Consider the following 72089-nt stretch of genomic DNA (forward strand, 5'->3'; position numbering starts at 1 on the left):
TTCCTTTTCACAAGACATTCCACCTCTTTTGTGAACCACGGTTCCCTCACTCGGCCATTTCCTCCCTGCCTGACAGGGACATACCTATCAAGGACACCCAGTATTTGTTCCTTGAAAAAGTTCCACTTTTCATCAGTGCCTTTCCCTGACAGTTTCTGTTCCCATCTTATGCCCCCTAATTCTTGCCTAATCGCATCATAATTACCTCTCCCCCAATTGTAAGCCTTGCCCTGCCGTCCGGCCCTATCCCTCTCCATTGCAATAACAAAAGACACCGAATTGTGGTCACTATCTCCAAAGTTCTCTCCCACAACCAAATCTAACACTTGGCCCGGTTCATTTCCCAGTACCAAATCCAATGTGGCCTCACCCCTTGTCGGCCTATCCACATATTGTGTCAGGAAACCCTCCTGCACACACTGCACAAAAAGTGCCCCATCCAAACTATTTGACCTACAAAGGTTCCAATCAATATTTGGAAAGTTAAAGTCCCCCATGACAACTACCCTGTGACCCCCACACGTATCCATAATCTGCTTAGCAATTTCTTCCTCCACATCTCTATTACTATTTGGGGGCCTATAGTAAACTCCTAGCAACGTGACCGCTCCTTTCCTGTTTCTAACTGCAGCCCATATTACCTCAGTGTGCATATCCCCCTCAAAGTGCTTTTCCGCAGCCGTTAAACTATCCTTGATTAACAATGCTACTCCTCCACCTCTTTTACCAGCTTCCCTACACTTACTGAAACATCTATACCCCGGAACGTCCAACAACCATTCCTGTCCTTGTTCTACCCACGTCTCCGTAATGGCCACAACATCGTAGTCCCAAGTAGCAATCCACGCCCCAAGTTCATCCACCTTGTTCCGGATGCTCCTTGCATTGAAGTAGACACACTTCAACCCATCTTCCTGTCTACCGGTACCCACCCTTGACCTTGATACCTTCCCCAATACCTCACCACCCTCAACACTGACTTCTGGACTACAACTCCTTTTCCCACTCCCCTGACAAATTAGTTTAAATCCCCCTGAAGAGCCGTAGCAAATTTCCCTCCCAGGATATTGGTGCCCCTCTGGTTCAGGTGCACCCCGTCCTGTTTGTAGAGGTCCCACCTTCCCCAGAACGTGTTCCAATTATCCACGTATCTGAAACCCTCCCTCCTGCACCATCCCTGCAACCACATGTTTAAGTGCACTCTCTCCCTGTTCCTCAACTCGCTATCACGTGGCACCGGTAGCGTACCAGAGATGACCACATGTTTTGTCTTTGCTCTCAGCTTCCAGCCGAGCTCCCGAAATTCCTGTTTTAAATCCCCGTCCCTTCTCTTACCTATGTCGTTGGTACCAATGTGTACCACGACTTGTGACTGTTTCCCCTCCCCCTTAAGAATCCGGAAAACACGGTCCGAGACGTCACGGACCCTGGCATCCGGTAGGCAACAAACCATCCTCGAGTCTCTTTTGCTGCCACAGAACCTCCTATCTATCCCTCTAACTAACGAGTCCCCAATAACTATTGCCCTCCCGCTCTCCTCCTTACCCTCCTGAGCCACAGGGACGGACTCAGTGCCGGAGATCCTCTCACTGCGGCTCACCACTGGTATGTCGTCCCCCTCAACCGTATCCAAAGCGGAATACTTATTGCTAAGGGGAACGACCACAGGGGATCCCTGCACCGACTGCTTCTTCCCAGCCCCTCTCACCGTCACCCATCTATTTTCATTCCGCGGAGTAACTGTATCCCTGAAGCTTCTGTCTATGGCCATCTCTGCATCCCTAATGATCCTAAGTTCCTCCAACTCCAGCTCCAGTTCCCTTACACGGTTTTGGAGGAGCTGCAGATGGATGCACTTCTCACAGGTATAATCAGCAGGGACACTGACGTCGTCCCTCACCTCGAACATAGTGCAAGAGGAACATTGCACTGCCTTCACACCCATCCCCTCTAGATACCTTGCCAGTACCAGGTAGAAACAGCAAAAAATGAATTAACTCACCCCTGCTCGCCCTAAGCCCTGTGAGCCAAAGCCCTACAGCTTTCACTCTGCCTCCTGCTCACTCTGCTGCCCGCTAACGACGCTGCCCGCTCAAAAGTGCGGCCTACTTTTAAACCCTCCAAAAACCTTCCCAGACTCCTGCTGGGCCCACTTCCTGTTTTAAAAAAAACCTCCGATTTTTTACACAAATTTAACTTAAAATAAATAAATAAATGTAGTGAACAAACCAACTGCCTTCTCCTCAGCCTGGTCCTGTGGAAAATTCCCAGCCTCTGACCTGCTCTTGCAGTCATGATGTGGAGATGCCGGCGTTGGATTGGGGTAAACACAGTAAGAAGTCTAACAATACCAGGTTAAAGTCCAACAGGTTTATTTGGTAGCAAAAGCCACTAGCTTTCGGAACAGGCTGTTCCTTCGTCAGGTGGGTGGCCTGTTTGTGATCAGAACTCCCACCCACCTGACAAAGGAACAGCCTGTTCCGAAAGCTAGTGGCTTTTGCTACCAAATAAACCTGTTGGACTTTAACCTGGTATTGTTAGACTTCTTACTGCTCTTGCAGCACAGTAAGAGGTCTCATAACACCAGGTTAAAGTCCAACAGATTTATTTGGCAGCACAAGCTTTTGGAGTCTCAGCCTCCTTCATCAGGTGAGTCTTGTAGCCACAGTATTTAAATGACCAGTTCAGTTGGTCAATGGTAACTCGCAGTTTCTGTAAGAAATAACTCATTTATACAAAGAGCAAAGCAAATTACAGCACAGGAACAGGCCCTTCGGCCACCCCCAAGCCTCCACCGACCATGATGCCTGACTGAACTAAAACCCTCTACCCATCCAGGGATCGTATCCCTCCATTCCCATTTGTTCAGACGCCCCTTAAAACTCACTATCGCATCAGCTTCCACTACCTGCCCCAGCAGCGGGTTCCAGGCACTGGTCATAAGAACATAAGAAATAGGAGCAGGAGTAGGCAATCTAGCCCCTCGAGCCTGCCCCGCCATTCAATAAGATCATGATCTGAAGTGGATCAGTTCTACTTACCCGCCTGATCCCTATAACCCCTAATTCCCTTACCGATCAGGAATCCATCTATCCGTGATTTAAACAGATTCAACGAGGTAGCCTCCACCACTTCAGTGGGCAGAGAATTCCAGAGATTCACCACCCTCTGAGAGAAGAAGTTCCTCCTCAACTCTGTCCTAAACTGACCTCGCTTTATTTTGAGGCTGTGCCCTCTAGTTCTAGCTTCCGTTCAAGTGGAAAGAATCTCTCCACCTCTACCCTATCCAGCCCCTTCATTATCTTATAGGTCTCTATAAGATCCCCCCTCAGCCTTCTAAATTCCAACGAGTACAAACCCAATCTGCTCAGTCTCTCCTCATAATCAACACCCTCTCCCTGTTAGACTGAATTGTGTGAATGGGAGTCTGACTGGGTCAGGATTGGATCATTCAACTTGTTCAGCTCCAATCAAAGTGGAGAAACATTTGGAAGGTTTGGAAATTCCCGCCTTGAAGGAGCTGCGAGATTGTGATTGGTTGAAACAGAGCAAGGCTTGTGATTGGTGGTTCTGGCCTGAATCATGATTGGCCGTGACGTATAGGCGCGTCCGGGTTGTGATTGGTCGAGCTCCTGTGGGCGGGGCAGGGATCTAGATTGTGATTGGCCGGACTGATATGGATGGACACAGGTTGTGATTGGCTGTTCCGCTGCGCGGAGGCCGGGGTTGTGATTGGCGGGTCTGTTGGGCGGGGCTAGGCTGGTGTGGGCGGGGTCGGACCATAACCTGGATTGTGATTGGCCTTGGTGTTGTGGGCGGGGCAAGGCTGCTCTGCTGAGCGCGGGCCGGCTCCGCCATGTCTGTGAAGCGGCCGCGGTGGCGGTTATCACTTGGGGCGCGGAGGGGAAGCGGTCCCGGCGGGGGAGGCCCTCCGGCTGCAAAGCGAAGCTCGGGAGAGGCCGCTCTTCCCGGGGACAACTGCGGCTCCGCGGCTGAGGAGGAGGCGGGGAACCGCCGGCCGTCGAAACTCTCCCGGCGGTTTTGGAAAGGCCGCCCGGGAGAGGGGGCGGGGCCGGGGGAGGGGGAGGGACCGGGGGAGGGGGAGGGACCGGGGGAGGGGGAGGGACCGGGGGAGGGACCGGGGGAGGGGGAGGGACCGGGGGAGGGGGAGGGAGCGGGGCCGGGGGAGGGGGAGGGAGCGGGGCCGGGGGGAGATGGGCCGGGCGGGGGGCCCTATTACCTGCGGGGTTTCCTGGCGGTGCTGCGGGCGGTTCTGGGCGGTGAAGATGAAGAGCTTTTCAATGAGGAGGATCAGCGCTGGCTGCGAACATTCCAGAAACTCTCAGGTGAACTGCCGGTCCCGGGGCTGCAAATACCCTCCCCCCGGGGCCCAGGCGAGACACCCACCCACCCCCCCCCCCCCCACTTCGTGCCCCAGGCGAGAAACCCACCCACCCCCCCCCCACTTCGTGCCCCAGGCGAGAAACCCACCCACCCCCCCCCCACTTCGTGCCCCAGGCGAGAAACCCACCCACCCCCCCCCCCCCCACTTCGTGCCCCAGGCGAGAAACCCACCCACCCCCCCCCCCCCAACTTCATGCCCCAGTCGAGAAACCCCCCCCCCACTTCGTGCCCCAGGCGAGAAACCCACCCCCCAACTTCGTGCCCCAGGCGAGAAACCCACCCCCCACTTCGTGCCCCAGGCGAGAAACCCACCCCGCACTTCGTGCCCCAGGCGAGAAACCCACCCACCCCCCCCCCACTTCGTGCCCCAGGCGAGAAACCCACCCACCCCCCCCCCCCAACTTCATGCCCCAGTCGAGAAACCCCCCCCCCACTTCGTGCCCCAGGCGAGAAACCCACCCCCCAACTTCGTGCCCCAGGCGAGAAACCCACCCCCCACTTCGTGCCCCAGGCGAGAAACCCACCCCGCACTTCGTGCCCCAGGCGAGAAACCCACCCCCCACTTCGTGCCCCAGGCGAGAAACCCACCCCCCACTTTGTGCCCCAGGCGAGAAACCCACCCCCCACTTTGTGCCCAGGCGAGACACCCACCCCCACTTCGTGCCCCAGGCGAGACACCCATCCTCTCCCCCGGACACTCTTGGGTTTTCCAGTGAAATCCTGGTGGATTTGTGGTGATGCCTCTGGTGGTTGAATAGCTGGACCCAGCCTCCAGCTCCTTCCTTCGGCCCCAAATAACACGGTGCTGGGAGAATTCCGCAGCTCTGGCCGCAGCTGCTTGTGGAGAGAAACTGGGTGAATTTTCCAGTCCAGTAGATTTCAGATCTCCATCCACATTATTGCTCTTGATTCAGAACAGAGCCATTATTGTGATCCCCACAGTGTTGTTACACACAGGCTCATACAAATAAACAATGGAATATTTAAAATAATTAAATATTTTCTCACATGCACAATGTTGTTGATGTTTAAAAAGAGAGACAAGCCAGTTAATGGCCCTCAAAATGATCAAAGTTGGGAGGTGAATAATCCTTAATGAGCCATATTCAGCTCCAGAGTCCCAGAACCCTGACTGCTTGGCTCTATTCCAGATCTATTTCGGGCAAATAGAATTGTCGAGTTTATGCCACCTTGATTCTACATTTTTCTTGATGTTTTCAAATTCTCTCTTGAATGTTGTACTTGAATCTGCTTTGTCACCCATTCAGGCAGTACATTCCAATCGTAATAACTCATTGTATTAAAAAAAAGTCTCCTCAATCCTTGGGTTCATTCACCTTAATGCTGGGTCCTCTGGTTATTGACCTTCCTGCCACTGGAAACAGCTTCTCCTTATTTGTTCTCAGAATCCCTCATAATTTGAACATCGCTAGTAAATCTTCCCTTATCCTTTTCTATTCTAAGGATAATATGTGAAGATGCTGGGGTGGGCACAGTAAAAAGTGTCTCAACATCAGGTTAAAGTCCAACAGGTTTATTTGGAATCATGAGCTTTTTTGACTCATCACCTGATGAAGAAGTAGTGCTCCGAAGCTCGTGATTCCAAATAAACCTGTTAGACTTTAACCTGGTGTTGTGAGACTTCTTAGTAAGGATAACAAGCTTAGCTTCTTTTGTCTCCATGTTACTGGAGTCTCCCATCCCTGCTATCGTTCCAGTAAATTTCTTCTGCATCCTCTTCAAAGTCATTCTATAGCGTCCAGAATTGGAGACATGAATGCAACTGAGGATTAAGCAATATTTTATAAAGGTTCACTAACAAAAACAACTTTAGAACCTTTAATGAAGCATTAAAATGTGCTTAATTAAAAAACAGTATGATACAGAGTCACATCATGAAATATTAGGCCAGATGAACAAAAGCTTGGTCAAAGAGGTAGGTTTTAAGGACTGTCTTAAAATAGGAAAGTAAGTTCAAAAGTCAGAGAAGTGTAGGGAGGGAATTCCGGAACTTAGGGCCCAGACAATTGAAGGCCCACGCTACCAATGATGGAGCGATTATGACTAGAAATGTGTAAGGGGTCAAAATTAGAGGAATGCAGAGGTTTGTGGGGCTGGAAGAAATTCCACAGATTGGGAGAGGGAAGGACATGGAGCGATTTAAAAAAACAAGGATGAGAATTTTAAAATCAAGCCTTTGCTTGATCGGGTTTATGGGTCAGTGAGCACGAGACGTGCTGAGAGGTAAGTCATGGGCAACAGAGTTTTGGATGACTTCAGGTTTACAGAGGATAGAATGTGGGAGAGCAGCCAGGAATGTTTTTGAACAGTCTAGTCTGGAGGAAATGAAGGCAGAAAACCCACGTGCATGTTTAACAATTTCTCCTGCTGTTTGAGTCTGATGTTCTTGCTGTACTTAGAGTGCCCCGTCTTATTCACAGCTGCCGGGCAGATGCTGTATGTGCGACTCTTTCAGCGGAAGCTGAATTGGCTGAAAGTGATGAAACTGAATTATGATGAGATCGCTCTGGATCTGACCCCCGCCATTGAGGAGCTGAGGCTCGCAGGCTTGTTACAGACAGGTAAAGGCTCCCAAGGGGAGGGCAGCTTTTCAACAGAAAATTGAAGAAAGCTACCTTACTAAATTTAAAATGTTCTTAACCTCCAGCTCTCCCCAAGGCCCGAGCACCTGTTCAAGGACTCTTTGATCCTTTGACTCCGGCCTGTTGTGAACCCCACCTCAACCCTCCATTAGTGCAGCGTCTCTCTGGACACACTCTCTGGAACTTTTCTCACCCCAAACCAATCCCCTTCTCCCTTCATCTATACAAACCTTCTCAAAACATCTCTTTAATCAAGCTTTTGGTAACCTTGTTCCCAGTGACTGTGTCTGCCCTTTTATCTCTATTACCACCGCTGCTATCTTTCGTGAAGGGTTTCAGACCTTTTGCTCTTCTCTGGATACAGAGCCAGGAGCAGGCCTGAGACAGACCTGGAGTAGACTCAGGATGTGAGATGGGGGCAAGATGTGAACCGCCAATCCCTTTCTCAGCATCAATCAACACTGAACGAGACAGTCCTAGCCCTTCCCCTCCCAGGGCTCTGTGTACTTACAAAGAGAACAAAGAAAATTACAGCACAGGAACAGGCCCTTCGGCCCTCCAAGCCTGCACCGACCATGCTGCCCGACTTAACTAAAAACCCCTACCCTTCCAGGGACCATATCCCTCTATTTCCATCCTATTCATGTATTTATCCAGATACCCCTTAAAAGTCACTATCGTATCTGCTTCCACTACCTCCCCCGGCAGCGAATTCCAGGCACCCACCACCCTTTGTGTAAAAAGTCTGCCTCATACATCTCCTTTAAACCTTGCCCCTCGCACCTTAAACCTGTGCCCCCTAGTAATTGACTCTTCCACCCTGGGAAAAAGCTTCTGACTATCCACACTGTCCATGCCCCTCATAATCTTGTAGACTTCTATCAGGTCGCCCCTCAACCTCCGTCGTTCCAGTGAGAACAAACCAAGTTTCTTCAACCTCTCATAGCTAATGCCCTCCATACCAGGCAACATCCTGGTAAATCTTTTCTGTACCCTCTCCAAAGCCTCCACATCCTTCTGGTAGTGTGGCGACCAGAATTGAACACTATATTCCAAGAGTGGCCCAACAGGGTTCTATAAAGCTGCAACATGACTTGCCAATTTTTAAACTCAATGCCCAGCTGATGAAGGCAAGCATGCCGTATGCCTTCTTGACTACCTTCTCCACCTGCGTTGCCACTTTCAGTGACCTGTGTACCTGTACACCCAGATCCCTCTGCCTATCAATACTCTTAAGGGTTCTGCCATTTACTGTATATTTCCTATCTGTATCAGACCTTCCAAAATGCATTACCTCACATCTGTCCGGATTAAACTCCATCTGCCATCTCTCCACCCAAGTCTCCAACCGATCTATATCCTTTGATGGTCCTCATCGCTATCCGCAAATCCACCAACCTTTGTGTCGTCCGCAAACTTACTAATCAAACCAGTGACATTTTCCTCCAAATCATTTATATATATATTACAAACAGCAAAGGTCCCAGCACCGATCCCTGAGGAACGGCACTTGTCACAGACATTCCCCTCCCAGGGCTCTGTGTTTTACACACTGATGATGTTCTTTTCACTCTTGCAGGGTCTGAGCTATGTGATATTTCCGAGGCCCTGAACCTGCTGTCGGCTCCTGAGCTCAGACTATTGGCTAAAAGCTTCCACCTGCGAACCCAGGGTCAGAAGGCAGAGATTCTGAAGTCTGTGCTACGTTTGGCCAAACAGCAATCGATCTTCAGCTGTACACAGAAACCGTCCAGCCCTGGCCTCGCCATCTTCAACAGGTCTTTCACAAGGCACCATTTAACCTTTGTACCAGCTGATGTTAGACCAGAGCAGAGCCTGCTGGGGGGTGCGGGGCGGGAAACAAAGGAGAAATTTTGCTTGTGGGAGAGGGCAGAGCCTGGACAGCTCCTAATCAGCGAAAGGAGATGATGCTGCGTCCCATTCCCAGGTTATGGTGGGTGGAGGGGCGGCGCAGTCAGTGAGCCCAATGGCCTTTCCTCCCTTTTTGAGGCCAATGGCATCAATCATTCAAAGGGAAAGTAGATAAGTATACGTATATATGGTTCTAGATGATTCTATTCTATCTTAGAAAGGAGTGAAAGGATATTGAAATGGGTTTGATGAAGAGAGGTGAGAGGAGGCTGATGTGCAGAATAAATATCAGCATTAACCAGCTGTGCCGTGTATCTGCAGTAAACTGGCATCATGTATTCAATGTGTTTAATATTGTTGTATGTTGTCAGGGTGAAGGAAATGGTGGGACCTTGTGTCAGAGTCGCTGCGCCAGCCCGTGCTGTGTTCTCACGGGTGTTGTTACTTTTCAATCTGACGGAATTGACGGATGAAGAGGAAGCGGCCAGTGCAGGCCAGAGTCAGCTCTCCACAGTAATCCTGGTCAACATGGGTCATGTGACGTTCCCCACCTACACTGTCCTGAGGGAGAGGAAAATATTCCGGCACAGAGCTGACCTGCTCAGGTGATGCCGCACTCTGATCTATTCAATAAATACACACACAATGTAACATCCAGTTAACAGGATAATTAAAGATCGATATATGGCCAGCTAAATGATATATAATAGATGGAAATATCAGATTGCTGGGTGTGTAGGTGGATGAGTGAAGTTCCCAATAAGATTACATAGCATTCTGCTGAGGATTGCTGCCAGTCGAATCAAACAGCGTTCTGTTCCTTCCTTGACAGGTACGCTGAGGCTGTACATTCTCAGGCTGAGGTGGTGACAGCGATGGCCAATGGAAGCTGGAGTGACGCTCTCCAGATTTCTAAAGCTGCCAGGGAGAGGTGGATGCATCTGGAGAACAGCAGCGATGTTGGGTAATGAGAGGGAATTCACAGCACACGTGGGGTGGCGTTCAGTGCATTGTAGACTTTCACTTGGAGCTGGTGTACTTAGTCACCGCCTTTGTCCCTCCGACACAGCGTGCGTGGCCAGTTCCCCGGGCAGCGGCAGGCGCACAGCGGTCTGGATCTCCCGGGGGCTGATGGTGCTGTGCTTCTTGTAATGGACCAGATGGGAAGCCTCACCCACGATGCGCTCAAAAATATCATTCACAAACGAGTTCATGAGGCCCATGGCCTTGGAGGAGATGCCGTTGTCGGAGTGAACCCGCTTCATCACTTTGTAGATGTAAATGGACTAACTCTTTTCTCCACCATTGCTGCTTCTTCCCATTTCTTAATGACAGTTTTCACTCCCTCCTTGGAATCTGGTTTTGATGTTGGTTTCTTCTCATCAGCCATCTTTAACTTCACACACAGGGACTGTGGTTCTCCCAGTGGGCTGTGTCAGGTGCTAACAGCCTTCAGTGGGGATAATGACCCCTCTCTGGGTGGCACTGCAACTCCCATCCCCCACCAGCAAATAATGACCGAATGAAGGACCTTTGCTTTAATTCCAGAACTGTGTGTGTTGACAGCGTGTGGGAACAGACAGTTCAGGGAGCTGGGGAGTGACACCCCAGTCCCCTTGGAGAAGCTCAGATAGAGGGTGGGAAAATGGATCAGAAGAATAACACCTTGCATTTACATGGAGCCTTTAATGTAATAAATATTCCTGGGAGACAAAACAGTCGGAGCAGTGATCAAATAACTAAAGAGGTGACCATTTGCAAGGCAAAGTCGAACTGAGGCCCTGGTTAATTCATTGTGAAGATTGGCAGGAAAGGATAACCAGACTCATAGTCCCTTGCAATCAGCAGAGGCTTGGATACGTCCCAGCAAACACTCCCAGGACAGGTACAGCACGGGGTTAGACACAGAGTAAAGCTCCCTGGTGTTGCTTTGTACTGCTCCAAGTGTTGCGTGTTCACTCTCACTCCTCTGCTTGTTGGTGCTGTTGATACAGCTCCTGAAGCTTACCGTGGTTTGTAACAGTGAATGGACAGGTAGGTTTGAGCCCAGGACCATGAGGACAAAGTGCCGGTAAAACTCAGTCACGTTGTAAACATTAAATATCTGACAAGTGTTTGTTTTGATCTTACAGCGATTGAGTGTTGGTTAATTTTAGGTTCTACCAGGGGCTGCCAGTGTTTTTGCGACGTTTCAGTGCGGGCTGGGTCTACACTCGAATCCGATCCCATGGGGTGGAAATTTTACAGCGACTACACATGTATGAGGTAAACATTCAAAAGTTACATAAACCTCGTGATCCAGTCCCAAGAATAGTGGTCTAGCCCAGTGCTGAGAATGGTGATCTAGTTCAGTGCTGGGAATAGTGATCTAATCTGGTGCTGGGAATAGTGATCGAGCCCTTTGCCGAGGAGCCAATGCAAGGTATGGTGATCTGGTGATACAGTGCAGGCTTCTGATCTTGTATACGTTCTGGTAATCTAGTGGTGCAGTTCAGGGATCCACCCAGGGTGTGATGATCCAGTGATCTGGTACTATAGGATCCAGTGACCCAGTGGGGGGATAGTATGATCCAGTACAGTGCTCTGACAATCAAATGGGGGAAATTGGTGATCCGGTAGTGTACAGTAATCTGGTGATCCAGTTTGGTTCTGTAAAGATTCTGTGCAGGGAGTGAGGGCAGTTCTGATCGCTCATTTTGGTTAGTTAAGCTTATCTTATTATGGATCTGACTGAAGCTGCTGGTGTCAGAATATTAAACTGTGTCTTTGAATCTCATTCCCAGGAGGCAGTGGAGGAATTGCAAAGTCTTTTGGAACAAAGCATCTATTGTCCAGAGAGCCGCGGGCACTGGTGGAATCGACTTAGTCTGAACCTCCATCAACATTTAAAACGGATTGATGAGGTAACAGTGAGGGAAAAATCAAGGTTTCACATCATTGCCAAGTCCTTGTATACGTCAGTGCATTGAAGTGGATGGGGGCAGATCCCAGTTCTGAATGATTTGATTTAGGGCTGGCACGGTGGCACAGTGGTTAGCACTGCTGCCTTACTGCGCCAGGGACCCAGGTTTGATACCAGCCTTGGGTGACTGTCTGTGTGGAGTTTGCACATTCTCCCCGTGTCTGCGTAGGTTTCCTCTGGGTTCTCCAGTTTCCTCCCACAGTCTAAAGATGTGCGGGTTAGGTGCATTGGCTATGCTAAATTGCCCCTTAGTGTCCCAAGATGTGTAGGTTAAAGGAATTAGCTGGGTAGATGTGTGGAGTCACAGGGATAGGGCAGTGGGTGAGCCTGGATAGGATAGTCTGTCAGAGAGCCAATGCGGACTCAATGGGCCGAATGGTCTTCTGCATTGTAGTAATTCTAAGATTATATCACAGAATGCCCACCCATATTTAACACAGTGGAGAGGATTGAAGCCAAATCTCTGAATTCTGATAGTTTTGCTGCACAATAAGCTGGGTTTGGTCACTAACTAGGTTAAGGTAACCCGGTTGAGGAATGCTCAAGATTTAACAGGCAGGAGCTGATTCTCTCTTGGCTCACTGACTCTCTCCAGATGATTGTTAGAATGAATTCCTTTTCATGTGATTTTGGATTCCAGACAATTCGGTGTTTGCTGAAAGGTTTGGATGATGTGTGGGTTCACACAGGACATCGGTTGGCTCTATACCAGAGGGCCCTGCGGATACGGGATTCTCCGAGCTGGAAGAAATGGAAGCACCTTCTTCAGGATGTGCCAGTGATGAAAGTGCAAGATGTGTCTCATGTGAGTGTTTGAGAGTCGGAGCTCAGGGACCCACGGTTATTAATAATTTACCCAGTGCCAAACATTGCATTTTTTTGTTGTCATAATCGAATTTGGATGATTTTATTTTGTTTTTATCATTTTATTGACTGGGTTCAGCATAAGCCTGACTGGATCTGTGTGCAAAACAGTGAAATAAACTCCCTCGATTGTCAGGCACCATATCAGCTGCTATTTCAAAGCATGGTTGGACCAGCACATCGCTCTCCTCTCCCTACCCTGGGCCCCAATTTACCCAGCTCTGCTCCTGAAGGTGCTGACACTCGCTGGATACCTGTCCAAGGATGCCAGTCAGTCAGCCACCTCACCTGTGCAATCTGTTCACAGGAATCTTCCTCACTAAGATCCCCAGCTGGAACTGTGGCTGAACTTTCTCCAGTTCAGTCAGATTGGGACTAATTGTAGTCATTTTCCCATGGGTGGGAACAGACTTGGAATTCAAAACTACCCGGGGTTTTCCTGGCCCAGGGGCTCTTACGTAACCCTTTAAATGATTTCAGGGCAGTAGTGCCTTGGGTTCCAAGCTGTTAGAATTTCAAGTTGTAATTTTCTTTCTAGGTGACAGTGAAGGGCAGAACGTGCCCAGGGATGGGCAATGCCTTGTTCCTGGTGGAGAGCCGCAGTGAAGAGACAAATCTGAGCCAGGGGGAGCCTTGCTCTACAGTGATCTGTTCAGTGGAGGAGGTTTCTTTGGCCTACTATAAGCAACAAGGCTTCGATCAGGGTAATCACTGCATGGAATTTGCTTATTGTTGTTGAGGAACAAGCAGTGCATGATGATTTATTACCCTGTCTATTACAGGAATACACGGTGAAGGAGCCACATTCTTAACGCTGTTTGGACTCCTCTTCTGGGACATCATCTTTCTGCCTGGAATCCCGGATGTTTTCCGCAACCCGTATCAGGTATTTGCTAAAAGGTCGTGTTTGAGAGATGCTGTGCCTCAGTCAGAGGCTGGTGGAAGCTGTTAGTTTCAATTCAGACTGCTATAGAGGCACAGGACCATACCACTGGACTCTCTGGAGAGTGGTTCAGTCAGTCCTCTCTCCTGATCTAGTGTAATCCTGCGAGTTTATTTCCCTCAAGTGCCAATTGCATTCAGTTTCTTACTGAAATCCTCACCTACTTGGAACACCTCAGCGAAGATTTCTGGGAATGGGATTAAAGTAGGCTTGATGGCCAGTGCAGACACGTTGGACTGAAGAGCCTCTCTCTGCTGTAAAGCTCTGACTCCACTTGCGCCACCCATATAGGCAGAGTGTTTAGGTCATTACCACTCACTGCGTAAAGTAGAATATTGTCCTCTAGATCTCCCCACCTTCCCTTGTGCAATCAGTTAACAGCAGCAGTGTTTTTGTCTGCAACATTTAAACTGTTATAATCTTATACAGCTGTACAAATTTCCCTCAGAAAATTCCATGTTGTATCATGAAGATATCTTGCTGTGGAGGAACAGGTAGCTTTGAATTGATGGATCCCAAAGCTCTCCAGCACTGGGAGTTTTCCTGACCTGATGTCTGGATCTGTTGTAAACTCATTGATAGAGACTGATCATTGTATAATGTGACCACGGTAAAAGACAAACTAGATGGAGCAGGTCCTTTATCATCTGGCGATTGCTGTGTTACTGTGATGAATATAAAGGCCTTAATTATTTATGTCTAGGCTTGTCCTCTAGATCTCTACACCGAGTGTTTCTATCAGCATCGGAAAATGCCCATTGAATTGAGGCTCCAGTTCCTGCAAGAAGCGTCCATAGAAACTCTGCACAAACTCGTTGCTGATGCGTGGAACGACCATCAAGGCACAACAACTACGTTAATCAACTGGAAGATCTTCAGCTCTCTTCAGCAAGCACAGGTAAACAGCTTCTATCCCAGTGTCTTAGCAATATTGTTACAGTGACACAGGATTAAACTTTTCCCACCCACTGTATCCTATTACAATCTCAGCTAAAGGTCACTCACTTATTTAAAAGGGTATCGAGATATACACCTTGTGATGTGGGCTACAGACCTAATGCTGGACAGTGGGATTAGGCTGGCATGTTCATTTCTGGGCCAGCACAGACACGATGGGCCAAGTGGCCTCTTTCTGTGCTGTCCATTTCTATGATTAGACAGTGGACTGTTTGATTTGTACTGAAGTTGTTCCCTTTTGGTTCTGAATTGACACATTTGTGGCATGTTTTCAGAGTCTGGTGAGCTGTCTAGGTGGTCTGTTCCTGAGTGGCATTTGTAGCATTCTGGTCAAAGACTTGAGGCACTGCCGTGGTGGCCTCCCTGATCTTGTTGTCTGGAACAGCCACAGCCTCCAGTATAAGGTGAGTGAGTAAGACTGAGGCAATCACCAGCCTGCAGCCTCTCTGAATCCATTCACAATTGCCTGTTAGTTTCTGTCCTGTTCATTTGCATTGAAGTAAGAACAATCCTGTATCGCGGGCTCTCAGCCAGAGAGTGGAAGCCACTGCTCCTCAAGCCCTCGTGTTCAGAGAAATCTGGCCCTAGTTCCTGCTCCTTACTCAGTATCGAGGTCTTTCATCCTCCCTAACACACTTATCCAGTGAGAGCGCACAGTGGATGCAGCTGTGCCCAAAGAACTGGGGGCGACTCTCCCAAAAATATTCTAAGTGTCAAATTTGTGGGAAAACTGGAGTAATTCACACTGATTTTTTCAGTGAGAGTTCAGACTAGAATCTCTGTCTGTGCACTGCTGAAGGCACGAGCATGAATCTCGTTAGATTTCAGGGGCATGGCCTATTCGCACAGGAGAGGCTGAAACCAGTGGAACTCTGCACATGAGAATAGTGATCCAGTCCAGTGCCACCCCGATCGCTGGCCTCCCTACAGCCCTGACCGGATCCCAATACAGAGTGACAGCAGGGCACCACACCCCCACTGATCACTCCTTTGGCAATGCTCCATGCCTGGTGGGCAGTATCATGGTGCCCCTTGAGCAGTGCCAGGGGCCCAGGCTGGCACTGCCAGAGTGCCCATGGCCAGTGAGCACCTCCATCGCACAATCCCCTGGGAGCCCCTGATTGCTGCACCACCCCCCCACCCATTCCAGCAGGGTCATCCCACCAGTTCCCCGAAAGTGGGGAGCTGTAGTAATCCCTGCTGGAGTGAAACACTGGCAGATGGGAGATGTTAGCGGGCTCGCTAATTGCATTTAAAAAGTATGTAAAATATTATTTAAACGCTAGACCCGCCTCCCAGCCGAATTCCAGCGCCGCGCAGAACGAACACTCACGGGAATCCCACGAATCGGTGACTCGCAATTCTCCCAGCCCACTGCGCCGATTTTTTATGGGAGAATCACCGTGTGTGTCAGACATCTTTACACGCTGCACTCCCTGAATATCAATGTTCCTCTCTCACCTGAAGTTATTACCTCACTGTAAACTCTCCTCACCTGCCATTTATTTCTCTGGTTTCCAGCTGACAGAAGTGAAAGGTCCAAGTGACCAACTCTCCCACAAGCAGGTGGTGTGGCTGGATCAGCTGCGGAGACTTGGGGCTGATGTCGAAGTTTGCCACGTCAGTGCAGTCGGAGCACAGAGTCACAAGCTCAGCTAATGCCAGTGAGAGGACAGCTCAATCCCCCACCATTCCTGTACCTATGACCACACTGGAGCTACAACCCAGCAGCTAGAATGAGGATTCTGTTCACCCTGCAGGACAGGGTGGGTGCAGCCTGGATAATGAGGTTCCTGGCTGGAGATAGCAAATTGGATGAGGTGCTGGAAGATGGCCAGCATCAATAACTCTCTGCCAATGCTGTGCACGATATTCTGAAATAGCCCAAGGAGCTCTTCCACTGACTCATGTTTCTGCTGCCAAACCTCTAAGAAAAATTCACATGGATGCCGGAAATCTGAAATAAAGATATTTCTCAGTAATATTAACATTAACTCTTTCTCTCTTTACAGATGCTGAATATTCTCATCACTTTTTATTTCAGATTTCCAGCATTGTGGCTTTTACGCACTACTACTGTACTTGTATAAAGAGCTCTGGAGATGTCCCCATATTGAAAATGCATTAAATATTTCATACTCTGCAGTATCATGCCTGGTTGTGTCATGGTTATGTTACAGGACCAACCTAATTGAAGCAGTGTCATGGTTATAATATTCTCAAGTCTAAACTGTTCACTGATGACACAAAGTAATAATTCCCAATACTAAATAGTTACACAGGTAACTATTCCCTTTATCATGAGCACATTGTAATAGTCAATGTTTCAGATCTGGGACAGAAGTCCAGAGCAAGAAATTCTAAGTTTTTTTTTAATTCATTCGTGGGACATGGATGTTGCTGGCTGGCCAGCATTTATTACCCATCGCTAGTTGCCTGAGGTTGGTTGAGAGTCAACCCCATTGCTGTGGCTCGAGTCACATGTAGGCCAGACCAGGTAAGGATGGCAGATTTCCTTCCCTAAAGGACATTTGTGAACCAGATGGGTTTCTCCAATAATTAACAATGGTTTCATGGTCATCAGTAGATTCTTAATTCCACGTATTTTTTTGCTTGAATTCAAATTCCACCATCTGCCGTGGCAGGATTCGAACCCAGGTCCCCAGAACATTAGCTGAGTTTCTGGATTAATAATACCACTAGGCCATCGCCTCCCCATTGGTACACCATCACAAACCCTCATATCTGTCATGATCTTTTTACAATTCTTCCTTTTCAAAAGTCAAACTTTGATCCCAACTCGACCCTCTCTGGGTCTGTTTATAGCTATTGATTTTTGGGCTCCGAATCTTAGCTTCTCCCCTGTTCCCCCAGCCCCACCAAACCACAGGAGCCAATGAGGACAGTAAGTCCTCACTTAACATTTCTTGCCCAGAATCATATGTGTGCTATACTGTGCATTCCTGACTGAAATAACTTGCAAAATAAATCACTAAATGTAGAAATACTATAAATTCAAGTTAGATAGCACTCACCAGTCTGTTCCTTAATAAGCAATCAGGCCTGAATTGCTTCCACTCCAGTGTGATGGGTTCAGAGATGGCTGATAGATCCAATGTGCAATCTACAGGCTGCCACATGTGGCGCAGATGTTGCTTGGAGGTTTTTGGATTCATTCCCTTGCCCTAACTTTGCCTCTGTATGAAGTCTGCGTTTGATCCCTTTCCAAATTAACCTGATCTCATTTTGCTCGGTCGTCAGGAGAGATGTTAAGATGTTTTTTGGGGACATTTCAAAGTATCCCAAAAGTGTTTCAGTGCAGGTGCCATTTTTCTGATTAGTGCCTCAATGCGGCCTTAAAATGGTTTCTCTACCTCACTTGCTGTAGAGTTGAAGGCCAGACTTGGGGCTCCAAAATTAATCAGAAAATTGCAGAGCCAGGCTCCTGAGTAGTAAGTACAACACCCTGTATTTTTTACCCAAAAAAGTCCTGAGACAAGAAAAGCAACTTTACCTACAGTGGCAAATCTCTCTCACCGACTTTAAGGCGGCCTCTGTCTCACCCATTAAGCGCCACCACAGGCATACCGGACACTCCAACATTAAAATCAGCTTGCAGAGTCAAGAAGTGGGCCTCTTCTGCACAGGAATGAGCAACACAGGATTCAACTTCAGTCAGGGCAGCATGGAGGCAGTAGTGAGCATTGCTACCTCAGGGTTCAAATTTTAGCCTTGGGGGACTGTCTGTGGAGTTTGCACATCTCCCTGTCTGCGTGGGTTTCCTCCCACAGTCCAAAGATGTGGGGGTTAGGTGGTGGATTGGCCATGCTAAACTGCCCCTTAAAAGTCCAAAGATATGGGGTTATGGGAAAGGTCTGGGTGGGATGCTCTGTCAGAGAGTCCATGCAGACTCGGGCTGAATGACCTCCTGCACTGTAAGGATTCTATGAACTTGTTGCTTGCAAAAAAAACCTGTCAGTTTGGATATTCTTCATTGTAAATTTTACTTCAGTTCTTTTTAAAAAAAGGTTTCCTCAAGTGCAAACGAACACCTCTGGTCACACTCGCTTCAGCATGATACCAATCAGGTCACAAAATTCAACATCACAAAACAACATGCAATGGTACAAAACAATGATAAATCAAAATTGACCCTGCAAATTGGGAATACAAGCCCTAAAAACTGCCAAAAACCTTAAAGCAGGGCAATTTAAAACTCAGGTTTACTGTAAATAAACACATACAAACACCTGCACTCACAAAAACACCTTTCTAAATGAAAGCCCACATTTACGCTCTGTTGCCCTCAATGTTCAATAAACTGAACAGGTGAACAAAATGGTGTTTAAGAATAGTATACAAGCTGCTCATTCTATTGTAAACCATCAGCAGAACCTTATAGGTGTTCTGATTCTCTCAGGAAAAATAACATTTTTAGCAAAGACTGAGGCAAAACAAAGACTTAGATGTGTTAAAATTGATAGCAGGGAGTCATCTGGTACCTTGTGAGCTTAAAGCTGTATTGGGAGAGGTGAAAAACATTCAGACATCTTGGGTACCTGCCCTGCATTGATTGGTTAAAACATGATTGACATTGAGTAAACTAGTTGCAAAAGAGATGTACTGTCGAAGCTTTGCATCATGCACCCATCAGGATACTTAGCAAGAATACCAGTCACAAAGAGAACTACAATTTATACTGCATGAGTGTGCTCATTCACAAGGATGTTGCCGGGACTTGAGAAGCTGAGTTACAGAGAGAGATTGAATAGGTTGGGACTTTATTCCCTGGAGCGTAGAAGATTGAGGGGAGATTTGATAGAGGTATATAAGATTTTCATGGGTATAGATAGAGTGAATGCAAGCAGGCTTTTTCCGCTGAGGCTAGGGGAGAAAAAAACCAGAGGGCATGGGTTAAGGGTGAAAGGAGAAAAGTTTAAAGGGAATATTAGGGGGGGCTTCTTCACGCAGAGAGTGGTGGGAGTGTGGAATGAGCTGCCGGATAAAGTGGTAAATGCGGGGTCACTTTTAACATTTAAGAAAAACTTGGACGGGTTCATGGATGAGGGGTGTGGAGGGATATGGTCCAAGTGCAGGTCAGTGGGACTAGGCATAAAATGGTTCGGCACAGACAAGAAGGGCCAAAAGGCCTGTTTCTGAGCTGTAATTTTCTATGGTTCTACGGTTGGCAAGTGGACCCTGAGACACATTGATAACAATGTACCAGGGAACAATTAACTGCCAAGCTTTTGTTCAAATGCAAACCAGGAAGGTCAACTCTGATTGGTCAAGGCATTATGGGAAATAAACCAGGGAATGGCTGTACCCCCAAATTTTTGTTCTAAAGATGCAATTCCTGGATATGCTCCTTCTGTCTGCAAAGCACAGTGCCATGTATGTGAATATATGGAGCTATCATCTCGACTGATAATCTTAAATTTGGTTTGTCTAATTCTTAGCACAATCTGGACAACACTTGCTCAATAATCAAGCATGGACTGGTTGAATATAAGCTGGGCTGGTAACTGTTCCCTGGTGCATTCTCCACGGCAATGCCCCGAGCAGAGTCCACTTGCTAACCAATCAGCACTCTCCTCTCATGCAGTATAAACTAATGTTCTCTCTACTATTGATATTCTTGCAAACTGTCCTGATGAGTGCAAGACTACAGCATCTCTCTTTTTTCAGCAATGCTCAAGTTCTGTATGAGCATTCAGAGGCATGGCAGTCCTCAGGTTAGGCAGCCGCCTTCTTCAGATATAGATGGACCAAGAAAGAGCAAGGAAGACAGAAGAGAGAGTTCCCGAATGTTCACAAGTGACTGAGATCAGCACATTGTTCTAACCACCCGTTTGTCCTCTGGGATTAATGAACTGCTCTCTACCGTCAGTTTTCTGTCTATTTAGCTAATGCATTATATCTAAACCTTAGAATTACACGCAAAGACTCAATTGCCTACTCCCGGTATGTGAGACTCCCAAACACAAAACCTTACACAGGACTGACAGTGTGACAAAAAGGAATTTGAGAGGCAGGGAAAGACCAGTTGGCCCATTGAGCCTGACATGTCTCAATAGCAACCTTCACGTCACTGTCTTATAATGTTCATTATACAATGAGAGGCTTTAGACAGGTAAGCTAAGAACATTTACACCCAAGTATTTATTGCTTCATTTGAGGCACACAGGAAAAACAGGAATTAAAATACATTGTAATGCACACAGTGCACAGCAGCTGAAACCCAGCTCATCCCTTCCAACACCCGCTGACAGAAACACCTGCTAAACATGGAATTAAATAACAGGCATTGAATAAATAGCAGAAAACACAGGAACAACCAAGAAAGGGAAAGCAATAACATTATCAAGAATGGGTTGAATGTGCAAAAGAAAAGCAAACATCCTGTATTTAGAGACATTTAATGCTAAAATGCAAAAAGGGTTTCAAACGGTTACAATACTCCCCAGGTCTGCATTGGCTGCTGCCGCTATCATTTTTAGCTTTAATGCTTTAGTTTTAACAGATCAAACGCTTACTGAATAACTCCCTTGTGCTGACAACACCCAGGATACTCCAGTTTGAAACACTACAGTCATTCAAAGCAAAGAGTTTCATAATGAACACGCTTTGTTACAGAGGCTCACTGGAACCATTCCCTAGTCAGAAGTTCCTAGTAGCTTTGTGGGACTTTCTTGGTTTAATAGGACAAGATTTATTCTGAACAGGATTCAGTTTGTCTAAGCCAACACTCTATCCCAGGACACAATGCTCTAGTTGGACACTTTATGGCAAGGACTGTATTGCAAAGAAGGATACAGGCACTTAATTAATGTATCCTCATCTGCGATTTAAGACAACATTGGGCAAAGTGTGCATAGATCATTCCTCAGCCAGAAAGGAGACTGATCACAGGACACAACATGGCTTTGGGTTAAGCTGCAATTAGACTGAAAAGATAACTCAGTATGATTATTAAAAATAGAACTATTTTCTAGAATATAGAGTAAACTTTTTTAAATTAAACTTATAATTAAGATCTCAGACAAGTCCAGAGGTGAGCACCAAACTCTCTCAGCCCTTATCATAAATGTTATACAACGGTGCCTGTTATTCACCAGGTATCGAGGAAGATGTGGGGTAAATTCTCCCCCTCTTATCTCCACACTCTACAGAAGCTTTTCCACCTTAAGGCTTTCTTGTTCCATGTCTCCAGAATCTTTTTTTAAACCTAGAACATTACAGCGCAGTACAGGCCCTTCGGCCCTCGATGTTGCGCCGACCAGTGGAACCAATCTAAACCTCTTCTGGAGATTGTCGTGGAATCCTCTGGGAGGATGATCCCAGAGTGAGAACATCTGGAGGAGAAATTCATTTTCCCACACCAAGGTACCTTGGTCACCAGTCACTGAATCATTGTCGGAGTTCAGAACAGTCAAAGGATCACAGGAGTCATCGGATTGTGTCAACATTTTTCCAATAACGTTTCTGCTTGTTCAAAGCTTAAAAACTGGTAAAAGGCAAAACAGACCCCAATCTACTGAGAAAAAGTGCAAACTGTGGGACAATGCAGCAATGACCAACACCTGAAAGTGAAGAGACAGACTAAGACAACTCTTCAGATAGTGGCTGAATCTCACCCAACGCATTAACTTGCTTTGATCTTTCAGACTAACCGACCTGCTGTGTACATGCTGTAGTTTTCATTTCACTTAATTTATGAATTCTCTATTTTCTAGATTTATGAAGCTTCTTAAACACAGCTCTGCCACCCGAGGTGGCAGCGTTTAAGAAATTACAACATTTATGTGACTTAAGCTGGAGGACACTCGATGGGGATCTGCAGAATCCAGGCAGCAACACATGGAAGTGTTTATCGATAGACGGGCTGAACTATCAGATCTTTCCCTTCAGTGATTTCTACAGCTTTCCTGCTCAGCATTGTGTGCAGATAACACATCCTTAGATTAAAAATGACAATGATACAGTTGAAGTTATCCTCACTGAGGGTAACTGCGAATGCAGACAGCCATTCGTCACAAAATCATCTTGGATTAGAGAGGTGCTGTTCAGCAGTGAGTCAGAGCAAGGCAGAGCTTGCAGCTTTGCCTCAAAGGGAGAGAAGCTTTTAACACAACCACCAACTTCCTACGGGACTAAATTGAGAATCGGAACCCACGTTTCCAAGGCGATATATAAGCGATTTCTCTGTAGCCATTGACGGTAAGTTGCACTGGCAGAAATCTCATATCAAGGTCCCCCCACACTGCCGCAATGCGACACAAGGAAAATCCAGCTGCTGCAGGTGATTGTAACAGTATTGGGTATAAATCGATCACAGTTCAGAATTACAACTGTCAGGCACTTGTGGTGATGAGAGGGATGTTTCAGGAGCCAAGCTCAGAGGTTTTCAAATGATTTTATGAACAGTAGGAATGTTAGTCACACAAACCATAGGACCCAGGACCTAGGGTCAGGCAGAGCTATACTCTGGTGCTGTTGTAAGCTCTCGCATTTCTGAATGAGAAATTACCAGACCAGCCCCTGCTGCTTCTATCCATCCAGCAACTGCTGCATATCAGTGTCTGCTTACAACAGAATTGAGACGGAATTCTCCATCTCAAATATGCTGCCAACAATCACTTATTACTTGGAGCCAAGGTCTACCTGAGTGAGAGTCAGCACCTTCAGGAACTGTCCTCCAGTGAGAGTCAGCACCTTCAGGAACTGTCCCCCAGTGAGAGTCCGCACCTTCAGGAACTGTCCTCCAGTGAGAGTCAGCACCTTCAGGAACTGTCCCCCAGTGAGAGTCAGCACCTTCAGGAACTGTATCCCAGTGAGAGTCCACACCTTCAGGAACTGTCCCCCAGTGAGAGTCAGCACCTTCAGGAACTGTATCCCAGTGAGAGTCAGCACCTTCAGGAACTGTCCCCCAGTGAGAGTCAGCACCTTCAGGAACTGTATCCCAGTGAGAGTCAGCACCTTCAGGAACTGTCCCCCAGTGAGAGTCAGCACCTTCAGGAACTGTCCCCCAGTGAGAGTCCGCACCTTCAGGAACTGTATCCCAGTGAGAGTCAGCACCTTCAGGAACTGTATCCCAGTGAGAGTCAGCACCTTCAGGAACTGTATCCCAGTGAGAGTCAGCACCTTCAGGAACTGTATCCCAGTGAGAGTCAGCACCTTCAGGAACTGTATCCCAGTGAGAGTCAGCACCTTCAGGAACTGTCCCCCAGTGAGAGTCAGCACCTTCAGGAACTGTACCCCAGTGAGAGTCAGCACCTTCAGGAACTGTCAGCACCTTCAGGAACTGTATCCCAGTGAGAGTCAGCACCTTCAGGAACTGTATCCCAGTGAGAGTCAGCACCTTCAGGAACTGTATCCCAGTGAGAGTCAGCACCTTCAGGAACTGTGTCCCAGTGAGAGTCAGCACCTTCAGGAACTGTATCCCAGTGAGAGTCAGCACCTTCAGGAACTGTATCCCAGTGAGAGTCAGCACCTTCAGGAACTGTATCCCAGTGAGAGTCAGCACCTTCAGGAACTGTATCCCAGTGAGAGTCAGCACCTTCAGGAACTGTATCCCAGTGAGAGTCAGCACCTTCAGGAACTGTATCCCAGAGAGAGTCAGCACCTTCGAGAACAGAGTAAAATCGGAACAGAGGTGTATTCTCTGTGGATGGGTTGAATAAGCTGCTTTGGCAGTTTCCATTAATTACAGCACAGTGACAGGCAATGTAAAATGCTAACATCCCCCTTTCTAATCTCTCCAATACTTCCAGTATTTCATATCCTTCAGTTCTCCCTGCTGCCTTACAATCAAAGCACGGTGTGAACACTGCAAAATCACAGCCCAGGTCACCAGAATGCACAGGATGGTGGGAATGATCGGTATTGAGATATGCTGAATGCTCACGGTTTGCTGTTACAGGATTAATTTTCTATATTCCTTGTGCAAGGTTTAGTTATATTAGTTTTGAAGGCCTCGTGTGTTGTATTGTGCGCTGAGAGGGGTAATGGAGGGGAGGGGGGGGATGCTCGCTCTGACAGAATAAGCTCAGTAATTCTGCTCTGAAGGTGCATCCCCATCAAACACAACACAAGGAACAGCCTCCATCTCCCCTAGTGCGATGGAATTTAATTCCCCATCATTGGGATATTCATTGCCCCAAACTCCCAAATGTGGCCTTGTGGCCAACTGGATTCAAGGCTGGTCAGAGATTGTGCCTTTTTTTAAATGTACAAAAAATAATTTATTCAGGAATAGCTTTTTAAAAAAAAAAAATTACTGGAATCTTTATAAACTCTTTCGGCAAACGTGACCGTTAAGGCATGAGATCTTAGTGCTGAGAAACACTTTTCATTTGAGGCACCCAGTGAGATCACAATTAGTGCAATGTTACTGCTGTCACGTTGTCATTGGGTGTCAGGGTCACAGAGCTGGCAGAGCTCCAGCTCAGACTGGCCCCAGAAAGACACCAGTGTCTCACCCACTGTGCCCCCCATTACAGGGACTTTGCACATAAAGCAGGCAAGGAGTGACAGCTTATGGTTGCAATTATGCTTTGAGAAAAGAGAAAGGGCTTCTTCAACAGAAACGTTAAAGAAACTCTCTGGGAGCGGAGATGTGCAAACATCAAGTTCTCTCCCTCTAGCCTCCTTCCTCTTAAAATATCTGTGCAAATCTCTAACATACCAGTTTGCATTACTTGTCAGTGTTAGAGAGCAGCGTTCAGTTTGATTAAGTTTAGCTTTTGGCCTTTACTGGGATGTCAGTGCCTCACTGTTCCCATTCCAGGGATCCTCAATCTTCATTGGCCAGGGTTTCTGTAGAAGGCCATGTCTTGGCACCAGTGAGCAGGAATTTACTGAGTGGTGTTCCCAGAATGCTCCGTCGACAGAGGTTCCCAACAGGAGAGAAGGGAAAAGATGAGGAGAAACAGTCCAGCTCACCAGGGGTTTGACTGAAGTCTTTGGCTCGGAAATACATCCTGCGACTGCAGGAGTCAGGAGTGTCAGAGAGACAGGGGTCACTCCAGCACTGGCGGAGACGTTGCTGGAGAGTTTCGATGTCATCTGCCAGCAACGAGATCTTGTGAAAGGCGCTGATAAATCCTCCGTTGGTGATCTGTGCCTCGGGGATCCAGCGTAAGTAACACTGCTTCCACAGCTGGACATGTGCGCTGCTGAGATGTGGCAGGATCATTCCGTGCAGGTCCAAAGGCTTTGAGAACCAGTCCCTGAAATAACGCTCCACGCTGCGATCATGGCTCTCATTGAGTTGCATTAAATCAGAGTTTGGTCTTTGTATCGAGTTCCTGCGGGGGAGGAAATCGTGTTGGTCACTCAGTTTTCCGTTCTTCATCGTGTACACCGAATAGATGGAGGAGGAGGAATTTTTCTGGTAAGAAAAAAGTAGTAAAATAAACAAGCTACTTTGGCATTCTCCATTAATTACAGCACAGTGACGGGGAATGTAAAATGCTAACAACCCCCTCTCCAATACTTCCAGTATTTCATATCCTTCTACACAGTTCTCCTTGCTGCCTTACAATCAAAGCACATCACAGTCCTCTCTGACTAATGCCTTGCCACCATCTCAAGCTCCTCAACCCTTCCTTCCTCCAATTTACAGGCTTTTATACCCAAGCAAACCCTCAGCCAGCTTTTCTCCAGTTTGCCTTGCCCTGTGGCCTTAGGATCTTTATCCTCCCCTCAGATCAGCTTTTAATGTTACCCAGGAAGGAACTCGAGCTCCTGGGATTCTTGTCCCCCAATAACAAGTTAGCCAACATTGTAGAAAATGCACCATTTTCTCAGGGTACCAGACAGATGGCAGTCTGGGGCTAAGAACTGGCTTGAGTCTCAGGTCAACATTTAAAGCACGTACACAAACTCGCAGGCACACTCACCTTCACTCTTTTGAAGGATTTGATTGTCCCATTCTGCACACACGTCACACTTTTGCCAATGTACAGAGGGTTATTGAACAGTGTCAGATCTTTAGCTGTGAACTGCAGCGACCAGTTCCAGACAGAGGGCAGCTCCAGACCTTTCCCTTCACATTGCAGGTTTCCATTAGTGGCAAAATCCTGCAGTTAGTGGGAGAAGGAAATTAAATTAAACCTAATCACCTGGTATAACATTGCAGACACTAAATTCAGTACAGATCGAATTGTTTAGAGTCTAGTTAAGTTGGTTAGCAATATGTCCAATGTTAGTTGTGTGAGGATTCAATCACTGGTCAGTATGTTGCTCTGGTTTATGAATTAAAATGGTTCACTGAATCAGTGCAGCTCCTCGTGGTACATTCAGTCACAACAGACACAGCCAAGCCCCAAATGCATGTGGACATTGGGGAAGGGCAATATCAGGCCATTTATAACATCCCTCATGGTTATCTACCCACTGGACAGCGAGCTTCCAGCAACTGCAGCCAATAGACAACACCTACAGGGAGGGTAAACTATACCCCCAACACGCAACATCTTCTATCGTTGTCAGCACTCACCTGGCTCTGTTGCATCCGCTGATAGGGACTGTTGAAAAGGAAGGTACCAAACAAGGGAATCCTCAGGCTGTCATATAAAACAGTCAGGTAGGTCTCAGTAAACTCGAATGCGGCTGGGAATTGCTGCAATAGCTGCCACACACAGTCCAGGAACAGCAGGAACAAGGGACACTTCAGTGCACAGAAAAACACAGTTGTAACTTTAATACATCCATATTAGAATTAGGACATCACAGAAGCTGCCTCACTCTCAAACAGCACAGGAGTGTGTCTTTAGAGCATTTATAAATATAAGTGTGAAGCCACAGGAAAGGAAGTCATTGATTACTTGGTGAATATTTTCCTCATTTGTCTTTCAAAACTGGTGTAATTTTAGGAATTGGAATGTTTTATTACCAGGGGAAGGTTTAGTGTAATGTTTACTAGATCGGTTGGTATTTCCTATTTATCTTAACTAGGGAATATCAATAAGGGTAATAGAACATTGGTTGAAAAAACAATATCAGCACAGACAGGAGTAAAGATATGAATTTAAATTAATCAGTAAAATAATTAAACGTTAAAAGGTGGCAGGGCAGGTGATGTGTGGTGGCAAGGTGCTAGCATGTGGACATCTGTATGATCCAACCAAACATCTGCAGCGAGTGTCAACGGCTGGAAGAATTTCAGTTCAGAGTCACTAAGCTGGAGACATTACGATGCAGACATTACGATGCATCAGGAAAGGGGAAAGTTACCCGGACATTTTGTTCAGGGAGGCGGCCACACCCTTTAGAATAGGGTGGTTTGATTTGGTCAGGAACAGGAAGGCGATACTGTTAGGGAGGCAGGTGTGGGGATCGAGAAAGCAGAGAAAGTGGAGGGGCCTCAGCCTTTGCAATTGTCCAACAGGTTTGAGGTTCTGGACAAAATCGGGAACTGCAGGGCGGTTCAGCGAACGGACCATAGCATCGTAGTGCAGGAAGCCATTCCAGGGATGTAATGGTAGACAGGGATAGTATCAGAAAGTTAAATTGTGGCTCAAAATTTGGCAGAAATGGATTCATGGGGCACTGGCAGCAGTATTCGGTGAAGTGGGACTGTATTGACCTGAACCATGCTGGGATCAGTATTGTGATGAGTCGTGTAACTGGGGCGGTTCAGGGGTTTTAACTAAATAGTGGGGGCGAGGGATTCTGAGGGGGATAATGTGATCAAAACTCACCCTGGGACAATTCTCTGCTGCAGTGGGGCTCATGTGAAATGTAAATGTTGATCTAAAATCCAATCCACTGGACATTTCAAATGTAATGATTGACCATCTGAGAGGTGACTGTGGGGGAACTCCACTTCCCAGCACAGCCTTACTGCAGGTTGCTTGGTTTGAACCGAACACACTGATTTTAAGATAACAAAGGGAGAGCAGGTGTAACCCTCACCTCGTGTTTCTCCGACTCTCCGAGATGGTTACAGCGATCCAGGAAGCGGTAACCGGCCACAACCCACTCTTTCTGAATCAGGCTCTGAAAACCCAGCAGAGTGCGGAAATGGGGGTCCAACATCACCTGCACCACTGAGGAAATCACACAGCTCAGGTCTCTTCCTTCCTCCTCTGATGAAGGGACATAATATAGTCGACATGGGTGAAAAACTTCATTTCAAACACTGAGTTCCATTAAAAGGCGTACATTCAGAGCAGCAGAGAGACAGAGAACGGTGCCCATCTGTGACGAGCATTCTCTCTCTCAACACTCATTTATCCCTTTTTTCTGATAGACACCTAATGCCCTGCTCCACATTTACCATCAGTGTGAGTAGACAGATATACTTGGAATGCTGTTGGATTAGTAGTTCAGGAGGTCCAGGGAAATGCCCTGGGGCATGGGTTCCAACCCCACCACTGGTGGAATTTGAATTCAAATTAATAAAATATGGAATACAAAGCTAGTCTCAGAAATGGCGGCCGTCCAACAATCAATTGTTGCAAAAACCCATCTAGTTCACTGATGTTGTTTAGGGAAGGAAATCTGCCATCCTTATCTGATCTGGCCTACTTGTGACTCCAGGGCCACAGCAATGTGGTTAGACTCTTAACTGCCCTCTAAATGGCTGAGCAAGCCATTCAGTTCAAGGTTAATTTGGATTGAACAACAAATGCTGGCCCTGCCATTAACACCCACATCCCATGAAAGAATAAAGACAAAAATTAACAACCTCAAGCTATACTGAATCCACTTTAACGGCTTCCTCCTTTCCTGCGAAATGTGCAACGCCATCAGCATCAGTACATACTGAATATTGCTCTGTGTACAGGACCAGGTACACCTGAATATCGGTCTGCGTACAGGACCGGGTACACCTGAATATTGGTCTGCGTACAGGACATGGTATACCTGAATATTGGTCTGCGTACACCTGAATATTGGTCTGCGTACAGGACATAGTATACCTGAATATTGGTCTGCGTACACCTGAATATTGGTCTGCGTACAGGATCGAGTACACCTGAATATTGCTCTGTGGACTGAACAATGTGCACCTGACAAAGTTTCTTTTCTTTATGTTAAAAAGACTTGGATTGAGAATACAATAGTAGTCGCTTCAAAATGGTAGTTGACATGAACGCAACCATATTAGAATTTCCACGGGAGTCAGCATTCAAGATTTCAGCCAGAATTAACAAAAGCAGGTTCGTGTCGGCCTTGGCTCAGATTTGAAATTTCGGTCTGTAAGGGAAGCTGCATTGTGTAGGCGTATATAGGTTGGTGTACTGAGGGGAGGCCATGTACCCGACATTGCCGAGTATGCAGGAAGCCGTGTACCCGACATTGCCGAGTCCGCAGGACGCCGTGTACCTGACATTGCCGAGTACGCAGGACGCCGTGTACCCGACATTGCCGAGAACGCAGGACGCCGTGTACCTGACATTGCTCAGTACACAGGATGCCGTGTACCTGACATTGCTCAGTACACAGGATGCTGTGTACCCGACACTGCTCAGTACACAGGACGCCGTGTACCCGACATTGCTCAGTACACATGACATGGCTCACACTAGCACACTACAAATGGTTCTTAACCATGTGAAAAACATATTACTCACCCTGAATGATGACAGAAATATTCTCGCTGTATATCCATTGTGTAAGTTCTGCTGAGTGCTTCAGGAACAGTCTATGGAGATAGGAAGACCACACAGAGTAGATTCAAAACAAGCATTTCCTTTTATTCTCTCTCTCTCCTTACTTGATAGCAGTGGCCACATTGAATATGAGTCTACGGGTCCCGGCCCATGCTGAGGTACAGGTTCTGCAGGCACCAACTTGTGCTGGGGGAACAGGATTTGAAGCCACTGATTCATGTTGGGGCACAGGTTCTGGGCACACTGACTCCACCTGAGGTAGATGCACTGTGGGATTGGAATTATTGGCTGCACAGACTCCTGGAGTACAGGTTTAGTGGGCATTGATCCACACTAGAGTACGGGTGCTGTGGATGCTGGGGACTGGTTTCCCCAAGAGGGTAAATGGAGTTAATATACAGATTAGCTATAATCTGACTGCTTGGCAGAGCAAGTTTAAGGAGCTGAGTTGCCTCCTCCTGTTCCTAATGTTCAGAGTTGCAAAAACAGCAGCATTGACAAAAGAATGTAGATCTTCAATGTTTAACTGCAGTCCTTAAGCAATTGAGTTACTGTTATGTTCTTAATGGGCCTAGTGGCCTTTTCTCCCTCTCCTGCTTCTAGTTCTTACCTGACATATTCCAGCCACTGAGTGTTTTCTAACAAGGACAGCCACTTCTCATCCGTTTCTTCAAATAAATCTACAGTGAGGCAGATCACATTCATCGGATTATTCACTGTTTAATCAAAAGGTTATAGAGATTGCAGATGTTTGGGAACAGGGAGTTTCCTGGTAATGGAATTGCAAATATCGGCTCTGTATTATCAGGAACCTCAGGTGTAATTACTGCATCGGACAATTAGCCAACTCCATTATAATAGCAACTTTCATGCAGAAAGGATCGCTGGCTGGCACTTTACTAGACTGGGGTTAGTGGGGGTGAAATGAAAAGTCCAGCAACAGACAAAGGAGCAGCTGCTAAACCTAGAGGTGAGGTTTGGACAAGTTGCTCAAAGCCTTGGTCTGAAAGCTTAGTTTTCAGAAAGTCATAGAGTCAGAGGTTTACAGCATGGAAACAGGCTCTTTGGCCCAACTTGTCCATACCGCCCTTTTTTTTTTAAAACCCCTAAGCTAATACCAATTGCCTGCATTTGGCCCATATCCATAAGACCATAAGACATAGGAGCGGAAGTAAGGCCATTCAGCCCATCGAGTCCACTCCACCATTCAATCATGGTTGATTTCAACTCCATTTACCCGCTCTCTCCCCATAGCCCTTAATTCCTCGAGAAATCAAGAATTTATCAATTTCTGTCTTGAAGACGCTCAACGTCTCGGCCTCCACAGCCCTCTGTGGCAATGAATTCCACAGACCTACCACTCTCTGGCTGAAGAAATTTCTCCTCATCTCTGTTCTAAAGTGACTCCCTTTTATTCTAAGGCTGTGCCCCCGCGTCCTAGTCTCCCCTGCTAATGGAAACAACTTCCCTACGTCCATCCTATCTAAGCCGTTCATTATCTTGTAAGTCTCTATCAGATCTCCCCTCAACCTCCTAAACTCCAATGAATATAATCCCACGATCCTCAGACGTTCATCGTATGTCAGGCCTACCATTCCTGGGATCATCCGTGTGAATCTCCGCTGGACCCGCTCCAGTGCCAGTATGTCCTTCCTGAGGTGTGGGGCCCAAAATTGCTCACAGTATTCCAAATGGGGCCTAACCAGTTCTTTATAAAGCCTCAGAAGTACATCCCTGCTTTTGTATTCCAAGCCTCTTGAGATAAATGACAACATTACATTTGCTTTCTTAATTACGGACTCAACCTGCAAGTTTACCTTTAGAGAATCCTGGACTAGGACTCCCAAGTCCCTTTGAACTTTAGCATTATGAATTTTGTCACCGTTTAGAAAATAGTCCATGCCTCTATTCTTTTTTGTTTACATGGGTACCCATCGTACCCATGTAACTATCTAAATGCTTTTTAAAAGATAAAATTGTACCCACCTCTACTACTACCTCTGGCAGCTTGTTCCAGACACTCACCACCCTGTGTGAAATAATTGCCCCTCTGGACACTTTTGTATCTCTCCCCTCTCACCTTAAACCTATGCCCTCTAGTTTTAGACTCCCCTACCTTTGGGAAAAGATGTTGACTATGTAACTGATCTGTGCCCCTCATTATTTTATAGGCCTCTATAAGATCACCCCTCAGCCTCCTACGCTCCAGAGGAAAAAGTCCCAGTCTATTCAGCCTCTCCTTATAACTCAATCCATCAAGTCCCGGTAGCATCCTAGTAAATCTTTTCTGCACTCTTTCTAGTTTAATAATATCCTTTCTATAATAGGGTGACCAGAATTGCACACAGTATTCCAAGTGTGGCCTTACCAATGTCTTGTACAACTTTAACAAGACGTCCCAACTCCTGTATTCAATGTTCTGACCGATGAAACCAAGCATGCCGAATGCCTTCTTTACCACTCTGTCCACCTGTGACTCCACTTTCAAGAGCTCTGAGCATGTACCCCTAGATGTTTAAAGGTGTTTAAAGATGTTTAAAGATTCAGTGTAAGCGCAGAGGGATAAGGCTTGGGGGTGTTAACAGGTTAGAGAGTGGTAAGGCTTTGGGGTGTTAACAGGTTAGAGAGGGTGGGGCAGGATAGGGAAGGAAGTGATTTCAGAAAGGGGTGACTTGGAAGGGGTTTCGGGGGAGAGGAGAGGAAATACAGTCTGGCTGGACTGGAGAAGGTGGGACAAAGCCATGGATGGATTTGAAATGGAGGACAATGATTTTCAGTGTAATGTCAGTGATGGGAAATTGGTGTAGGTGAGTGAGGACAGGGTGCTGGGCGTGCAGCAGAGTACAGGCAGCACACTAGCGCATACGTTGGGAGTTTATGGAGGATCAGCAGCCAGCAAGGAGGCACTGGTGAAACAACTGATGAAAATAATGTTGCAATCTCCCCCAATTCTGTCCACACCCACCATCGACAGGCAGCATGAGAAAGGGGGGAGCAACCACCAGCAATGCTGATCTGTGTTAACTCCCTTCCCTAACCCAGGCACTGAGCTCAGTTAGTTAAGAACGCAAGAGCCTGCAGCTGAGGAAACATTACTCCAATTACCTCAAAGACAAGAAACCACAGGGACACAAACACCTCCTCCCACGAACCAACCACGTACAAAACATAGAACATAGAACAGTACAGCACAGAACAGGCCCTTCGGCCCACGATGTTGTGCCGAGCTTTGAGGAACCCAGTGAAACATACAGACAAGGAACACAATGTTGGGACGTCCTGAATCGCACCTCACCATTAATGCACAGTTGCTTGAGTCTCACCAGCGATGCCTGAACCTCGGATGGGCTGGGTAAATTCTTATCCAAGTCGGATTTAAATACTTCACTCCGCTCTGGATGGCTTTGTGCGATTGCCTTAAGGATCCTGACAAAAAGACGGAAGATTTCGGTATACAGCACTCAACGCAAGACAGGCGGATTCAAGAACTGCCCCCCAGTGAGAGTCAGCACCTTAAGGAACTGTCCCCCCAGTGAGAGTCAGCACCTTCAGGAAGTGTATCCCAGTGAGAGCCAGCACCTTCAGGAAGTGTATCCCAGTGAGAGCCAGCACCTTCAGGAACTGCCCCCCAGTGAGAGTCAGCACCTTCAGGAACTGTATCCCAGTGAGAGTCAGCACCTTCAGGAACCGTATCCCAGTGAGAGTCAGCACCTTCAGGAACTGTATCCCAGTGAGAGTCAGTACCTTCAGGAACTATATCCCAGTGAGAGTCAGCACCTTCAGGAACTGTCCCCCAGTGAGAGTCAGCACCTTCAGGAACTGTATCCCAGTGAGAGTCAGCACCTTCAGGAACTGTATCCCAGTGAGAGTCAGCACCTTCAGGAACTGTATCCCAGTGAGAGTCAGCACCTTCAGGAACTGTATCCCAGTGAGAGTCAGCACCTTCAGGAACTGTATCCCAGTGAGAGTCAGCACCTTCAGGAACTGTATCCCAGTGAGAATCAGCACCTTCAGGAACTGTATCCCAGTGAGAATTTCCTCAAATCCAGTATTGTCTATCTGAACTGAACATTGCATTTACCCTCTAACAAAAAATATCCACCAATAATCACCCAAAATTTGGAGAAATCTTAAAAGGTCAATTCAATGCAGGGGGTGATGGTGGTTGGGGGGGTGGTGGTGGTTTGGGGGGGGGGGGGGGGGGGGGGGGTCCTTGAAACCAAAGCACCTGATTGTGCCACAGCTCAGCAGAATATACAAGAGGAAAACAACTGAACCACGATGTGGTTATTATCGACTAGTTTGAGGAATTTACTCATATTGGAAATCAGTAATCTGAGCCAAACACTAGGCATAGACAGGGTTAGTGCCTCCCTACCTGGTGTTGTGTTTTCTGAGCTTTGGCCCAGGTTTAATGTTGCCCATTCTCACCAGGGCACTGCCAGTCCAGTGATACCAGCACCATATCTGTAACAGAACCAGAGGCAAAGCTAAACATTCCATCACAATCCTGCCTTATTTCAAAAATACAGCACTTACAAAATGAATTAAATACACAATCTGTAAACAGTCCTTATTTTCATCTGAATAACTGCTTTTAACAGTTCATTTAGTGTCACGAGTAGGCTTATATTGACACTGCAATGAAGTTACTGTGAAAATACCCTAGTTGCCACACTCCGGCGCCTGTTCAGGTACACTGAGGGAGAATTTAGCACGGACAATGCACCTAATCAGCACATCTTTTGGACTGTGGGAGGAAACCGGAGCACCCGGAGGAAACCCACGCAGACACGGGGAGAATGTGCAGATTCCACACAGACAGTGACCCAAGCTGGGAATCAAACCCAGTTCCCTGGTGCTGTGAGGCAGCAGTGCTAACCACTGTGCCGCCCCCTTTGAACCTTTTTACAAATGTTTTACAAACAATTTTGTTACTTTACAAATGGAAAAATGGAAGGAACTATTTGGATCAAATCAAATTACAGACCTCACACCTATAAAGCCACAATGACCAAAACTGGCTAATTCCAGGTGTTCCCCTCCCTCGACATCTCCCACTTTTACCAAATGTCTATGTTCAAGTGAACTTTGTAAGAATAAACTCCATTTGGAAAATCTGAAATTTTTGACTCGTTGCTGCCGAGAAACTTATATTTTCTCTCCAAATCTCACTAGCCTCTCAGTCTGATCTGTTGATGTATTAACCTGCAGTTTAAATAAAAGGAGTTACTGGTACTTTCTGCTACCTTCCATACTTTGAAGCATTAGCTCAATTGCAGAAAACAGAGGCAGGAACAATGAGCTAATGGTATTGCTGCACCGTATGTACTAACACCCTGAGCAATTAAACTATCCAGTTAAAGGCCAGTCTGTGCTGCATGCACACAGTATAACGGGAGGTCTCGATGCAACTGAAGTGTTTAAATCACTCGGGAGTCCCTCACATTCACCGACTGTGATTACAGATCCACACTCACTGGAATTCGATCACTGTTGAAAGAAAGAACCAACTGTTTCAAGTCTTCATCCGCCAGAGAAGATGGAACAACAAAGTATTCCGGAAGGCTATAAACCACAACAGAACAAACAGTCAGACTTCTCACATTAAAGCACTCGTACTTTTAAACTCTGCACGTACAGCGGCACAGCAGCTTAACCATAGAACCATAGAAAATTACAGCTCAGAAACAGGCCTTTTGGCCCTTCTTGTCTGTGCCGAACCATTTTATGCCTAGTCCCACTGACCTGCACTTGGACCATATCCCTCCACACCCCTCTCATCCATGAACCCGTCCAAGTTTTTCTTAAATGTTAAAAGTGACCCCGCATTTACCACTTTATCCGGCAGCTCATTCCACACTCCCACCACTCTCTGCGTGAAGAAGCCCCCCCCTAATATTCCCTTTAAATTTTTCTCCTTTCACCCTTAACCCATGCCCTCTGGTTTTTTTCTCCCCTAGCCTCAGCGGAAAAAGCCTGCTCGCATTCACTCTATCTATACCCATCAAAATCTTATACACCTCTATCAAATCTCCCCTCAATCTTCTACGCTCCAGGGAATAAAGTCCCAACCTATTCAATCTCTCTCTCTAACTCAGCTTCTCAAGTCCCGGCAACATCCTTGTGAACCTTCTCTGCACTCTTTCAATCTTATTTACATCCTTCCTGTAACTAGGTGACCAAAACTGTACACAATACTCCAAATTCGGCCTCACCAATGCCTTATATAACCTTACCATAACACTCCAACTTTTATACTCGATACTCCGATTTATAAAGGCCAATATACCAAAGGCACTCTTTACGACCCTATCCACCTGTGACGTCACTTTTAGGGAACTCTGTACCTGTATTCCCAGATCCCTCTGTTCAACTGCACTCTTCAGAGTCCTACCATTCACCCTGTACGTTCTTCTTTGGTTTGTCCTTCCAAAGTGCAATATCTCACACTTGTCTGCGTTAAATTCCATTTGCCATTTTTTAGCCCATTTTTCTAGTTGGTCCAAATCCCTCTGCAAGCTTTGAAAACCTTCCTCACTGTCCACTACACCTCCAATCTTTGTATCATCAGCAAACTTGCTGATCCAATTTACCACATGATCATCCAGATCATTGATATAGATGACAAACAACAATGGACCCAACACCAATCCCTGCGGCACACCACTAGTCACAGGCCTCCACTCAGAGAAGCAATCCTCCACAACCACTCTCTGGCTTCTTCCATTGAGCCAGTGTCTTATCCAATTTACTACCTCCCCATGTATACCCAGCGACTGAACCTTCCTAACTAACCTCCCATGAGGGACCTTGTCAAAGGCCTTGCTGAAATCCAGGTGGACAACATCCACCGCCTTCCCTTCATCCACTTTCCTGGTAACCTCCTCGAAAAACTCTAATAGATTGGTCAAACATGACCTACCACGCACAAAGCCATGTTGACTCTCCCTAATAAGTCCCTGTCTATCCAAATATTTGTAGATCCTATCCCTTATCACACCTTCCAATAACTTGCTCACCACCGACGTCAAACTTACTGGCCGATAATTTCCCGGATTTCTTTTGGAACCTTTTTTAAACAACGGAACAACATGAGCCACCCTCCAATCATCCGGCACCTCCCCCGTGAATACTGACATTTTAAATATGTCTGCCAGGGCCCCTGCAAGTTCAACACTAGCTTCCCTCAAGGTCCGTGGGAATACCCTGTCCGGTCCTGGGGATTTATCCACTCTGATTTGCCTCAAGACAGCGAGCACCTCCTCCCCTTTAATCTGTAAAGGTTCCATGGCCTCCCTACCAGTTTGCCCTATTTCCGTAGACTCCATGCCCGTTTCCTCAGTAAATACAGATGCAAAAAAACCATTTAGTATCTCCCCCATCTCTTTTGGTTCCATACACAGTGTACCACTCTGGTCTTCAAGAGGACCAATTTTATCCCTCACTATCCTTTTGCTCCTAACATACCTATAGAAGCTCTTTGGATTTTCCTTCACTCTGTCTGCCAAAGCAACCTCATGTCTTCTTTTAGCCCTCCTGATTTCCCTCTTAAGTAGCTTCTTGCACTTTTTATACTCCTCGAGCATCTGATGTGTTCCTTGCTGCCTGTACATTTCATACAACTCTCTCTTCCTCTTAATCAGTGTTACAATCTCCCTCGAGAACCAAGGTTCCTTATTCCTATTTACTTTGCCTTTAATCCTGACAGGAACATACAAACTCTGCACTCTCAAAATTTCTCCTTTGAAGGCCTCCCACTTTCCATTTACATCCTTACCAGAGAACAGCCTGTGCCAATCCACACTTCCCAGATCCCTTCTCATTTCATCAAATTTGGCCTTTTTCCAGTTCAGAACATCAACCCGAGGACCAGATCTATCCTTATCCACGATCAGGTTGAAACTAATGGCATTATGATCACTCCCTCCCTCTCCCCCATCCCATTTCCATCCACCCACTACGACCCCCAATTTCTCATTTACAGTGCTTAGATATTTAAATCACATATTGAAATACAATCACATGTTACATGTTTCCAAGCCACAGTCAAGGTTTCTGACTTTTTCCTACCTTGTGGAAGTGGCATAGTGTTCATTGACCGAGGAAACTCTCCATTCCGATGCCCCTGTCCGCTTTATCTCCCTATCCCAGTCCGAATAGGTTTCAAACAGTGATGTCTGCAGTCCATCCACCTCGGGCTCTGTCCCATTCACTTTGCTAACTAAGAGAAGACAATCAGGGCTTAGAGCTTTTACGCTGGTAACTCAGTCTGCGACTGCAATCAAGCACAATATTGGTTCATGTGATTTTTCCAACCAGCCTCACCCTCTCAACATTACAGCAAAATTCTGATTGGTGGGGAATTGGCTTTTGCTGCAATTCCTACATCACAACAGTGGCGAACTACACTTCATTGGCTGTAAAGTGCTTTGAAAAGTGCATGAAAGGCGCTATATAAATGTGAGACTTTTTATTTTGCACTTTTCCTTTCGTCATCTCCAGAATAGGTCAATAGGATCCAGTTCCAGTGATCTCAAATCCTATCCTCAACCAATAATTCTCAAGCATACAATCTAAAAGGACCACAAAGAGTGTTTAGGCTCAGAAACCCTGGCTGAATTATTCCCTCTACAGCTCACTGGTACTCAGGGCGGCAAGGTGACAGAGTGGTTAGCATTGCTGCCTCACAGCACCAGGGATTCGGGTTCAATTCTGGCCATGGGTCTCTGTCTGTGTGGAGTCTGCACATTCTCCCCGTGTCTGCCTGGGTTTCCTCTGGGCACTCCAATTTCTTCCCACAGTCCAAAGATGTGCGGGTTAGGTTGATTGGCCATGCTAAATTGCCCCTTAGCGTCAGGGGGACTAGCAGGGCAAATATGTGGGGTGACAGGGATAGGGCCTGCTCGCTGCAGACTCGATGGGCCAAATGGCTTCTTTTTGCATCATAGGGTTTCTAAGATGATGAGTCTTCCAGCCAAGGACAGTGAACTCAGTACAGAGCCTCACCTGCACAGACTTCCTGCACTGACTACCCAGGCCTGTCAAGGGGTTTACTTACTCTAGGAGGTATTATTGTCGAGCACAATCTATTCAATAGATGATGTGACTCACTAACACTAGGAGTGCGCTGATATTCCCACTGCCTTACCTGAATTCTGGCACTTCTCCCTGGCATACGCAAAGCCAAACAGCAACTGGAGATCTTTAGGCTGAGTGTAATGTGCAATCACAAGGCAGATCTGGAACAAAGCAGCAATCCACAATTAGAGACAGAAACTACAGCAACAGCTGAACTGTGACCTCTGTTCCTCATCGGAAACAGTGAAGCAGTCAGGTCAGAGCGTCACAGAGCAGCCAGATTCTTTTGGTGACTCTCCACATTGGCAGCAGTTACCAAACCTGCTAAAGGAAAGTGATTATCCTCCACACAGTTCTGACCCCAAGCCGATAACTTCATTGGCTGTAAAGTGCTTTGAAAAGTGCATGAAAGGCGCTATATAAATGTGAGACTTTTTTTAAATTTTGCACTTTTCTTTTCGTCATCTCCAGAATAGGTCAATAGGATCCAAAGGTGCTTTGACAGTGGGGAACCAATAAGCTGCCAAAAAGGAAGCCCTCTTCGGTTTCAAGAAGGCCCAGTTTCACTTTGCTGCTGGTCCAAGGGCACATCCTAACCCACAGAAAATCCTGTTTACCCATCACTCCTGTGCCTGCTAACCTAGACTGAATCCTATCCAGCAAATGTTTTAACATTCCCACCCTCACCCCGGCTCAATAATCTCCCCCAGCTCTAATTGCCTACAAGATCCCTGGGCTTTCCACATTCCCAATTTTAATCATTCCTCCATTGCTGACTCTGCCTTCAGCTGCCTGGACTCCCCAAGCTCTGGAATTCACACCCTATACCTCTCCATCTCTCTCCAAGGTATTTCATTAAAATTATATATTTAACCAAGCTTTTGGTCACCCCTCCTAAAAGCTCCTTTTGTGTTCCAGTGACAATAGTCCTGTGAATACTCTGTGACATCTTGCTACATTAAAGGTGCTCTATAAGTTACGAGTTGCTGCTGTTACCAAAACAGCCACGTAGGACCTTGTGCATTAGGAAGAGAAAACATTTCAGCTCCCAGGCTGCTCCCTCACCAGCTTTTCAGTTTGAAATGGCAGAATATGACACTCGCCCAAAAACAAGTCACTATTTCATATTTTTACATTTATTTCTCGACACTTGAGGGGTTTGACACCAATGCAATCCCTCCTCCTCCACACACCCAGAGAATCATACAGCACAGAAAGAGACCGTTTGCCCCATCTTGTCCACACTGGGTTGCTGGTAAAGTTAATTAAGTCCATAACCACTTGGACATCCAGTTAGACAATTTTATACAAAAGGACTTTCCAGCTTGGATAGTGTTGAGAGGAAAAAGCACATCCAGGGCTGGAGAAGTGCACACAGCCCTTCCTGTGGTCGTGGGCTGGATCCTGGGTTTTAAATATATATTACAAAGTGTCAACAGAAAACAGCCCAGGAATCCAAAATAACTCATCGTGCTGAGTGGGAACCTGGAATGTTTCGTTCAGCTGCCCCTCACACCAAATAAGGTGACCTTTTGCAGGGAAGCATCAAAAGTTTCAGGTGCCTCACCCCAATAGCTCACTGGGCAGTGGGAGACAGTTGGACATTCAGCCCTGGGGTCATCACAGAAACCTAATCCCGTCACATCCCATTGAATTAAATTAAAAACATACGGAATTGCATGGAAAGCTATTGAAAAAAGGCAGGAGCTGACGGCAAAAATGATCAGCGTCGGTAAAGGTCAAACAAAACTTGGATGTGGAGGCAGTGATGATGTGCCCTTTAAGTTTATTTATTAGTCACCAGGAGACTGACATTAACACTGCAATGAAGTTACTGTGAATATCCCCTAGTCATCGCACTCCGGCACTTGTTTGGGTACACCGAGGGAGAATTTAGCACGGCCAATGCACCCTAACCAGCACTTTCGGACTGTGGGAGGAAACCCACGCAGACACGGGGAGAACCTGACATCCTCATAAATACAATTTCCATCCTGGTTCGCAGGATTGCAATGAGAGTGGAAATCCTAACTGGTTTTCCTTTCTCCCCCTCCACTCACCCCCACCTAATCCGTGGGGATTGAGGCTAACTGTAAGAGCCCCCGCTGAGGGAGTCAGAGTTTTGGAAAGTTACATTCCGTAATGTTCCAGCAAGTTTCAGACAGGAGAATTCAGCAAACACTAAAGGAAAAGCTAACTTTTTAGCACATATTTTTATATCCTTGGACAAGCTTCTGTTAGATGGCAGTCACACGAGAATGTGGGTCGATTATTCACAACCTGCAAGGGTAAGTAAATAGTTAAGATAGTTAAAGTCCCCACTTGGGTACAGAGCTCACTTCACTGTAGTAATTCCAGTCGTACACAAAGAGTGTTTTATGCACAGCACATGACTGCTCCTGAACTACTCCAGACTCTCAGTTTTATTGTACGCACAATACAATCACTGCCATTCATCAAGAAAGCAGCTACACATCTCAGACAGGGGAGCCCGGGCTCAAATGCCAGCTCTCCATTTCCATTCCTGTCACTTCCTTCATGTAGCTATTCTGTCTGTACAACCACCAAACAACCAATACGCAAGTGCCACACTGCGCCTATCACACCGGGTACGCCAGTGCCTCACTGCGCCTATCACACCGGGTACGCCAGTGCCTCACTGTGCCTATCACACCGGGTACGCCAGTGCCTCACTGCGCCTATCACACCGGGTACGCCAGTGCCTCACTGCGCCTATCACACCGGGTACGCCAGTGCCTCACTGTGCCTATCACACCGGGTACGCCAGTGCCTCACTGCGCCTATCACACCGGGTACGCCAGTGCCACACTGCGCCTATCACACCGGGTACGCCAGTGCCTCACTGCGCCTATCACACCGGGTACGCCAGTGCCACACTGCGCCTATCACACCGGGTACACCAGAACCACACTGCGCCTATCGCACCCGGGTACACCAGAACCACACTGCGCCTATCGCACCCGGGTACACCAGAACCACACTGCGCCTATCGCACCGGGTACGCCAGTGCCACACTGCGCCTATCGCACCCGGGTACACCAGAACCACACTGCGCCTATCGCACCCGGGTACACCAGAACCACACTGCGCCTATCGCACCGGGTACGCCAGTGCCACACTGCGCCTATCACACCCGGGTACGCCAGTGCCACACTACGCCTATCGCACCCGGGTACGCCAGTGCCACACTACGCCTATCGCACCGGGTACGCCAGTGCCACACTACGCCTATCGCACCCGGGTACGCCAGTGCCACACTACGCCTATCGCACCCGGGTACGCCAGTGCCACACTACGCCTATCGCACCGGGTAAGCGAGAACCACACTGCGCCTATCACATCAGGAACGCCAGAGCCACGCTGCACCTATCGCACTGGGTATGCCAGTGTCACACTGCGCCTATCGCACCGGGTACGCCAGTGCCACACTACGCCTATCGCACCCGGGTACGCCAGTGCCACACTACGCCTATCGCACCCGGGTACGCCAGTGCCACACTGCGCCTATCACACCCGGGTACACCAGTGCCACACTACGCCTATCGCACCCGGGTACGCCAGTGCCACACTACGCCTATCGCACCCGGGTACGCCAGTGCCACACTACGCCTATCGCACCCGGGTACACCAGTGCCACACTACGCCTATCGCACCCGGGTACGCCAGTGCCACACTACGCCTATCGCACCCGGGTACGCCAGTGCCACACTGCGCCTATCACACCCGGGTACGCCAGTGCCACACTGCGCCTATCACACCCGGGTACACCAGTGCCACACTACGCCTATCGCACCCGGGTACGCCAGTGCCACACTACGCCTATCGCACCCGGGTACGCCAGTGCCACACTACGCCTATCGCACCCGGGTACGCCAGTGCCACACTGCGCCTATCACACCCGGGTACGCCAGTGCCACACTGCGCCTATCACACCGGGTACGCCAGTGCCACACTGCGCCCATTGCACTGGGTACGCCAGTGCCACACTGCACCCATTGCACTGGGTACGCCAGTGCCTCACTGCGCCCATTGCACTGGGGACGCCAGTGCCACACTGCGCCTATCACACCGAGTACGCTAGAACCACATTGCGCCTATCGCACCGGGTACACCAGTGCCACACTGCGCCTATCACACCGGGTACGCCAGTGCCACACTGCGCCTATCCAGATTCGCATTTCACCTTTCTGGCAGATTCTGGAACAGATTCATCAAAACGGAAGCGAATGATACGGAAATCCTTGCAGTAAATGATGAGCTCAGTGGGTTTAAACTTCAGGCACTGGTTGGGTCCCAAGACCTTCCTCTTTTTCCTCTCATCGTTCACTGGACAAAGAAAAGCAGAACATTAAACCAACCCATGGTCAGAAACAAGCTCCACCTCCATCTTCAACAAATACATTGTGAAAAACATACAAACTTCATATACATGACACATATGCACGCACTTTGCAAATATGTAGTAAATTAAGCAGCAGATCCTTTCAGAATCTACACACATTATTCAATTCTGTCCCCAGTTTCTTTGCTGGAATCTGCCATTTCCCCATTCCTTGGGAATCTACCCACATGAAATGAGCTTCCTCTTTCTCCAGAGACAAAGCGCTGGACATTAAAGTATCTTCAATCATCAACTCTGATCACTCTATTGATGGAATTGCTTTTCACCCAGCCAACAACGTGCCCATATTTGTTCAAAAGTGCGCGGACAACTTTGGATCCCTTTAAGTATTAAGTACATGTAGACAAACCCCTGCTGCAGGTTATTCACAGAAGCAGTGGGGCCCTCCAGGATAGTGACTACAGCCAACCATCAAGATCCAACTGGCTCACAGACGTGACTACTTAGCAATCATACCAATGCCTTACTGACCTGTGTGGTACTAAGCGCATCACACCGGAATACGTATGCATTTTCCTTTAAAAAATAGATTTTTGATTCTGTCTCTATCATTATTTCATGCAAGATGTTCCATGTCCTAACTCTAGTTTGTGTTGAGTTGGCGGATTTCAGCCTGAAATACAATTAGCCTCAACAGCCTTGGGTTAAGGAAAAGAATCTAAAATGTTGCATTAATGGATCATGGTGAAATACTCTGCCGATACTCACTTCCAGACACCTTGAAGAAAAGCTATCTGCATGTGTAGCAGGTGTTTATGGCACCCACTGAATTCTAAAACTTGGGTGTAGTGCAGGAAGGTGATGCAGACTGTCAGTTGTCATTAGGATAAAGACAAGGGCCAGCTAACAAGGATAATCCGACTGAAACAACTCAGAACAGCTTCAATCCTCCTTTAATAGAGAATTTGCCAAGCCCAGTTCTCCAATTTGCAGCAACCTTGTTCAACAGCTGCCCTCAGATTAACTACACAAGAAACAGAAGCAGAATAGGCCACTAGGCCCTTCAAGACTGCCCCACTATTTAGCACAATCATGGCTGATCGATGCCGGCCTCAACTCCTTTTCTGTGCCATTTCCCCACAGCCCTCTATTCCTCAATCTAATATTTATCCACCTCCACTATGAATATTTTAATGATCTCGCCTCCACTAATGATCCACAGCCGCCACAGCTAAGGACTATGGACCGGGTGCAAGAAGATGGAATTAGAAAGGGCACCTGGGTGTCCTTGGGCTAGCATGGACAAGATGGGCTGAATTACCTCTTTCTGTGCTGTAACATTTCTAAATTATCTTAAATGTTTGAATAAGATCACCCCTCTCTTGATAGCCTGGTGAGTCTTCTTTGGACTGCCTCCAATGTTACTATATCCTTTTTTAGGTAAGGGGACCAAAACTGTACACAGTGTTCCAGGTGAGCCCTCACGAACACCCTGCACAATTGCAGCAAAACCTTCCTATTTTTAAAACTCCAACCCCTTTGCAATAAAGGCCAAAATGCCATTTCCCTCCTTAACTACTTTTGGACCTGCCTGCTAGCTTTTAATAATTCGTGAACCAGAACACCTAAATCCCTCTGCATTTAACTCATCTGCAGTTGCTCTTTATTTGGATAATATTCTGCCTTTTGATTCCGCCTACCAAAGCGCATGACCTCACACTTCCACACATTAAACTCCATTTGCCAGGTTTTCACCCAGAACCCTATCTATCTATATCCTGTTGCAAAATCACAATATCCTCATCACAACTTGACCTTCCACCTATCTTTGTATCATCGGCAAATTTGGAAACCTTACATCTGTTTTGTCCTCCAGGCCTTTCATGTAAATAGTGAACAATTGCGGGCCAAGAACTGATCCCTGCGGTACTCCAGTTATATCTTTCCACTCTGAAAAGGACCCATTTATTCCAATTCTGTTTTCTACGTGACAGACAGTTTTCAATCCATGCTAAAACACTTCTGCCAATTCCATGGGCTTTTACTTTATACACCGGCCTCTTATGCGGCACCTTGTCAAAGCTAGATTGAGCTACAGTCAGAACAGGAGTAGGCTATGCTGAATAGAAATGTTCAAAACACCACAGACACAAAGAAGCTCCTGCACATGTTCATGAAAGATTTGTTTACTGTGGATTGGTGACATTTGACCCAGGATGGAGTAAGAGCAATCCAGCAAGGTGCAAGTACCTGGATGGTTTATTACAGCATATAAACTAAATTAGGTCTAAGACATGGCATTGGCAAGGATTAATTCAGCCCTTCAACAGCAAAGAAAGTTTCCAAAAGCACAAATTACCAGATCGTAATCACATTTTAACACTTAAATCTAGCCAAATACCAATGTTTATTTTCAAACTTTAAAATTCTCAGGTTGAGAATTGCAGATAAAGTATCAAAACCCTCAGTAGAGAACAGCACCAAGGGTGAAGGGTCATGATCCACAGTATAGAACACATCAAGGTCCAAAGCAACCATGGAGATGAGGTAAATCTGGAGGACATGGTGATAGAATGTTTGGACTCTGTAGATTGGGGATCAAAGGGGAGACTGTAGAAGGTGAGGAGTCCCATGTTTTCCAGGTATAAGAAACTGCATAATGGATCTTTCTTTCAACACGGGAAGAATGCATGGATGAGAAACAGTGAATAAAACATAGATGTTTGAGGCTTAAAAGGTAGGAAAGTTCAGAGCGAACAACCTAATTGTTGAATCAAGTCTGGAGAGCACCAGACATTCTCACCAACAATATTCTAACATGGACATAAAGCACAACGGGGAGGATTTAAAAGACCTACAAGTTCCACACAGCTGTTAGCAATTCTCCACCGGGTACGGTATCGAGCCACACAGTGAGAAATTCCCAGAGTCCATCCCTGCTGTGCACAGTTGCACTGGGTAGTGAAAAAAATATACTCAGGAATTGTACAGGCATAAAGAGAGAACTTACAAAAAAACCTTTGAGATTTGATATTCCAATGATCATCAGAAGTGGCATTGAAATCAGAGTCAAACACACCAATTCCTCCAGTAGTCTCTGAGGCTGGCCAATAAACACCAGATGGAGACTGATTCACAACCCAACCTCCTTAATGTATACCTTTACAAAAGCCAACATGGAGCGAGTTAAATCAGAAATAAACAGCAACTCAGTCACAGCCTGTAAAGATAATAAAGTATTTAGCTCTCACTCTTCTTTTCAAATTTATTTTCCAACATTGTGGGGTTTGATTTCACTGCTTTTAGGCTTGGCAAGTTTTGATTTAGCAGATCAGCAATAAAGGGCCAGGTATTAGTCTGAATGAATAATAGAACAGATGGCTGAAGAGCACCGTACCTGCTACTACCTGGTCCACACAGGTCAGAGAGATGTCATGTTCCTCCAACAGCAAGTTTCTGTACTGAAATTTCTGTGGTTCAAAAGTTAAAGGTTAGAATCAAACTTTGACCCCTTCACAGAAGGACAGCCAGTAAGAATGAGTAACTCTGCTTTCCACTTTAAGTGTGCAAATATCTAATATAGTCTTGCAAGACAGTTGGATTTTTCCTGCATATTGCTCTCATGCCCAACTCAGCTGCATGGGGCTTGTTTACAATGGTGAAACGAGGGGTGATTAACACAGGCTCTCTTGCTCTCCCGCTGAACAGCCAGTCCCATTTTATGAACCTGTCTGGGCACGTGCTTCCTCTCAGACAACTGCATCACTGTTAAGTTGCTTAATAGATTTAGATCAGTAGTGATTCAAGACTCACCATGAGAAGCAGAAAGCTTTCCTCAGACTGCTTATCAGAAACGGACTGTAAAGTACGAGCTCCCTGGCTGTGCACTATCCAGTATAGCGCTCCCGCCATTGTTATATAACACATTGTACACTACCCTCATTGCTTTATAACACATACTGCACTATCCAATAAACACTCCCCTCATTGGTATACAGTGTGTGGTGTTGAAGGAGTCACTTAGCTCAGTTGGCTGGACAGCTGGTCCATGATGTAGAGCAATGGTTCAATTCTGTACCAGCTGAGATTATTCATGAAGGATCCTCAGGTTAAATTACCACCAGTCAGTCCTCCCCCTCAAAGGGGAGAGCAGCCTATGGTGACTTTATTTGGTGCAACACTCTCCTCAGATAATTTCCTAGATTGGTGTTATCCACTGACCTTCCTTTTCCCCCATCAACCACATCCTCAAACTCTGTCCTCCATCCTATTACATCACATCTTTCCTGCCATTCCTACAGAATCTGAACAATCTCACCTTGCTTCAATCCCTGTTCTTAGCCAATTACCTGAATTTCCTTTGGCCACAGTGTTACATACATCATTAACCTCTCACCACATTCAGACATTGGTTCCAGCTCAGTCAGAACTGCAGTCATCAGCCCACTTCTGAAACTACAGCTGAAACGGTAGAAAGTTTTGAATGCAGTTCTCTTTGAAAGAGTTATCCACTTTTCTACCCAGCTCAATCCCCATAGCAATTTTCTCTTTTGCAAGTCTACATCCAATTCCCTTTTGGAAATTAATATTGAATCTGCTTTCACCACCCTTTCAGGCAGAGCATTCCAGATCATTACACTGCAAAAATAGTTCTCCTCCTCTGCTTCTTTTGCCAATTATCCTAAATCTGTATCCTCTGGTATATATATCTGACCCTCATATCAACGGAAACAATTTATCATTTATCAATAATTATTCGATTCTCAACTTCAATTAAATCTCTACCTAATCTTTACTGCTTGATGTTGAACAACTCCATTTTCTCTAGTCTAGAATTCTATGCAATGCAAATTCACATTTATTTATAATTATAAAAGTGTTAAATGTTTACAAGAATGCACAAACCCGAAAAGGTGTCACATCCTTTGTGATGAAGGAGATCTTGAAGTTGGTGCATAGCAGTGTCCCATAGAGGTCGTGTGCACTTGTGTCCGTAGCGATACATTTTCTAACATTGCTGGTCTCACTCACCACAAGTTCGCCTGAAATAAAGCAACTTGTTATTAGAAGTACCTGTGCCCCCCATTAGTCCCCACCACGACCCACTGCAGGGTATCCAGCTATCCACAAAGGGTTGACTTTCAACCCAACATTTCACAATCTACTCATTCCAAATAGAATCCAAACCAAGTGCTTTTGGGTTGATGGGGGAGGAGTCAGGAAAAGAAAGGGACCGAGAAAATTGATTGTATTCAATGTAATTTTTATAAACTTCCATTCTTAATTCTGGTGTTATGCATGACTATTAAAAAAAATATCAAATCCTAGTTTTGAAAGATTTTAAAACCACATTCATCCACCTTCTGTGCTGAGAGAACACAGGAGTAGGGGGAGATCATTTAGCCCTTTGAGCCTGTTTCACCATTCAACAAGATCACTGCTGCAAGATTAAAAACATCCTAAACAGCACTGTGAATGTATCCACCACACATGGACTGCAAAAGTTCAACAAGTCAGCTCACCACCACCTACTCAAGGACAATAAATGCTGGCCTTGCCAGCGACGTTCACAGCCTGTGAAAGAATGAAGCAAAAACAGTGAAGATGGTATTGTTTGAGAATTCACACAGGTTGATAAGGTGGTTAAGAAAGCATGTGAATCCTTTCAGTTATTAACCAAGGCATTGAATACAAGAGCAGGGAGGTTATGCTACAACTTTATAAAAGATCAGTTAAGCCAGAACTTGAGAACTGTGGGTAGTTTTGGTCACTTCATTACAGAAAGGTCATAATTTTATTAGAGAGGGAACAGAGCAGGTTTATGAGGATGTCTGACTGGAAAATTGCAGCTCTGAGGAAAGATTGGATAGACTGGGGTTGTTCTCCTTGGAACAGAGGAGGCTGAGGGGAGATTTGATTGAGATTAACAAAATTGTGAGGGGCCTTGATAAAGGCCTATTTACTTTAGCACAGAGGTCAGTGACTAGATTTAAAGTGATTAACAGAAAGGTTAGAGGGGAAATGCGCAAAATTTGTTTCACCCCGCGAGGAACTCACTGCCTGAAAGAATAGTAGCGGTAGAAACACTCAACTCATTTAAAAAGGGCACAGTGAGAAGTCTCACAACACCAGGTTAAAGTCCAACAGGTTTATTTGGAATCACGAGCTTTCGGAGCACCGCTCAGGTGAATCAAAGGTGTCTGGACATACACCTCAAGTGCCGTAACCTGCAGGGCTACGGACTAAATGCTGGAAAGTGGGACATTTTCAGTCGCTACACACACAACTGTCCAAGTGATCTCTTTCTGTGCTGTTAACCTTCTGTGATTCTGGGACATTTACCTATGGGTCGATATTGACAAAAGATTTCTGATCGAATGGGAGAGAGTCAGTATTGTGCAATATCTCACTCCTCAGGTTTAATTAACACATCACTCCAGGCTGGGGTTTTAATCCACTCTCCCAGCGAGCGGGGTTACAAATGTTCCTACTCAACATGGTTATAAATCAGTTTAAAAATGTGACATGTTTGAGCGTTCATAATCAAACATCTGCTGCTTCAGATCAAGAACTGAAGGAAAGTTCAGCCGGGGCACAGGTTCCAGGTTGTAAAACTGCCTCATTAGTAGCTGCTTGTCACAGTTAATCGGAAAATGCAGCCCATTACAGACCAAACACCTTCATACTGCTGGGCAGAAACTCCAGGAAAATTCCATCCAAGGACACAGTCAGATTTACCTACACACTAAGTCTGCACTTTGTAGCATTCCAATCAGTACCAGCTCAGATACCGAAATCTCATACAATCAGTACTTTTAAAATTCAGTCCAAACAAATTTTCCCTTCCATCCATTTGATTTTTAAAAACCGATGTTCTGGATTTTAAATTCCTAACCTGTTTTTGTTTTTCAGCTGGTTTTTGTCTGAAAAAAAACCCAACCCTGAATCCCTGCGGTTTTTGTGCGTTTCACAAGTTCCAGTTCTGTCTGGAAGACCTTTTGCCAGTACAACAAAAATGACAAACTCTCGATGAAATGAATATTTATTATCACACAAACAGGATTGGACTTGACTGTGACAGCCTGAGCAACTGAATAACCTCAAAATTCCAGCACATCATCTTCACACAAATGGCAGTAGCAATCTGGAACACGCAACCTGAAAGCTGTTACGGAAGATCGAAAATGTCTAAAGTGAGACAGATACATGTTCTATAGGCAAGGACTGAGGATCGTGGGATTATATTCATTGGAGTTTAGGAGGTTGAGGGGAGATCTGATAGAAACTTACAAGATAATGAACGGCTTAGATAGGATGGACGTAGGGAAGTTGTTTCCATTAACAGGGGAGACTAGGACGCGGGGGCACAGCCTTAGAATAAAAGGGAGTCACTTTAGAACAGAGATGAGGAGAAATTTCTTCAGCCAGAGAGTGGTGGGTCTGTGGAATTCATTGCCACAGAGGGCTGTGGAGGCCGAGACGTTGAGCGTCTTCAAGACAGAAATTGATAAATTCTTGATTTCTCGAGGAATTAAGGGCTATGGGGAGAGAGCGGGTAAATGGAGTTGAAATCAACCATGATTGAATGGTGGAGTGGACTCGATGGGCCGAATGGCCTTACTTCCGCTCCTATGTCTTATGGTCTTATGGACTGTGGGACCAAGGCAAATGAGATAAGCCAAGAAACAAGTCAGCCATGATCTAATTAAAGGGCTGAATGGTCAACTTCTGTTCCATGTTTCTGGTGCTGGAAACTGGAATAAAAAGGGCATTGTGACGCAAAGACCTGTCAAAGGGCGGCACGGTGGTTAGCACTGCTGCCTCACAGTGGCAGGGACCCGAGTTCAATTCCAGCCTCGACTGTGTGGAGTTTGCACTTTCTCCCCATGTCTGCATGGGTTTCCTCTGGGTGCTCCAATTTGCTCCCACCCTCCAAAGATGTGCAAATTAGGTGGGTTGGCCATGCTAAATTGCCCCTTAGTGTCCCAAGATGTGTAGGTTAGATGGATTAACCATGGTAAATGTGAGAGGTTACAGGGATGGGACAGGGCCTAGCTAAATTGCTCTGTCAGACTTGATGGGCCAAATGGCTTCCTTCACACTAAGTAAAAAGATCCTCATTTTACAATTAATTAAACAATCGCAAGATGTTCTCAACAATATTAGTGGGTGAAAGTTGGTGAGGCTTGGCCACAGACTAATTCTTGCACCTGGAAAGGGTAGAGAGGAAGAGCAGTGTTCGAAACAGCACCCAGTTCAGCATCAGTAAAGATAATCAAACATCCAATCACTACAACAGCAACAGTTAATAACAAGGCTGTGCCTCCCTACAGTGTACACAAGATATTCATTCTGCCCTGCCGTTTCTTAATCTGTTCACACTGCATTAAACACATTCTTTGTGATGGGTTAAACAATAACTTTTCTGTTGGAATATTAAACCCATTGCCATGTGAGTGAGTCATGCAATCATTGCTATTATCACGAGTGTAGCACTGATGGAATGTGTTCAATGTAACGCAGTAGAACACCTCTCATTATTACAACCAAGGTGGTTTCAAAACAGGGATGAGAATGCTACCCACTTTGTGACTAAATATCTTCCACTCAATCAAATCCAGTTCAACACAGTCTTTGTGGATCAAGTAGTCCCACTCAGTTTACATAGTTTAATGGCACCAAGTTAAACATCCACATAGAAAATCATAGGCTGGGTGCAAACTTGTTGGTCTGTTTAGAGAAGATGGGCTGAACACACTCCTCTTGTGCTGCGCCCATAGCCTTGTAAAACAGGTGCATTCCAGGTGCAGCGCATCCTCAGCGCACCTCCCCCCCCACAAACAGTGCAGCGCGCCCTCAGCGCACACACCCTCCAGTGCAGCGCGCCCTCAGCGCACACACGCTCCAGTGCAGTGCGCCCTCAGCGCACACACGCTCCAGTGCAGCACGCCCTCAGCACACACACGCTCCAGTGCAGCGCGCCCTCAGCGCACACACCCTCCAGTGCAGCGCACCCACCCTCCAGTGCAGCGCGCCCTCAGCGCACACACCCTCCAGTGCAGCGCGCCCTCAGCGCACCTCCCCCCCCACAAACAGTGCAGCGCGCCCTCACCCTCCAGTGCAGCACGCCCTCAGCGCACCTTCCCCCCCCCACAAACAGTGCAGCGCGCCCTCAGCGCACCTTTCCCCCCCCACAAACAGTGCAGCGCGCCCTCAGCGCACACACCCTCCAGTGCAGCGCGCCCTCAGCGCACACACCCTCCAGTGCAGCGCGCCCTCAGCGCACACACCCTCCAGTGCAGCGCGCCCTCAGCGCACCTCCCCCCCCACAAACAGTGCAGCGCGCCCTCAGCGCACACACCCTCCAGTGCAGCGCGCCCTCAGCGCACACACCCTCCAGTGCAGTGCCCCCCCCCACAAACAGTGCAGCGCGCCCTCAGCGCACCTTCCCCCCCCCCCCCACAAACAGTGCAGCGCGCCCTCAGCGCACCTTCCCCCCCCCCACAAACAGTGCAGCGCGCCCTCAGCGCACCTTCTCCCCCCCCACAAACAGTGCAGCGTGCCCTCAGCGCACACACCCTTCAGCACACCCCTTCCAGTGCAGCACACGCCCTCCGCACACCCCCTCCAGTGCAGCGCGCCCTCAGCACACACACCCTCCAGTGCAGCACGCCCTTAGTGCACACACCCTCCAGTGTAGCACGCCTTCAGCGCACCCTCCAGTGCAGCATGCCCTCAGCATACACACCCTCCAGTGCAGCACGCCCTCAGCGCACACACTCTCCAGTATAGCACGCCCTCAGCGCAGCGCACCCTCAGCGCAGCGCGCCCTCCAGTGCACACACCCTCCAGCGCAGCACATCAGTAGTTGATGTTACATTTTAAGATTAGGTTTGAATTCTGGAGAGAAGTTAATTTATGGAGTTGTGGTAAGCGCCACGCTGAGATGAACAGTTCCTTCCAGACACATCAGAATCCCTAATTGTTGCCCATGCTAGTGACTACTGCTTCCAACATAGAAAACACTCAGTGTGAGTGGAATAATCAGAGAAAGCTTTCCAGCCTTACTTTATAGAAATAAATTATTTTTGCTAAAGCATGTGTTCCTGGCAAGACCAATGAGAATTCCCCCCCTCAGCAGTGGGTTATATTGCTATCATATGCTCAACTTCTCACTAAATCACACCAGAGTAACTGAGACTTTTGAGAGACTGGTATGACACCACTGCAGCAGCTGGAGATCCCAATCTGCTCCAAGTTAAAGGATGTATATGGGCAGCACAGTCATTAGCACTGCTGCTTCACAGCTCCAGGAACCCAGGGGTTCGATTCCTAGGTCACTGTCTGTGCGGAGTCTGCACATTCTCCCCATGTCTGTGTGGGTTTCCTCCAGGTGCTCCGATTTCTTCCCACAGTCTGAAAGACGTGCTGGCTAGGTGCACTGGCCATGCTAAATTCTCCCTCAGTGTACCTGAACAGGTGCCGGAGTGTGGCGACTAGGGGATTTTCACAGTAACTTCATTGCAGTGTTAATGTAATGTGGTGTTCCACAGGGATCAGTTCTGGGACCTTTATTGTTCGTAGTTTATATAAATGATTTGGAGGAAAATGTAGCTTGTCCGATTACTCAGGTCGGTGACACAAAAATTGGTGAAGTTGCGGATAGTGAAGAGGATTGTCAGAGGATACAGCAAGATATAGACCGGTTGGAGAAATAGCAGATGGGAGTTTATTCCAGACAAATGTGAGGTAATGCATTTTGGAAGGTCCAATGCATTTAGGAATTATATAATAAATGGTAGAACCCTCAGGAGTATTGACAGGCACATCACTGCAAGTGGCAACGCAAGTGCTTAAGATAGTCAAAAAAGCATACGGCATGCTTGACTTTATCAGTCGGGGCATGGAGTATAAAAATTGGCAGGTCATGCTGCAACTGTACAGAACCTTAGTTAGGCCTCATTTAGAATATTGTGTACAATTCTGGTCACCATACTACCAAAAGGATGTGGAGGCTTTGGCGAGGTTACAGAAGAGGTTTACCAGGATGTTGCCTGGTATGGAGGGCATTAGCTATGAGGAGGAGTTTATTAGCCATAAGGAGAGGTTGGATAAACTCGGTTTGTTCTCACTGGAACAACAGAGGTTGAGGGGTGACCTGATAGAGATATACAAGATTATGAGTGGTATGGACAGAGTGGATAGTCAGATGCTCTTTCCTAGGGTAAAAAAGTCAAGTACTAGGGGACATAGATTTAAGATGCGTGGGGAAAAGTTTAAAGGAGATGTGAGGGGAATTTTTTTTTTCCCCCACAGAGGGTGGTGAATGTCTGGAACACACTGCCCCCGGAGGTGGTGGGAGCGGGTACGATAGCGGCATTTAAGGGGCATCTAGACGAATACATGAATAGGATGGGAATGGAAGGATACAGACTCCATAAGTGCATACTGTTTTAGTTTAGGCAGGCATCATGATCGGCGCAGGCTGTTCCTGTGCTGTACTGTCCTTCGTAAGCCTACTTGTGATACTAATAAATAAAAACTTAAGCTTATTCAAGGGACCTGCAGCCTTGGTCATTATCAAGCACATATCATCAAACCACTCACTGTGAGCTGGTTCTGCCGACAGAGTGGAACATGTTCTCCTCCCTCGATCAACTCCAGTGTCACCTGGTCGATATAATTGGAACTATGGTGTGGGTTGGTTTCTACACAATATCCCACACTTATGCCAATTATAACTGACCTCCCCAATACACAGTAGAACCTAGGAACATATGAATTCGGAGCAGGAGGTGGCCATTCGACCCCTCAAGCCTGCTCCACCAATAAGATAATGGCAGATCTGTTTCGAATTTCACATACTCATCAGAATCTACTTGAACAGTAAAAGCAACACCTTAATTTTAAAATTATCCTTTGTTTTAAAATCCTTCCAGAGCCTCAGCCTGCTTATCTATATTCTCCTGCAGGCCCACAAACCTCCAAGATTTCTACATTCCTCTAACCCTGGCCTCTGAAGCATGTCTTCTGTCCTCTGTTCCACCAGTGGCAGCCCTGTTTGCACACCTTTCTCACTTTAAGATGCTCCTTAAAACCAAGCCTTTGGCCACCTGTATTAATATTTCTTTATGTGACTCAAGGTCAAATTTCATTCAGCCCATCAAACCTTTACTTTTTCTCATAATAGATCCTGCCATGGCTCCTTCAACCAAACCACACTTACAAGCTGGCAAACTCATTTGTCATGTTTCCAAACCCCTGCCTCCGTTAGGTCCCCTCAACTAAAGATCCAAGAGACTGGCTCTGTGAATTTCCTCTGCACAATCACCATAGATTTATCACTTTGCCTAGAGTAAATCAGCAAACCCTGGACACAACACGCTGGGACAAAGAAAGGGTTTAGCCCTTCATTGCAACATCTTCTTAAACCTCAGTAACACAGACACCCTCGGTTTGCCCCTCAGAGTCTGGATAAAACATCGCTGCTCCAACAGTCACTCATATTTCCACAAGGTCAACAAAAAGTGTTTCGGCCCCGCGCGCCCCCCGTGCCCCCTCACACACCCCACCCCGTGCCCCCTCACACACACACACCCCCGTGCCCCCTCACACACACACACCCCCGTGCCCCCTCACACACACACACCCCCGTGCCCCCTCACACACACACACCCCCGTGCCCCCTCACACACACACACCCCCGTGCCCCCTCACACACACACACCCCCGTGCCCCCTCACACACACACACCCCCGTGCCCCCTCACACACACACACCCCCGTGCCCCCTCACACACACACACCCCCGTGCCCCCTCACACACACACACCCCCGTGCCCCCTCACACACACACACCCCCGTGCCCCCTCACACACACACACCCCCGTGCCCCCTCACACACACACACCCCCGTGCCCCCTCACACACACACACACACACCCCCGTGCCCCCTCACACACACACACACACACCCCCGTGCCCCCTCACACACACACACACACACCCCCGTGCCCCCTCACACACACACACACACACCCCCGTGCCCCCTCACACACACACACACCCCCTTGCCCCCTCACACACACACACACCCCCGTGCCCCCTCACACACACACACACCCCCGTGCCCCCTCACACACACACACACCCCCGTGCCCCCTCACACACACACACACCCCCGTGCCCCCTCACACACACACCCCGTGCCCCCTCACACACACACCCCGTGCCCCCTCACACACACACCCCGTGCCCCCTCACACACACACCCCGTGCCCCCTCACACACACACCCCGTGCCCCCTCACACACACACCCCGTGCCCCCTCACACACACACCCCGTGCCCCCTCACACACACACACCCCCGTGCCCCCTCACACACCCCCCCGTGCCCCCTCACACACCCCCCCGTGCCCCCTCACACACACCCCCGTGCCCCCTCACACACACCCCCGTGCCCCCTCACACACACCCCCGTGCCCCCTCACACACACCCCCGTGCCCCCTCACACACACCCCCGTGCCCCCTCACACACACCCCCGTGCCCCCTCACACACACCCCCGTGCCCCCTCACACACACCCCCGTGCCCCCTCACACACACCCCCCGTGCCCCCTCACACACCCCCCCCGTGCCCCCTCACACACCCCCCCCCGTGCCCCCTCACACACACCCCCCTCGTGCCCCCTCACACACCCCCCCCGTGCCCCCTCACACACCCCCCGTGCCCCCTCACACACCCCCCCCCGTGCCCCCTCACACACCCCCCCCCCGTGCCCCCTCACACACCCCCCCATGCCCCCTCACACACCCCCTCCCGTGCCCCCTCACACACCCCCCCCCGTGCCCCCTCACACACCCCCCCGTGCCCCCTCACACACCCCCCCCGTGCCCCCTCACACACCCCCCCCCGTGCCCCCTCACACACCCCCCCCCGTGCCCCCTCACACCCCCCCCCGTGCCCCCTCACACCCCCCCCGTGCCCCCTCACACCCCCCCCGTGCCCCCTCACACACCCCCCCTCCCCGTGCCCCCTCACACACACCCCCCGTGCCCCCTCACACCCCCCCTCCCCGTGCCCCCTCACACCCCCCCCGTGCCCCCTCACACCCCCCCCGTGCCCCCTCACACCCCCCCTCCCCGTGCCCCCTCACACACACCACCCCCCCCGTGCCCCCTCACACCCCCCCTCCCCGTGCCCCCTCACACACACCACCCCCCCCCTGCCCCCTCACACCCCCCCCCCTGCCCCCTCACACCCCCCCTCCCCGTGCCCCCTCACACCCCCCTCCCCGTGCCCCCTCACACCCCCCTCCCCGTGCCCCCTCACACCCCCCCTCCCCGTGCCCCCTCACACCCCCCCCCCCCCGTGCCCCCTCACACACTCCCTCCCTCCCACTTTTCCCTCGCTCCAGTTTCTCTGGAACTTTTCCCTCAGTTTCTGGATCCGGATCCCGGCCTCCTGCGGAGTTTCTCCCCTCACCGGGCGGAGTCTCGGGGCCTCCCGCGACAAGGAGAGACCGCCCTCCCCCCGGGGCCTGAAACCTCGGCTCCGACATCCCATCCCATCCCGGCCCGGCCCTCCCTCGAGGCCCCGGCTTCGAGTCCAGACTCACCCGGCAGCAGCGCGGCCTCGCACACCCGGCTCACCTCGGCCTTGCTGGGGAAAAAGCCCTGCGGGAAATAAAATAGCCGTTACATAGACTGAGAGGCAGGCCCCGACCCCAGCGTAGCCCCGGCAGCGGACTCAGCCTCACCTCCGCCGGCGGCAGGTAGCTCCTGAAACTCGGCTTCGAGCTCTTCATCCCGGAGACTGAACAGCCCGAGCGCGAGGCGGGGCCGGGGGGCGGGGCCTGGGGAGAGGGGCGGGGCATGAGGGCGGGGCCCGGGGAGAGGGGCGGGGCCCGGGGAGAGGGGCGGGGCCCGGGGAGAGGGGCGGGGCCCGGGGAGAGGGGCGGGGCCCGGGGAGAGGGGCGGGGCCCGGGGAGAGGGGCGGGGCAAATGGGACTGGTGCGGAGCCTGAGGGCGGGGCCCGGGGAGAGGGGCGGGGCGGGGCCAATGGGCCTGGAGAGGGACAGGGCCGTGGGAGGGGCCCGGGCGAGGCGCCAGGACATGGGGGGTGGGGGCCGGGGATAGTGGAGCGGAACCGGGTTGGATGGGCGGGGCTTGGGAGGGAGGCGGGGCCTGGTCAATGGGGCGGGGCCTGGTCAAAGGGGACAGTGTGGGAGCGAGGACTGGGGAGAGGGGCGGGGCCCGTGGAGAAGGGCGGGGCCTGCAAAACGGGCGGGGCATGGGGAAAGGGGCAGGGAGCAGATCCTGGGGAAGGGGCGGGGCCTGTAGAGGGGCGGGGCCAGGCCTTGTGCTGGTGCTGATCCCTGGATGAGGGGAAGAATGGATTTGACATCCAGGGATGGGGACGCATGGTACATTGGGGAAACCATGCAGACGCTGCGACAACAGATGAATGAACACCACTCCACAATCACCAGGCAAGACTGTTCTCTTCCTGTTAGTCCTGTCAGGGAGCACTTCAGCAGTCACGGGCATTCGGCCTCTGATCTTCAGGTAAATGTTCTCCAAGGCAGCCTTCACAACACATGCCAGCGCAGAGTCGCTGAGCAGAGACTGATAGCCAAGTTCCGCACACAAGGACGGCCTCAACCGGGATCTTGGGTTCATGTCACACTATCTGTAACCCCCACGACTTGCCTGGGCTTGCAAAATCTCACTAACTGTCCTGGCTGGAGACAATAGGTTTAAGGTGCTGGGGGGTACAGGGGAAATGTTAGGGGGATGTTTTTCACACAGAGGGTGGTGGACGAGTGGAATCGGCTGCCGTCAGTGGTGGTGGAGGCAAACTCAATAGGGTTTTTTAAGAGACTCCTGGATGAGTACATGGGACTTAATAGGATGGAGGGTTATAGGTCGGCCTAAAAGGTAGGGATATGTTCGGCACAACTTGTGGGGCCGAAGGGCCTGTTTTGTGCTGTAGTTTTTCTATGTTTCTAATACACATCTCTTTAACCTGTGCTTAACCCTCTCTCCACTCACATTGTCTGTACCTTTAAGACTTGATTACCTGTAAAGACTCGCATTCCAACCATTATTTTGTAAATTGAGTTTGTGTCTTTATATGCCCTGTTTGTGAACAGAACTCCCACTCACCTGACGAAGGGGCAGCGCTCCGAAAGCTAGTGGCTTTTACTACCAAATAAACCTGTTGGACTTTAACCTGGTATTGCGAGACTTCTTGCCAGGGAGAGGGACAGTGTTGGTCGCTTGAGAGGAGCACCAAAAACAATTGCTTCAGTGTTCCTGATAATTAATTGGAGGAAATTTCTCTCATCCAGTATTCGATGATCTATAAACAATCCTTTCATTTGGCAATAGAAAGAAACCCAGAGTCAGAGGTGACAGAAAGACAGATCTGGATGTCGTTCGAATCCAAGTTGTGGGCGGCATAATGGCACAGTGCTTAGCACTGCTGCCTCATAGCACCAGGGACCCAGGTTCAATTTCCAGCTTGGGTCACTGTCTGTGTGGAGTCTTCACATTGTCCCCATGTCTGCGTGGGTTTCCTCCGAGTGCTCCGGTTTCCTCCCGTAGTCCAAAAAAATGTGCGGATTAGGTTGATTGGCTATGCTAAATTGCCCCTAGTGTCAGGGGAATAGCAGGGTAAATATGTGGCGTTACAGGGATAGGGCCTGGGTGGGATTGTTGCTGGTGCAGACTCGATGGGCCAAATGGCCTCCTTCTGCTCTGTAGGGATTGCATGATTCTAAGTGAAAACTAATGTTGTTTTTGATCCAATGATGTTGCCAAAGGGCCTCGGGGTAGGTGAGAAAAAGGAAGAGTCAGAGACAAATCCTTGGGGAATATCAGAAGCAACAGTCTGGGAACAAGACGAAAAGTCATTGCAAGTGATACTGCGGCTACCATTAGATTTTTTAAAAATGAAACAAGGTCAGCACAGTCCCGGCCCCACCTGGTAGACAAGGCTGTTTGCTGTCACCACATCTGCAGAAGATGCACTCACTGCACATGTTGTTGCGGAGCCTGTGACGCCATAGCCTGCATCAAAGAACATTGTTTGGATGCTGCTGGTCACTGCCCCACTTCCAACAACCTTCCACCTCACTCGCTGTTCTCCTCACCAGCCCCATCACTACTCTGATTACCGCCTCCTCACTGCCCCCTCACTGTTTCATTCACCACCCCCTTGCTGTCCCTCTTGTTAGACACTCTCGCTGCTCCACTCACTGTCCCTCTGCCCTTGAGCCCAGCCTGCTTCCCTTGCTACCTTGAATGGCAAGCAGGGCAGTGAGGTGGGCAGCCAACAGGGCGAACAAATGGCTGGCGAGTGTTAAACAGATACTGTGTACGCAATGATGATGTTGGAGGCATTGTGCATGCACCAATGGAAGGAGTGCTCATGTGCCTAAGGACAGAATGGGTGCTGAGTTCCTGTTCCAGGCTCATAGCATTGACAACAATAACTTCCTGTTCCAGTGTGGTAGCAGGAGAGACATTGGCTAAAATTGGAACCAGGAAGAGAAATTGGGTGGTCAGTCATAGAATCCCTGCAGAAGGAGGCCATTTGGCCCATCGAGTCTGCACCGACCACAATCCCACCCAGACCTTAGTCCCATAACCCCACATATTTCCCCTACTAATCCCCTGACACTAGGGGCAAGTTAGCATGGCCAATCAACCTAACCTGCATGTCTTTGGACTGTGGGAGGAAACCAGAGCAGCCAGAGGAAACCCACACATACATGGGGAGAATGTGCAAACTCCACATAGACGGTGACCCGAGACCGGAATCGAACCTGGGTCCCTGTGAGGCAGCAGTGCTAACCACTGTGCCACCATGCCACCCAGGCAGAAAGTCGTTTACTAAGAATAGTATTGAAGACATAGGAAGTGGATCTCCTGGACAACACGAGCTTGGAGAGAACATGAGGGGAGATAGGAAAGAAACTACACAATAATATGGGAACGTTTGGTGAAAGTGGCAGAGGAAGCAGATCAGATTGTCTCAACCTTAGCAACAAAGAAATCATTAGATTTTTGCACATATTGTTGAAGGAGAGTGTGGAGGACACAGTACTTAAGAAGGCAACTTGCAATAGAGAAAATAAATTAGGGTTATCTTTACATTCCAGGATTATCCTGGATTATTGAATGATTTTGGCAGACAAGAATAGGACCCAATAGTGCTTTGTGTGGTCCAGCCACGTCTGGAGTGAATAACTAGTAAGAAGTCTCACAACACCAGGTTAAAGTCCAACAGGTTTATTTGGTAGCAAAAGCCACTAGCTTTCGGAGTGCTGCTCCTTCGTCAGGTAAATGGGAGTTCTGTTCACAAACAGGGCATATAAAGACACAAACTCAATTTACAAAATAATGGAATGCGAGTCTTTGCAGGTAATCAAGTTGGACTTTAACCTGGTGTTGTGAGACTTCTTACTGTGTTTACCCCAGTTCAACACCAGCATCTCCACATCGTGAATAACTAGACCAGTTGTCCACCATAGCTATTCGTGTCTGGGTCTCTTGGATTTAAGGGAGCAGAGATGCAGGCTATACTTGGGGGAAATACTGAGATCAGAGAGAGTAATTGGGAATCAGATATCAAAGGCGGAGGTGAGAATGTGATTTATGTTGCTTCAGATATTGATTTGCTCCTAGAAAATGCACAGCCAAAGGCTAACTATTTGGAATTTTGAAAGCAATTTAAGCAAATTGGGGATACTGTTTTTCAGCAACGGACGTAGGAAGAAATGGGTTGGGATATAGGAGGGGGATAGGGGTGGAGAGCGATACACAGAAGTGATCAGAGATGGCCTTATCTGGGAGTAGCAAGACCATGTGAGCTGGCAAGGTCAAGGTGGCAGCCTTGAGAGGAAGCCAAACCTTGGACAGCAGCAGGAGAACAGGAAGCTGGAAGGGTGCTGAAGAGTTTTGGCCCAGACCTTTGCTCCTGAGCCTGGCTCAGCGCACCAGCCTCAGGAGAAACTCCCCCAAATGGCAGGATCTTTGCTCCAGCTGTGGGATGGAGTTGGGTCTGTCACCCCCAGATGCTGATTGGATGTGGCTGAATTTTTAAAAATACATTCTTGGGATGTAGGTGTCGCTGGCTAGGCCAGCATTTTGCATCCCTAATTGTCCTTCAGAAGGTGGTGGTAAGCTGCCTTCTTGAACCACGATGTGGAGATGCCGGCGTTGGACTGGGGTGAACACAGTAAGAAGTCTCACAACACCAGGTTAAAGTCCAACAGGTTTATTTGGTAGTAAATACCATAAGCTTTCGGAGCACTGCTCCTTCGTCAGATGGAGTGGAAATGTGCTCTCAAACAGTGCAAACAGACACAAAATCAAGTTGCAGAATACTGATTAGAATGTGAATCCCTACAGCCAGCCAGGTCTTAAAGGTACAGACAATGTGGGTGGAGGGAGCATTAAACACAGGTTAAAGAGATGTGTATTGTCTCCAGACAGAACAGCTAGTGAGATTCTGCAAGCCCAGGAGGCAAGCTGTGGGGGTTACAGAGAGTGTGACATGAACCCAAGATCCCGGTTTCGGCCGTCCTCATGTGTGCGGAACTTGGCTATCAGTTTCTGCTCAGCGACTCTGCGCTGTCGTGTGTCGCGAAGGCCGCCTTGGAGAACGCTTACCTGAAGATCAGAGGCTGGATGCCCGTGACTGCTCTTGAACCACAACAGTCCATGTGTTGTACACTCACAGTAACTGTTAGGGAGGGAGTTCTAGGATTTTGACCCAGCGACAGTGAATAACAGTGATATATTAGGACTGAGTTGAGGAGGAACTTCTTCACCCAAAGGGTTGTGAATCTGGAATTCCCTGCCCAGTGAAGCAGTTGAGGCTGCCTCATTGAATGTTTTTAAGGCAAGGATAGATAAATTTTTGAACAGTAAAAGAATTAAGGGTTATGGTGAGCGGGCGGGTAAGTGGAGCTGAGTCCACATAAAGATCAGCCATGATCTTATTGAATGGCGGAGCAGGCTCAAGGGGCCAGGTGGCCTCCTCCTGCTCCTAGTTCTTATGTTTATGTCCTTATTTCCAAATCAGGATGGTGGGTGGCTAGGAGAGGAACTTCAGGTAATAGTGTTCCCATATGTCTACTGCCCTTGTCCTTTTAGAGGTGAGGTTGTGGGTTTGGAAGGTGCTGTCTGAGGAGGCTTGGTGAATTTGTGCATTGTTTCTTGTGGCTGGTTTTGTAGCCAATGTGAGCCAGTGGTGGAGGGAGTGAATGTTTATGGAAAAGTGCCGAGGTGCGCTGTTCAAAAGGCCCAACATGGTTCTCTGGGACGTTATTCCAGTTGTTTTATCAAATATTAAACCCTCAGCTCTCACACCCCACCCTCTACTCTCACACCCCACCCTCTACCCTACCCCGTCCATGCCAACCCATACCCTCACCCAATAGCCTCAAATCCTTCATGCCGCACTCCCACCTACCTCAATGGCCCCTCATATCCTCCATGCGAACTCATGCCCTCAACCCACCTGCATGGCCATTTATAGCCCCCATGCCATCTTAATGCCAACTCACCCACCACCCTTTGCCCTTACACCCTCCCCAATTCACCCAGTATCCACCACTGGAGCCATTTTGAGAAACAGACTTTTATTCATAATCCTATATCAAAGACAGCTACTAAAATAATGATAGGTTGTGGAAAACAGGCAAGCATCAATAATGACATAATGATAGTCTTTGGTGAAGTATCAACAAACAGCTCTTGTATCTGCTGGAACAGATTTCTTTCAACTTTCACTGACGCGAGCATCCTATTTTAAATTTTTTTTTGAAGGGCAGGAGATTTAAATAGCTTCACAGCTTGACAATCCTACAGACTTGATCCACCCTTCAAGAGCATTTATGACGATACAAATTTGTACCTCCCATACTGTAGCCCTTGCTACAGGGAAAATGGCATCTGTTTGAGTTCAGCACCAAGTTCAAATGGCCGTCGGATTTCAGGTTTTCCTCATTTGTGAAGCATGCCCCACCTTCTTTCCCCCTCAGGCGAAAATAGGATTTGTCGTAATGGGGACAGGAGCTCCAGATCCAAGTCCCAGTGCCATTTGTAAAGCTCTGCAGAGTTTCCCCACCACACTGCCTAAATTTATACCAAAGGGGAATTGGAAGCAGAGTACAAATATCCATGAAAATGGACGCAGGGAAAATTCAAGTTGTACAGGCCGGTGATATAGCAAATTAGGATACATTAAAACCTGGTAGTAAATAGGGAATAGATAGGAGACAAGAGGAGGGAGTCCAGAGTTAGAGTCAGATGGCACAGATGTAATCAGCAGAGATTAAATTAGCATTAAAGAACAAAGAATAATACAGCACAGGAACAGGCCCTTCGGCCCTCCAAGCCCGCGCCGCTCCCTGGTCCAAACTAGACCATTCTTTTGTATCTCTCCATTCCCACTCGTTCATGTGGCTATCTAGATAAGTCTTAAACGTTCCCAGTGTGCCCACCTCCACCACCTTGCCCACCTCCACCACCTTGCCCGGCAGCGCATTCCAGGCCTCCACCACCCTCTGTGTAAAATACGTCCTTCTGATATCAGTGTTAAACCTCCCCCCCCCTCACCATGAACCTATGACCCCTCGTGAACGTCACCACCGACCTGGGAAAAAGCTTCCCACCGTTCACCCTATCTATGCCTTTCATGATTTTATACACCTCTATTAAGTCTACCCTCATCCTCCGTCTTTCCAGTGAGAACAACCCCAGTTTACCCAATCTCTCCTCATAACTAAGCCCCTCCATACCAGGCAACATCCTGGTAAACCTCCTCTGCACTCTCTCCAAAGCCTCCACGTCCTTCTGGTAGTGTGGCGACCAGAACTGGACGCAGTATTCCAAATGCGGCCGAACCAACGTTCTATACATCTGCAACATCAGACCCCAACTTTTATACTCTATGCCCCGTCCTATAAAGGCAAGCATGCCATATGCCTTCTTCACCACCTTCTCCACCTGTGACGTCACCTTCAAGGATCTGTGGACTTGCACACCCAGGTCCCTCTGCGTATCTATACCCTTTATGGTTCTGCCATTTATCGTATAGCTCCCCCCTACATTAGCTCTACCAAAATGCATCACTTCGCATTTATCTGGATTGAACTCCATCTGCCATTTCTTTGCCCAAATTTCCAGTCTATCTATATCCATCTGTAGCCTCTGACAATGTTCCTCACTATCTGCAAGTCCAGCCAATTTTGTGTCGTCTGCAAACTTACTGATCACCCCAGTTACACCTTCTTCCAGATCGTTTATATAAATCACAAACAGCAGAGGTCCCAATACAGAGCCCTGCGGAACACCACTAGTCACAGGCCTCCAGCCGGAAAAAGACCCTTCCACTACCACCCTCTGTCTTCTGTGACCAAGCCAGTTCTCCACCCATCTCGCCACCTCCCCCTTTATCCCATGAAATCCAACCTTTTTCACCAACCTATCATGAGGTATTTTGTCAAACGCTTTACTAAAGTCCATATAGACGACATCCACGGCCCTTCCCTCATCAACCATTCTAGTCACTTCTTCAAAAAACTCCACCAGGTTAGTGAGGCATGATCTCCCTCTCACAAAACCATGCTGACTATCGTTAATGAGTTTATTCCTTTCTAAATGCGCATACATCCTATCTCTAAGAATCCTCTCCAACAACTTCCTTACCACGGACGTCAAGCTCACCGGCCTATAATTACCCGGGTTATCCTTCCTATCCTTCTTAAATAACGGGACCACATTAGCTATCCTCCAATCCTCTGGGACCTCACCTGTGTCCAGTGACGGGACAAAGATTTGTGTCAGAGGCCCAGCGATTTCATCTCTCGTCTCCCTGAGCAGCCTTGGATAGATTCCATCAGGCCCTGGGGATTTGTCAGTCTTTATATTCTCTAAAAAACCTAACACTTCCTCCCTTGGAATGGAGATTTTCTCTAATGGTTCAACACTCCCCTCCGAGACACTCCCAGTCAACACATCCCTCTCCTTTGTGAAAACCGACGCAAAGTATTCATTTAGGATCTCCCCTACTTCTTTTGGCTCTAAGCATAATTCCCCACTTTTGTCCCTGACAAGATTGGCAATGGTCTGGTTCAGCCTCAGACGGGCAGAACAATGATGACAGTGGGTAGAGAACGACTCACCGTGATCCGAACTTCCCAAAAACACTATTCACCAATGGAAATTAGGAGGACATGGAAACAGAATCACGATAAATAGAGGTGGGGGGGCGGAGGGTGGATTGATTTAGAAAAGATAAATAACTCAGTCCTAATAAACCCAATATTTTTATTACCATTGTTCTCTAAGATACTGTCCAAAACCAAAAGGTGTATTTTTATGTAAACCAGAATCTTAAACATGAGAAAGACAAGTACTTTGAGCCACTCTGCACATTGCCATAAGTTAATGGGACTTGATGGTTCGAGTTATAAGGAGAGGCTGGATAGACTGAGACTTTTTTTCTCTGGAGTGTAGGAGGCTGAGGGGTGATCTTATAGAGGTCTATAAAATGATGAGGGGCACAGATCAGCTGGATAGTCCCAAAGGTAGGGGAGTCTAAAACTAGAGGGCATAGGTTTAAGGTGAGAGGGGAGAGATACAAAAGGGTCCAGAGGGGCAATATTTTCACACACAGGCAGTAGCAGAGGCAGATACAATTTTGTCTTTTAAAAAGCATTTAGACAGTTACATGGGTAAGATGGGTATAAAGGGATATGGGCCCAACACAGGCAATTGGGACTAGCTTAGTGGTAAAAACTGGGGGGTATAGACAAGTTGGGCCGAAGGGCCTGTTTCCATGCTGTAAACCTCTATGACTCTATGACAATTTAAACCTACAGATTTGGCATTCGCAAATTCAATGTGTATAAAGAAACAAACTCGAGTGTCCACATCCAGACAGCAGGGTCCACTGACTGAAGGGGTGAAAGTCAGAGTCTGAACGGTTACAGCACATTGTTAGTTAACATTCAGTATCTGCAGTGCTGGAATCAGGGTTTCAGAAAGTATTTTGGGAATAAAGCAAGTAAAAATGCCATCATCAGTGCAATTCTTGAATCAAAAACAGCTTCAGCAGTTTAATTTACATCCTGAAGGATGGAATCCATAGATAAAACCATTCAATTTGCAAAAAACCTATTTTCTTTTGCATTTGCTTCAATCAAATTATATATTTATTGATCAGGCTGTCCAGTATTTGCTGTAATGAGATTAAACTTCATTCAATTCTTGTGGGTTTTAACACAGTTCATGTTAACAAGATTGATCTGATATAATTTCTCTGATCTAAAAAGAACAATGTACCCTCATCACCACCCTGGGAGCTAGAATATCTGTGGGTAAATTTACAATGTGACTGAGCTGGGGGATGCAGGAAAGGTCCTGGAACTTTTGAATCTCAATGCTATTCAGGATAAGGCAATCTGTTTGATTGGTACCCCATCCACCACCTTGAACATTCGCTCCCTCCACCACTCGTGCACGGTGGCTGCAGTGTGTACCATCTATGGGATGTACAGCAGCAACTCCCCAAGGCTCTTTCCAAAGCCACAATTTCAACACCTAGGAAGACAAGGCAGCAGAAGCATCAGACCATCATCACCTGCAAGTCCAGCTCCAAGGCACGTGCCTTTGTGACTTGGAGATATATCACCGTTCCATCTCTGTTGCTGGATTAAAACTCCTTCCCTAACAGCACAAGGATTGCAGTTCAAGGCGGCGGCTCACCATCTTGTCAACGGAACTCGGGAACGGTAATAAATACTGTTCTTGTCAGTTTTCCCAACATCCTGTGAATGTTTTTATTCATTGTCTGGGCTCACAAAAGAATGGCCATTTGAGGATGTACCAGAGGTCTTCCTGGCCCACGGCAAGGATCAATGTGTTTAAGGGAGGAAGGAGAGAAATTGATGAGAAAAATAGACAAAGGGTGTTTTAAATCTGTCAAGGATGATGCATCTGACAATAATTGGGATTTCAGGGAACAGAAAGTTGAAGGAAATCTTTTAGCAAAAGGTCTCAGTGGATTTCTTCTTCGGACCTGCTGCTCGACTACTGCCCGTTCGCCTGGGGTCTTTATACACCTGCCGGGGGTCTCCGTACACTTGCCGAGGATCTCCGCGTACCTGCCGAGGGTCTCTGCAGACCTGCGGGGGGTCTCCACAGACCTGCCGCAGGTCTTTTGTGCTGAATGCTTGTTTTGGTTTGAAGTTTTCTTCCATCATGGGTGTTGTTTTCCTGCTGTGTCCATGAAGGCTCTTTGACCTTGAGGAGATGAATCTATCTGGTGTGACTGTTAAGAAGTTTGTGGACTTTGGGACTGTTCTCGGGACCTCAGCCCTGGGTAGGGAGAGATCCATGGTACAGCTGCCAGTGTCAATGTCATCCTCTGTGTCTGTCAGCTCCTGTTTTTGTTCAGCCAGTGTCTCAGGAGAGGATGGCAATGGTTGGCGATTGGTGTCTTCTCCCATCCCTCGTTCTTCAGGAAGATTTTTATAAAACTTGCGCTCGCACTGAGTGACCCATTCAGGGGTCTTTGGAGAAGAGGTGCTAGCAGAATGCACATGGTCTATAACATAGCCACAGTCTGATCGCCAGCTTTCTTCTGGACCAGACACCATACCTTCCAATCCAAAGATGATGCTTCTAGCCTTCACCACTGTGGTCTGGCATGCATCATAGGTTTGTGAAGGTATGTAGTTAGCTTTTTTGGACTTCTCTAAGGGAAACGAGAAACAAGCCTTCAACGTTGTTCGTGCTGCTGACCCAGCTTCTTTCACTAATTGTCCGTTAAACCCGGCTCCAACTGCCTGCATGAACCTTTGGTAATTAGCTTCCTCTTTCGTGGTCAAGGAGCTAGGATAACCATCAGAGGAAACAAAGATATCAACACAGGAGTTGAAATTCCTGGCTTCCTGTGCAACTTCCAGCCTCAGGCTGCTCTTCTTCATCCTCCGGGAGCTGGAGGATTGGTGCAGGCCAAACCGACGCTTGGGTGTCATGTTAATTTTCTGCTCGGCAAGTTCCTTTTCATCCCTCAGTGCAACCGTAGAATAATTCTTCCTCTGAGAACCCATTGAAGGAGACATTAGGCCCGTGCTGTCTTCAAAATTGTCATCTCCATCCATGTGGAAGCGATACATACTCGTTGCCTCAGTGCTGTTTTGCCTGATCAGGTAGGAGGCATCACATTCTGAAGGGCATCTAGAGCGAGTGTGGGTTAGCTCTGCCTTGTCTATTCCGGCCAGTTTTTCCATTGCATTGACCATGCGACCAGAGAATTCCTCCAGTTGGGCCAATCGAATATCAACAGTTTGAAGTGAAGCTTTCATGAAATGTTCCCTCTCATTCACTTCCTCCAAACGCATCGCCATGTTTTCCACCCTGAAATATAGAGGGAAGCATTTGTCAAATGAATGGGATTGAGTTTCTGAGTGAAGTCCCGAACGGCAATTACACTTGGTGTATTCTGGAAATCTGACATAAAGAATCAGAAAATGCTGGAAATACTCAGCAAGTCAGAGAGCACCAGTAAAGAAAGAATCTGATTTCAGGGCTTGATTTGCAGTTTGGTGTTAGGAACCCAATGCTTGGATAATTTCCACAGCTGTATCACTCATGCAGCACAATCCTGAAATGTAAATGGCCAAATCTGGCCAGAGGTGAGCTTTGCATCTGATTAGTGACGCTACATAACCAGGTGGTGGGAGTTGCCTATAGACCATGACCAGCAAAGGCAGATGAACGCTAGAATGAGGCCTTTCGCCTTACAGAAGAGGGCAGGCGGCTGCTGGGAGAGCCAGAAGCCTGAGCAAGCACAAAGTGGCCACATAGCCTAGTGAGAGATAATGCACATGATTCAACACAAGACCCCCAGGTGCTGAGATCCTTCACTTATCAAAATAACTTTAACATCTACACGCATCGAGCCCCACATTGGCAAGTGCCAGACTGTCCAGGTTCGCCAAATGCACCATTAAAATTTGCATTCTTGCCCTCCTGGCATGAGCTTAATAGACCATTCATTGGAGGTGAATGGGATCCCCACTCACTTTGAGAATTGGAGTGTATCCTAGAGGGGTTAGGATCGAGACATTCCCAAGAACACAATTTTCAAATCACATCCACACCCATTCCTGACCCCATCAGCAATTAAAAATTGGGTCCAACATTTTAGCTCTAATGAAAGGTCATTGGTGTAAAGCGTTGGCCGGAATCTTCCCAAAAATGAGTGTTGGTTCAGGCGAAGCTCGCAGGCCTTCCTCGCCATATTGAACAGCTCCCTGTAATTTCAAAGGGCAATCGAGACCCACACAGTCAGCTGGAGGGGCGGGGCCTAAAGGGCACTGCAATCTCCAATTTAAATAAAAGCACTCTCTCCCAGGGGACACTGCCATAATGCCAGGGGGCAATGCCTGGGCATGTTCCTTACCCCTGGGTGTGCCCCAGTGTGGTCACCGCGACTGGTTTTTGAAAGCTGGTAGTGATTCATGCTGGTATGCCGTGATGCTGGCTGGCTGGCTAGTTAGGATGAGGCAGGAATAGTGGCGACAAGCTAATGTGAAGTTAATTTATGCAAATCAGGTTCACATCCTTCTTGGGCAGGGGACGGGGAGGATGTCATTCCGAGATCTCAGCAGCGCAAATTGCGTTTTGGCCTCTCACAAGATTTAGTGCCCATTACGGGATTTGCACCAGCAGTCAACAGGACCATTAGATCCCAGGGGGCACCCCCCCCCCTCCCTTGATGGCCCCCCCCCTTCATTCCAGTGGGGTCAGGCCGCCAGCTCCCCGCAAGTGGGGAGCTACACTTCACTGGAGTGAACCACTGCTGACGAGGGAGGAAGACATGAGCGGGCCCAGAGATTTCAGTCCTGGGCCCACTAATGGCATTTAAATTGCGTTCAAATTCAAATTTACATAAATTATTCAGCTCCGCACCAATTTCTGGCGTGGAGCTGATGGCACCGGAAATCCGGCACTCGGAGAATCGCGGAGGCAGTGCACCCAGCGGGAAACCCGCGAAACGGCCTCCGCTTGAGTCTCCCAGACCGCTGCTCTCCAAAAGCAGCGCAGCAGGATGGGAGAATCATCCCCTACATTTGCATTAATATTCCAGCGAGTATAAAAGATTGAAGCTTTTCTAATTGAAGTTCCGAGTTGATGAACGGATTTGACAGGATAGACGAGATAATCTATTTGCTCCGGTGGGGAAGCCCAGAGCAAGGGGGCATAACATTGAGCCAGGATTTCCAGAGTGACGTCAGGAAGCACTTCTTCACACAAAGATTCAAGCAAATCTGCACCTTCCTTCCCCCAGACCCTGAGGCTGGGATTCATTCGAAAATTTATAAACTG

The 72089-nt window shown here is 47.9% G+C and overlaps 3 protein-coding genes across 3 annotated transcripts in view; 1 reads left to right on the forward strand and 2 right to left on the reverse strand.

Annotated features, from left to right (window-relative positions):
* The first annotated feature begins 3856 nt into the window (after positions 1–3856).
* Positions 3857–16748, forward strand: fan1 (FANCD2 and FANCI associated nuclease 1). The gene is made up of 14 exons (XM_078199805.1): positions 3857–4066; positions 4166–4346; positions 6846–6986; positions 8587–8785; positions 9251–9484; positions 9712–9843; positions 11036–11144; positions 11663–11782; positions 12482–12646; positions 13244–13409; positions 13488–13591; positions 14352–14546; positions 14881–15009; positions 16127–16748. Exons 1-14 carry the CDS (start codon positions 3857–3859, stop codon positions 16262–16264), a joined length of 2223 nt encoding a protein of 740 aa, XP_078055931.1. The 3' UTR covers positions 16265–16748.
* A 5589-nt stretch (positions 16749–22337) lies between these two features.
* Positions 22338–58505, reverse strand: mtmr10 (myotubularin related protein 10). The gene is made up of 16 exons (XM_078199877.1): positions 58433–58505; positions 58292–58349; positions 48578–48714; positions 47070–47142; positions 43514–43656; positions 39380–39470; positions 38302–38452; positions 35709–35796; positions 34607–34695; positions 33524–33654; positions 30839–30908; positions 30190–30260; positions 28526–28698; positions 27108–27278; positions 26509–26688; positions 22338–25997 (listed from the first exon to the last, which is right to left on the reverse strand). Exons 1-16 carry the CDS (start codon positions 58478–58480, stop codon positions 25401–25403), a joined length of 2271 nt encoding a protein of 756 aa, XP_078056003.1. The 5' UTR covers positions 58481–58505; the 3' UTR covers positions 22338–25400.
* A 10232-nt stretch (positions 58506–68737) lies between these two features.
* The window catches only part of LOC144480400 (transient receptor potential cation channel subfamily M member 1-like), a 35799-nt gene continuing 32447 nt past the window's right edge, over positions 68738–72089 (reverse strand). The window contains exon 12 of the mRNA XM_078199806.1: positions 68738–70115. Coding sequence (XP_078055932.1) covers positions 68738–70115 — 1378 coding nt within the window. The remainder of the gene's footprint in view (positions 70116–72089) is intronic.

The sequence above is a fragment of the Mustelus asterias genome, chromosome 29, assembly GCF_964213995.1.
Source record: "Mustelus asterias chromosome 29, sMusAst1.hap1.1, whole genome shotgun sequence".
In the NCBI taxonomy this organism is placed as follows: Eukaryota; Metazoa; Chordata; class Chondrichthyes; order Carcharhiniformes; family Triakidae; genus Mustelus; species Mustelus asterias.

Coding starts and splice junctions, on each gene's coding strand:
- fan1 (XM_078199805.1), top strand. CDS start 3,857: ATGTCTGTGAAGCGGCCGCGGTGGCGGTTATCACTTGGGGCGCGGAGG. Junction 8,786..9,250: donor GGCCTCGCCATCTTCAACAG/GTCTTTCACAAG, acceptor GTATGTTGTCAG/GGTGAAGGAAATGGTGGGAC. Junction 11,783..12,481: donor ATTTAAAACGGATTGATGAG/GTAACAGTGAGG, acceptor TTTGGATTCCAG/ACAATTCGGTGTTTGCTGAA.
- mtmr10 (XM_078199877.1), bottom strand. CDS start 58,480: ATGAAGAGCTCGAAGCCGAGTTTCAGGAGCTACCTGCCGCCGGCGGAG. Junction 34,696..35,708: donor TCAACAGTGATCGAATTCCA/GTGAGTGTGGAT, acceptor GTTCTGTTACAG/ATATGGTGCTGGTATCACTG. Junction 26,689..27,107: donor AGCGGATGCAACAGAGCCAG/GTGAGTGCTGAC, acceptor CACTAACTGCAG/GATTTTGCCACTAATGGAAA.